The sequence below is a fragment of the Elephas maximus genome, chromosome 12 (assembly GCF_024166365.1).
Source record: "Elephas maximus indicus isolate mEleMax1 chromosome 12, mEleMax1 primary haplotype, whole genome shotgun sequence".
Lineage (NCBI taxonomy): Eukaryota > Metazoa > Chordata > Mammalia > Proboscidea > Elephantidae > Elephas > Elephas maximus.
In genome coordinates, this window is record NC_064830.1 from 15,891,304 (window position 1) to 15,954,114 (window position 62,811).

Sequence of the window (62,811 nt, forward strand, 5' to 3'; positions counted from 1 at the left end):
ACTGATTATCCTTCCATTTGGAACAACCAAAACATCGGACAAAACTGTGAAATGACTGGCAACAAAGGACAATGGTCCCTGAGACAGGAAACAAATAATGTGAGCCTTACTATTGTCCTCAAATTACTGACTGTAGAGAGTTTACAGATTGCAGTACCAGGAGGGCACCCAGGCAGAATCCAATGAACTCCCTGAGTTGGAACAGAGCTGAGAGTCCAAGAACACCAAGGCAGTTAGAGGTGACAGGAAAGAGTACTCATAGGAGAGATGTACATGGAGAAAGAGTTGTGGAATTCTGCAGTGGGTCTGTTTTCAGTATTCATATCAGGAGAATAAGGAAACTACCCAAAGCCAGGGAAAGAACCATCCAAAAATGTTAAAAGGGACAGAACCCAGCACTTACACTGGGCCAGGAATAGGGCTGTTCCAACCTGCCAGACTGCAAAACTTCATACAGTAAAACCTGTGAAAGTCAGAACCTGTGTAAGGTGGAAATCTCAAAATGTCCCACTAAAGACAGTGATAGAAAAATGATAAGACTGCACCCTGTCAAAGGTGGAAAATTTGAAAGATCCAGAAAAATAAGGCAGCCCCACCAAGTTCCAGCTCTCACCAGTTTCACTATAATTCATGGGGCATGTGGTAGAATTCTCAGAAGGGTCTTGCCTCAGAAGTAGGGAATAAGTAGCTCTAGATTAAGTAGTACTATCTAACGAATATTAAAAGAAACACTCCAAAGGATCAATCTCTTTCTAAGAAACATAACTACAACCCAGATTAAAGCTCGAGAACATTTATAGCGAAACAAAACTATCCATTATGTAAAAAGATATGATTCAAAGTGCACAGCATCCAAACATAGACACCAGGAACACAGAGAAGCAGGAAAATATGAACCCTTATGAGGAAAAAAAATCAATCAAAACCAACAAGAAATTGATAAAGCTGTTAAAATTTGCAGAAACAGATACTAAAAGTTATTATAATTTCATTCATAAATTCAAAAACTTATGTAGAGACATGGAAGTTATTTTAAAAAGAAAACAATTTGAAATTTTAAAAATGAAAGCTGCAGTGTCGGAATGGAAAAATGCACTAGATGGAATTAACAACTGATTAGACACTGCAGAAGAAAAGATTAGTGAACTTGAAGACATAGCAATAGAGACTATCAAAAAGAAAACACAGAAAAAACGGTTAAAAAAGAAAGATTAGCAGAGAGCTGTGGGATGACTGGAGGCAACCTAATATATATGTAATTGAAGTCCCCAAAGGAAGAGAAAAGAGTGTTAGAGAAGAAATATTTGGAAAATAATATCAAAAATTTTTCATAAAATTTAATAAAAACCGGAGGCGGGGCCAAGATGGCTGACTAGGTAGACACTACCTTGGATCCCTCTTGCAACAAAGACTCGGAAAAACAAGCGAATCGATCACATACATGACAATCTACGAACCCTGACCAACAAACACAGATTTAAAGAGTTGACCTGAGTGACAGATACTGAGGATGAACAACCACGGGGAAGCAGCAACTGTTTTCAGAGCCTGGAGCCAGCATCCCAGTCAGGAAACCTCAGCACCGGGCCTTGGACTGGGCGCAGGGGAGCTGAGCACGGCATCCTGAGATGGCACAATCACGGGGTGCAGCACTTACCCCCTGAACTGACCTCTGGGGAAGCCCAGCCAGTGCACGCAGGCAGCGCAGCGATACAGCTGACAGGAGGAGAAGTCACCGGGAGGCAGCAACTGGTTTTGGAGCCGGGAGTGCAGCATCCCAGCCAGGGAACCTTGGCACCGGGCTTTGGACTGTGAGCGGAGGAACTGACCATGGCTTCTGAGACACCGCAATCACGGGACGCGGGCCTGACCCTCGGGGGCAATCTCTACCCAGCCAGTGCACATAGTCAAGGACGCGCCCCTTGGGAATCTCAGATAAAACAGTCATCCCAACCAAGAAAAATAACTTTGTCTATATTCCGGGGTGCTACTTTCTCCTATTTATCTGAACCCTCCCCTCCCCTTCCCAGGAGGCTTCATTAACATTGGAATTTCCTGAGCCAGAAAGTAAACTGCTCTGTGGTTTTTCTTTCTTTCGTTTTGTTTTTGTCTTTTCCTAACCCATTCTCCTGGCCTGAGAGAAGCAACTACAAAAAACCCCAGGACCAAAAATCCTTCCCTAATTGGACTAAAAACACAGAACCAGCTCCAACCAAGCATATGTGATCCACAGTCTCGGGCTTTCATCCCTATAGGGAACAAGGTGGCTACTATAATGCAAAGGCATTTCTGATAGGGATCTGACTGCAATTGTTTTAGCGGATTTGCTGGAAAGACAAGTTTCCCAGGTCTGATATCTCTGCGTATTCAACAGAGCCCTCACTGACCCACAACAGGGACGTGAGGGCTGAAGCTCCCCCCAGACCACCTAGCCTCCTGCCTTAGGGGTCTAAGGAGGGTGACACCTACCAATCTGTAGAGGTACTTGCATTGGGGGCCAAAGGTACAGCTGCAGAGCCCACCCACCAAGGTGCTTTAGGAATAGAGACACGCCTACCTTACTGACACTTGGGGGAAGCCTGTCAGCATCCTGCCCCCCCTGGAGTGTGAACCCCAGCTGCTACTAGAATCTGGTGCACACAACTATCACCACTACTTCTCGAGGTGGATAGGTGAGAGTCTGCATCACACACTTGATGACTCAAAATCAGATTCTACTCAAGAATAGTGAATAGACTCAGGCTTATATATCTGGTAACAGCCCAAACCAGCTGGTAATAGGACATAAGTGAGTCAAGGGCTACAACACTCAAGACAGCGCAACCTAGTAGCCCATCTACATACGCTGAAAGAAAACAAAACAAGATAAGACTCAGTGAGCAAATACAGAATAAATCACTACAATATCTTAGTGATGGCTCGGAGACAGCAGTTGATATCAAACCACATAAAGAAGGAGACCATGACTGCTTCTACAATTCCCCAAACTAAAGAATCAAAATCTTTCCCAAATGAAGATACAATCCTGGAATTGCCAGATACAGAATATAAAAAACTAATTTACAGAATGTCTCAAGACATCAGGGATGACCTCAGAAATGAAATAAGGCAATCTACAGAAAAAACCAAGGAACACACTGATAAAGCAGTCGAAGAACTCAAAAAGATTATTCAAGAACATAGTGGAAAAATTAATAAGTTGCAAGAATCCAAAGAGAGACAGCATTCAGAAATCCAAAAGATTAACAATAAAATTACAGAATTAGACAACGCAATAGGAATTCAGAGGAGCAGACTCGAGCAATTAGAATGCAGACTGGGAGATCTGGAGGACCAGGGAATTAACACCAATATAGCCAAAAAAAATCAGATAAAAGAATTAAAAAAAATGAAGAAACCCTAAGAATCATGTGGGACTCTATCAAGAAGAATAACTTGCATGTGATTGGAGTCCCAGAACAGGGAGGGACAACAGAAAACACAGAAAGAATAGTTGAAGATCTGTTGGCAGAAAACTTCCCTGACATCATGAAAGACGAAAGGATATCTATCCAAGATGCTTATCGAACCCCATTTAAGATTGATCCAAAAAGAAAATCACCAAGACATATTATCATCAAACTTGCCAAAACCAAAGATAAAGAGAAAATTTTAAAAGCAGCCAGGGAGAAAAGAAAGGTCTCCTACAATGGAGAATCAATAAGAATAAGTTCAGACTACTCAGCAGAAACCATGCAGGCAAGAAGGCAATGGGATGACATATACAGAACACTGAAGGAGAAAAACTGCCAACCAAGGATCATATATCCAGCAAAACTTTCTCTGAAATATGAAGGCGAAATTAAGACATTTACAGGTAAACACAAGCTTAGAGAATTTGCAAAAACCAAACCAAAGCTACAAGAAATACTAAAGGAAATTGTTTGCTCAGAAAAACAATAATACCAGATACCAGCACAATACAAGCTCACAGAACAGAGCACACTGATATCAACTCAAATAGGGAAATCACAAAAACAAATTAAGATTAATTTAAAAAAAAATTTAAAAAGTGCTCAAAACAGGGAATCATTGAAGTCAATATGTAAAAGATCACAATAATCAAAAAGAGGGACTAAATATAGGTGGCATAGAGCTGCCATATGGAGAGGGATACAAGGCGATATAGGACAATACAAGTTGGGTTCTTACTTAGAAAAATATGGGTAAATATTAAGGTAACCACAAAGAGGTATAACAACTCCATAACTCAAAATAAAAACCAAGAAAAAACATAACGACTCAGCAAACATAAAGTCAAATACTATGAAAATGAGGAACACAAAGGTACAAAGAAAAACGTTTCAGCACGAAAAAGTAAGTGGAAAAATGAAATTGTCAACAACACACATAAAAAGGCATCAAAATGACAGCACTAAACACATACTTATCTATAATTACGCTGAATGTAAATGGACTAAATGCACCAATAAAGAGAGAGTCTCAGACTGGATAAAGAAACACGACCCGTCTATATGCTGCCTACAAGAAACACACCTTAGACTTAGAGATGCAAACAAACTAAAACTCAAAGGATGAAAAAAAATATATCAAGCAAACAATAAGCAAAAAAGAGAAGGAGTAGCAATATTAATTTCTGACAAAGTAGACTTTAAAGTTAAATCCATCACAAAGGATAAAGAAGGACACTACATAATGCTAAAAGGGACAATTGACCAGGAAGATATAACCATATTAAATATTTATGCACCCAATGACAGGGCTGCAAGATACATAAATCAAATTTTAACAGAACTGAAAAGTGAGATAGACACCTCCACAATTATAGTAGGAGGCTTCAACACACCACTTTCGGAGAAGGACAGGACATCCAGTAAGAAGCTCAACAGAGACACGGAAGACCTACTTACAACAATCAACCAACTTGACCTCATTGACTTATACAGAACTCTCCACCCAACTGCTGCAAAGTATACTTTTCTTTCTAGTGCACATGGAACATTCTCTAGAATAGACCACATATTAGGTCATAAAACAAACCTTTGCAGAGTCCAAAACATTGAAATATTACAAAGCATCTTCTCAGACCACAAGGCCATAAAAGTGGAAATCAATAACAGAAAAATTAGGGAAAAGAAATCAAACACTTGGAAACTGAACAATACCCTCCTGAAAAAAGACTGGGTTATAGAAGACATTAAGGAGGGAATAAAGAAATTCGTGAATGCAACGAGAATGAAAATACTTCCTATCAAAACCTCTGGGACACAGCAAAAGCAGTGCTCAGAGGCCAATTTATATCGATAAATGCACACTTACAAAAAGAAGAAAGAGCCAAAATCAGAGAACTGTCCCTACAACTTGAACAAATAGAAAGTGAGCAACCAAAGAATCCATCAGGCACCAGAAGAAAACAAGTAATAAAAATTAGAGCTGAACTAAATGAATTAGAGAACAGAAAAACAATTGAAAGAATTAACAAAGCCAAAAGCTGGTTCTCTGAAAAAATTAAGAAAATTGATAAACCATTGGCCAGACTGACTAAAGAAATACAGGAAAGGAAAAAAATAACCCAAATAAGAAACGAGATGGGCCACATCACAACAGACCCAACTGAAATTAAAAGAATCATAACAGATTATTACGAAAAATTGTACTCTAACAAATTTGCAAACCTAGAAGAAATGGATGAATTCCTAGAAAAACGCTACCTACCTAAACTAACACAATCAGAAGTAGAACAACTAAATAGACCCATAACAAAAAAAGAGATTGAAACGGTAATCAAAAAACTCCCAATAAAAAAAAAGCCCTGGCCCGGATGGCTTTACTGCAGGTTCTACCAAACTTTCAGAGAAGAGTTAACACCACTACTACTAAAGGTATTTCAAAGCATAGAAAATGACGGAATACTGCCTAACTCATTCTATGAAGCCACCATATCCCTGATACCAAAACCAGGTAAAGACATGAAAAAAAAGAAAATTATAGACCTATATCCCTCATGAACATAGATGCAAAAATCCTCAGCAAAATTCTAGCCAATAGAATTCAACAACACATCAAAAAAATAATCCACCATGACCAAGTGGGATTTATAACGGGTATGCAAGGCTAGTTTAATATTAGAAAAACCATTAATGTAATCCACCATATAAATAAAACAAAAGACAAAAACCACATGATCTTATCAATTGATGCAGAAAAGGCATTTGACAAAGTCCAACACCCATTTATGATAAAAACTCTCAGCAAAATAGGAATTGAAGGAAAATTCCTCAACATAATAAAGGGCATCTATACAAAGCCAACAGCCAACATCACTCTAAATGGAGAGAGCCTGAAAGCATTTCCCTTGAGAACGGGAACTAGACAAGGATGCCCTTTATCACCGCTCTTATTCAACGTTGTGCTAGAAGTCCTAGCCAGAGCAATTAGGCTAGACAAAGAAATAAAGGGCATCTGGATTGGCAAGGAGGAAGTAAAATTATCTCTATTTGCAGATGACGTGATCTTATACACAGAAAACCCTAAGGAATCCCCCAGAAAACTACTGAAACTAATAGAAGAGTTTGGCAGAGTCTCAGGTTATAAGATAAACATACAAAAATCACTTGGATTCCTCTACATCAACAAAAAGAACATCGAAGAGGAAATCACCAAATCAATACCATTCACAGTAGCCCCCAGGAAGATAAAATACTTAGGAATAATTCTTACCAAAGACGTAAAAGACCTATATAAAGAAAACTACTACAAGAAACTAAAAAGGACCTACATAAGTGGAAAAACATACCTTGCTCACAGATAGGAAGACTTAACACGGTAAAAATGTCTATTCTACCAAAAGTCATCTACACATACAATGCACTTCCGATCCAAATTCCAATGACATTTTTTAATGTGATGGAGAAACAAATCACCAATTTCATATGGAAGGGAAAGAAGCCTCGGATAAGTAAAGCATTACTGAAAAAGAAGAAGAAAGTGGGAGGCCTCACTCTACCTGATTTCAGAACCTATTATACAGCCACGGTAGTCAGAACAGCCTGGTACTGGTACAGCAACAGGCACATAGACCAATGGAACAGAATTGAGAATCCAGATATAAATCCATCCATATATGAGCAGCTGATATTTGACAAAGGCCCAGTGTCAGTTAATTGGGGAAAAGATAGTCTTTTTAACAAATGGTGCTGGCATAACTGGATATCCATTTGCAAAAAAATGCAACAGGACCCATACCTCACACCATGCACAAAAACTAACTTCAAGTGGATCAAAGACCTAAACATAAAGACTAAAACGATAAAGATCATGGAAGAAAAAACAGGGACAACCTCAGGAGCCCTAATACAAGGCATAAACAGAATACAAAACATTACCAAAAATGACGAAGACAAACCAGATAACTGGGAGCTCCTAAAAATCAAACACCTATGCTCATCTAAAGACTTCACCAAAAGAGTAAAAAGACCACCTACAGACTGGGAAAGAATTTTCAGCTATGACATCTCCAACCAGCGCCTGATCTCTAAAATCTATATGATTCTGTTAAAACTCAACCACAAAAAGACAAACAACCCAATCAAGAAGTGGGCAAAGGATATGAACACACACTTCACTAAAGAAGATATTCAGGCAGCTAACAGATACATGAGAAAATGCTCTCGATCATTAGCCATTAGAGAAATGCAAATTAAAACTACGATGAGATTCCATCTCACTCCAGCAAGGCTGGCATTAATCCAAAAAACACAAAATAATAAATGTTGGAGAGGCTGCGGAGAGATTGGAACTCTTATACACTGCTGGTGGGAATGTAAAATGGTACAACCACTTTGGAAATCTATCTGGCGTTATCTTAAACAGTTAGAAATAGAACTACCATACAACCCAGAAATCCCACTCCTCGGAATATACCCTGGAGAAATAAGAGCCTTCACATGAACAGATATATGCACACCCATGTTTATTGCAGCTTTGTTTACAATAGCAAAAAGCTGGAAGCAACCAAGGTGTCCATCAACAGATGAATGGTTAAATAAATTGTGGTATATTCACACAGTGGAATACTACGCATCGATAAAGAAGAGTGACTAATCTGTGAAACATTTCATAACATGGAGGAACCTGGAAGGCACTATGCTGAGCGAAATGAGTCAGAGGCAAAAGGACAAATATTGTATCAGACCACTATTATAAGATCTTGAGAAATAGTATAAATTGAGAAGAACACATACTTTTGTGGTTACGAGGGGGGGAGGGAGGGAGAGTGGGAGAGGGTTATTTACTGATTAGTTAGTAGATAAGAACTGCTTTAGGTGAAGGGAAGGACAGTACTCAATACATGGAAGGTCAGCTCAACTTGACTGGACCAAAAGCAAAGAAGTTTCCAGGATAAACTGAATGCTTCAAAGGTCAGCGGAACAAGGGCGGGGGTTTGAGAACTGTGGCTTAAAGGGACCTCTAAGTCAATTGGCAAAATAATTCTATTATGAAAACATTCTGCATCCCACTTTGAAATGTGATGTCTGGGGTCTTAAATGCTAACAAGCAGCCATCGAAGATGGATCAATTGGTCTCAACCCACCTGGATCAAAGAAGAAAGAAGAACACCAAAGTCACACGATAACTATGAGCCCAAGAGACAGAAAGGGCCACATGAACCAGAGACTTAAATCATCCTGAGACCAGAAGAACTAGATGGTGCCCGGCCACAACCGATGACTGCCCTCACAGGAGCAAAACGGAGAACTGCTGAGGGAGCAGGAGATCAGTGGGATGCAGACCCCAAATTCTCATAAAAAGACCAGACTTAATGGTCTGACTGAGACTAGAGGAATCCCGGTGGTCATGGTCCCCAAACCTTCTGTTGGCCCAGGACAGGAACCATTTGCAAAGACAACTCATCAGACATGGAAGGGACAGGACAATGGGTAGGAGAGAGATGCTGATGAAGAGTGAGCTACTTGTATCAGGTGGACACTTGACACTGTGTTGGCATCTCCTGTCTGGAGGGGAGATGGGAGGATAGAGAGGGTTAGAAACTGGCAAAATTGTCACAAAAGGAGAGACTGGAAGGGCTGACTCATTAGGGGGAGAGTAATTGGGAGTATGGAGTAAGGTGTATATAAGCTTATATGTGACAGACTGACTTGAATGGTAAACGTTCACTTAAAACTCAAATTATTAAATGTATATATATATATATATATCCTACAGATTACCCCAAATCAGTACCTAAAAAAAAAAAAAAAATTAATAAAAACTATAAATTTATAGACCCAGGAAGCTTAATGAACTCCAAGCGAAAGAAACAGAAAAATCTACAGCAAAGCACATCATAATCAAATTGCTAAAACCAGGAAATAAAGAGAAAAAGCCGCCAGAAAAAAAAAGACTGTTTATTACAGGGGAAAAATAGAAAAGGATGATCCAAAAATTTCCCATCAGAAATAACGTAAGCAAGAAGACAGAGGAGCAACCTCTTTAAAGTATTAAAAGAAAAGCAAACAAACAAAAAACTCTGCAGCTTAGAATCTTAAATCAAGTGAAAATATTTTCTAATACGAAGGTAAAATATATTTTAATATGTACAAAAGCCAAAATAATTCATTACCAGCAGACTAGCTTTACAAGATATGTTAAAGGAAGTCCTGCAGGAAGAAGGCAAATGATACTAGACATAGGTTTACAAGGACACCCTGGTGGTGAAGTGGTTAAGTGCTACGGCTGCTAACCAAAAGGTCAGCAGTTCGAATCCACCAGACACTCCTTGGAAACTCTATGGGGGGCAGTTCTACTCTGTCCTATAGGGTCACTATGAGTCGGAATCGACTCAACAGCAGTGGGTTTTGGTATAGGTTTACAAAAAGGAGTGAGAACAATGGGAAGACTTACACAGATGGCCACAGAAACTTTATTCTTCCATGGATGGTACTTTTGGCAGAAGCGTTGTATGCAGGGAAGGCAAAGATATTCAAGGTAAGTATCTGTTCCACTGTAAAAAAAAAAAAAAAAAAAAAGCACTGCCCCTTCCATGATGGAAATGGTAAAACGTAATCAACCTGCCACCGGATAGCTGACTGATCACCCCAGGGAATGGTGCCATATTGGATGTTTGGTGTTGGTCTTTGCTACTGGAAGATTGAGCACTCAGCAATGGTTGTAGCCAGGTTGGTCTTGGTGAGTGAAAGTCCATGGTACTGAGCCCATGCATAGCCTCCATCCTTGGCACCATGGCCCCTTTGTTCATGAGCCCATTGAGCAATGACAGAAGTGGCTGGCAAAAGAGGCTGCCTGGTATCCACAGAACAGGGCATTCTATTCTTTTGATTACTAAAATCCTCTTCTGCTGAGGTCACCGTTTGGTGAGCACTCACCTGAGACACAAATATTTTCACATTTTTTGCCTATTCAGAAAGGAGTATACACATACCTCTTCCCTAGGCCTCCTTGTCACCAATTTTCCAATCATATTTCCTCCAAGTCCTTGATCATCCAGCCAAACTATTTTCCACAACCAGGAAACAGTATACAATTGTACATCTGGCCTTTTCTCCTTCTAAGCAAAATGAATAACCAGGTGCACTGCTTGAAGTTCTGCCCACTGGGAGGATTTTCCTTCACCAGTATCCTTCAGAGATGGCACAGAAAGGGCCTGCAGTGCTATGTTGTCCACTTTCAGGTGGTGCCGGCATGTCATATAGAACCATCTATGAACCAGGGCTAAGTTTTTCTTCCTCAGCTAATTGATCATAGGAAACTCCCATGCGGCCATAGGTGTGGGCTGAGGAGAGAAGCATGAGTGGGAAACCTGGGCATTTGAGCCACTTTGTCATGTAACTTACTTGTGCCCTTAGTGTCTGCTTGAGCCTAATCTCGTATGTACCACCCTATTTGATGATACAGTGCTGCTGTACACATCGAAATTTATGGTTTAATGTGTCAGACAACACCCTGCTTATGATGGGCAGCTCAGGTTGCGTGGTAACTGGATTGACCATGATTAAACATTCAATATTTACTAAGGCCCAGTAGCAATCCAAAAACTATTTCACAATAGGAGAGTTGTTATTTGCACAGGATGGCATGCTGTGCTCTGAAGTCCTAAGGGTTTGTGCTGTGATTAACCTATAGGGGCCTGCCAAAGGATCCAAACAGCACCTCTGTCTGCCAACCACCTTTCAAGTGCCATTGAACCTGCAGAATCATATGACCCAAGTGGCAGTGCAGCTTTCACAAAAGCCTGGACCTGGTACAGAACCTTTTCTTGTTCTGGGCCCTACTCAAAACTAGCAGCTTTTCGACTGGCAGGAGCAGCATGCCCAAAGGAGGAATTCCTTGCCTCCAAAACCGGAGAGGCCCACTAGGTGCCGTGCTTTTTTTTTTTTTTGGTTGTAGGAGAGGCCACATGCAACAACTTATCCTTCACCTTAGAAGAGATACTTTGATATCCTCTATATCACTAAACCCTTAGAAATTTCACAGAAGTGGAAGACCCTGGAATTTTGGGGGCTTATTTCCTGACTCTGACACACAAATGTTTCATCAAAAAGTTTAGTATATTTGCTATATCTTGTTTACTAGCCCCCAATCAGCATACTTGCATCGAGGTAATGAACCAGTGTTGTTTTGTGCAGGGAAAAGGCGAATAAGACCCTTACAGATTAGTTATGACATAGGGTTGGAGAGCTGATATATCCTTCAGTTAGTACAGTAAGGGAATATTGCTGGCCTTGCCAGCTAAAAGAAAACTGTTTCTGGTGGTATTTACTAACAGATATGTTTTTTTTATTGAGGGGAAGGAGCCCTGGTGGTGCAGTGGGTTAGAGCTTAGCTGCTAACCAAAAGACCAGCAGTTCAAATTCACCAGTCACTCCTTGGAAACCCTATGGGGCAGTTCTGCTCTGTCCTACAGAGTCACTGTGAGTCGGAATGTACAGCAAAGGGTTTGGTTTGGTTTTATTGACGGGAAAAACATCGCCAGGTCAATAGCTGATACTGGGTACTAGGGAATGTGTTAATCTGCTGAAGACTGAAACCACATCTTGGATATCAACTGCGGCTGGAGTCGTCACCTGGTTAATTGTACGGTAATCCACAGTCACTCTCCAAGATTCATTTGATTTCTGCGTAGGCTAACTAGGTGAGTTGAATGAGGACGTATTGGAAATAAGCACCCTTGCATCTTTCAAGTCCTTGATGGTGACAGAAATCTCTGAAACTCCTCCTCGACGCCATTTTAACAGAAGACATACTGCAAGGTTGGAAATTCAATGTGTGTTCAGCTACTCTCAGGATGAAACTCTGGATTTGGTTTTCACAAATCTCAGCCCTGTGGCTATAGGAAATAAGGATTTCTTTCATTACAGGCATAGAAGATTTCAGGTAATTTGCACAGGACTTTAACTGGGAATTTCAAGGTCTGAGCTTTTTTTTTCCCCCTCACTTTCTCCAGTGACATTAGGAGCAACCAGTCAATCTCATCACACTCGTTACTGTGACGAAAAACGTTCTAAGGTATCAAATGCATGGCCACACAGAACCTTGTCTTTTATAAATATTTGATTAGGAATGTCTAATGGTGATATTTGTGTCTCTCCGTTGCCACATAACATCATGGACTATCAGTGCCCTTTTGGGAAATAGAGTCTCTTTCTCTTCCTCTCTCTCTTTTTCTCCCACTTCTATTTTTCTGTCTATTTATTCATCCCAGTGACAGATAGCATGATTTCATTGATTTGTAATGGGGTGGGGGGAGAGGCGGGGGCTAGGCATCAGTTTTTAAAATATGTCACAGATGATTGTAATGTGTAACCACAGTTGAGAGCCACTGACCCGGGACATTAGAAACCCATGGCACCTGTTCTGGATTGAATAGTGTTTCCACAAATGTGTATCAATTTGGCTAGGCCATGATTTCCAGTATTGTATGATTGTCCACCATTTTGTCATCTGCTGTGATTTTCCTATGTGTTGTAAATCCTATCACTATGATGTTAATGAGATGGATTAGCAGCAGTTATGTTGATGAGATCTACAAGATTAAATTGTGTCGTAAGCCAATCTCTTTTGAGATACATAAAAAAGAAACAAGCAGAGAGACATGGGAAACTCGTATCACCGAGAAACAAGAGCCAGAAGAATATCACATCCTTTGGACCCTGAGTACCTGTGCTGAGAAACTCCTCAACCAGGGAAGGACTGACAACAAGGACCTTCCTCCAGGGCAGACAGAGAGAGAAGGCATTCCCCTGGAGCTGATGCCCTGAATTTGGACTTGTAGCCTATTAGACTGTGAGAGAATAAATTTCTCTTTGTTAAAGCCATCCATTTGTGGTATTTCTCTTATAGCAGTTACTAGATGACTAAGACAGTACCTATGGAGACATAAAGAAGTATAGGATAAAGTTCCTGATCTCAGGGAGGTTTTAAACTGGTTATTCTCTTAATTGTTCAAATTACAAAATTAGCACTTTATTGTATATTCTAATTCTCTACTGTGACTTATGTATAGGCCATAACTTTGAGGATTAAACAAGAAACATGAGGGACTATTTGTTCCAGACACTGTGTTAGGCCCTATGGGCTTTTACACAGGTAAAGGGCATGGCTCCTTGCCTTGAGGCATTCCCAGTGTTGCAGTTAGAAGGCAAACTCCACAGGACCAAGCATACTAAGCGCCAACCAGACATTCAATAAATAATTGCGTATGGTTGATTCTTCTCATTAGTTTGCTTATGCTATAATATAGTATTTGATATCTCAAGAGTTCTTTCTAAGTACACATTATTGCCCCATAAGTTAGTGGAAATGTTCTAGGCTCTTGGGTCAAAAGATAAAAGAATATAAGTTGAACAGTATGAATCAAAAACCCAGACCTAGAATGGCTTGAACCAGATCAAAGTTTATTTATCACATGTAAAAGCCTAGATTTTTACCGGTCTTTTGCTGGCATTCCACATTCAGGCAATAAACCAAAAAAAACCAAATCCATTGCCATTGATTCAATTTCCACTCATAGTGACCCTGTAGGACAGAGTAGAAGTGCCCCATAGAGTTTCCAGGGAGCAGCTGGTGGTTTTGAACTGCTGACCTTTTGGTTAGCAGCCATAGCACTTAACCACTACGCCACCAGGGTTTCCGTTCAGGCAGTCGTTTTTGTTAATCATGTTGCCTCTCCATGTCTATGGTGTTACCCTTATTACCTGGTCCCTAGATGGCTCACCAGTAATTCTGAATGCCAGCCAGTGTGGAAGGGTAGAAGGTAAGAAGCACAATTCCTCCCTAATGTTTCTTCTGTTCCTTCTGCTCACATACTGTTGGCAAGAAATTTATCAGTTGGCCACATTTAGCTATAAGGGAGCCTTGGAAATTGTCATGGATTGAACCGTCTCGCCCCAAAATATCAGTCAACTTGGCTAAGTCATGATTCCCAGTATTGTATGATTGTCTACCATTTTGTCATCTGATGTGATTTCCCTATGTGTTGTAAACCCTACCTCTGCTCACTATAACCAGATGGATTAGTGGCAGTGCTGTTGATGAGATCTGCAAGATTAGATAGTGTCTTAAGCCAATCTCTTTTGAGACATAAAAGACAGAAGCGAGCAGAGACATGACAACATCATACCACCAAGAAAGCAGTGCCGGCAGCAGAGCATGTCCTTTGGACCTGAGGTTCCTGAGCTGAGATGCCCCCAGACCAAGGGAAGACTAATGACGTGGGCCTTCCTCCCGAGCTGACAGAGGGAGAAAGCCTTCCCTTGGAGCCAGCGCCCTGACTGCGGGCTTCTCGCCTACTGGACTGTGAGAGAATAAACTTCTCTTTGTTAAAGCCATCCACTGGTGGTATTCCTGTTGTAGCAGCACTAGATGACCAAGACAGAATTATAATTTTAATTTTTGGCCGTCAGGTGCCTAGCTAAAAATTTTATTACTATGAAAGCAGGGGAGCGTAAATATGTGAGACAATTAATGGTTTCTCACAATAAAGAAATGAAGCTCACCCTGTAATGAAACGGAGCAAAGCAAGTGGTCCCTTTTCATCGGTTTCTCGGCAGAAGGCACTGCCGTACCTAACACTCATGAATCGCATACTTCAAAGCGTATAAATTATGTAAGTGTGCAAAGAACGCTTTCTTACTGGATTAGGAAAATGCCGCTAATATCTGTAATGAGGAAGGCATTGCACTTTCCTGAAATGCTGTTTAAAGCAGAACAAAAACACTTTTACCATTCTCTAAAAAGTGCTTTGATCACAAATTCCACTTAGCCCATGAACCCACACCCTTCGACATCCTTGATTAAAACATCAGTCCTACGTGATCAAGATCTTTACAGTATTTAAATGTGAACTGGAGGGATATATGGGTTCGGCAGAGGATATTTTTACATACGTATTTGTAAGTACTGCAAATACACCCATAGCTCAGAGGGGGCAAAGGTATGAAAACCTAGTCATAACCAAACACTCTGAGGGACTTGAGGGCTTAGGACCATAGTCTCCGGGGACGTCTAGGTTAATGGGTACCTCCAGAAAAATCAACACACACCTGTGACTACAGCATAAATTAGAAAATCACAGCAAGTTTATTCATTTGCAAGAAAGACAAGGCATTATTATATGTTTGCTCTCTGAGGCTGCCAATAAGTGTTTAAATACAGTCAATAATATAACTGGACATTACATTTTAAAGACCCCTACCACTATTTTTTTTACCACTATTTATCAACTTGAAATTATTTTCAACTGAAACCAATTATGTATGTATGTACATAGATACATTATATGTAAATTGCCTAAAGTTGTTTGAGAAATAGTTGAATGATATTAATATTAAGCTTTGTAATTTAAAATTCTATGTGGTAAATCTGATAAGGCCTTAAATTAATTATTTTGGGGGAACGTCTTCTCAAAAATAGTAAGCAGGGTAAAAAATACTTTATAGATTGGTGTATCTTAGAACTGGAAGGGATTTCAGGTAATCAGCTGGCTCAGCCAACTCCTTAAAGCAAATAAGGTATTATTATCAATTTTTAGTTCAAATAACCTGACCTATAGGCGTTAAATGACACACCCAAAGCCAGATAGCTACTAAGCTTCCCCCTTTCTCAAAAAAAAAAACAAAACCTATGCACACAGGTCTCAAAACGATTCCACATGTGTTCATAAGCTAACCGAGGGCAAGAAAATTTGCTGATAGACAACATTCCAGGATCCACTGTGCCTATCGATCAAGATAAATTAAATCTGCCTAATAAAAATACACAACAAACATTGAGTTTAGCTTCTTGGCTTCAGTTTTAATTAGTGAATCATAGTCCATGAACTATAAACATCAAGATCAATAAATTGCTGGATTAGCCAAGTTAAATGCATCCAGTTCAGTGCAAAAACCTTGTTATATTCAGAGCCATATTTACAGAAGAAAGGGAAGGAATAGAAATAAGCAAAATGTAATTCAACGGAAGCTGTGGTACGAGTATGTAGGGCATTTCACGTTTGACGTCTCTGTATTCGACTCTAAAGTGTTAACCCAGGGAACTCTCTAAAGGGTTCTAAGCCTCAGGCACGAGGTGGCTCCAGAGGGGGTGTCCTTCAACACTCAGGGCACTTGAACATGTTCAGTGGAAATGCTTGGCTATACGATTTGGGGCTCATGGAGATACAGCTAGCCCATGATGACAGAGCACAAATATATCTGATAGAAGGCAATGCAGGACACATGCAAATATCACCAGCTTGCCAGGGCGTGGAAGTGGGAGAGAGTCGAAGGGCTTCCAGTTGAATTGGAAGATTTTCCTGTACGCTTGATGCTTTTTGGATAAGACAAACCTTCAAAGGGATCTGGTAGTGTGTAGTTAGAAATATGTTCCAAGAACATGTTTAACATACCAGACAGAAAAGCAACTTCCTCTGTCTCAAGGGAATATGACCCATCTGAAACTTCATGCATCCATCATTCAGATGACAGCACAACGGTTTAGGTAAAATTAAAATGCCCCATTTCCAATTTTCTGCTACACACCATGCTTATACAAAAGAAATCTGGGAAAACTGTATAAGAAGTTGTGGGCTTAGATGTGTCAAACAATACCTAATCTAGTAAAACGTGTCACCGGCCAGGAGTAACTACAATTAATTACAATGATTTTTGATTAGGCTTAAAACAGTCTGGAGGACCTTCTCTCTAGAAGGGCTGGCGTCAATCACGTGGCAGCTGGGGTCCTCCATCCGCTGGTAGGACACTTCCACCCTGCAGAACAGGCAGAAAGAAAAGAATTGACCTCCGTTGGCAAACACCAATTTATGCCCAAGTTATTTCCCTACCGTAATATAATCGTTTAGCTTGAGAAAGGGTTCCATCTGACTCATTCCAGTGCTCCCCTTGGCAACTAGCTTTGCCCACAGAAGACATCTGATATATTTTGTTAGATGAGTAAATTAATAATAATGTTTAATAGCTAACATTTACTGAATGTCTATTATCTGCTAGGCATTAGGGCTCTGTAGGATTTTTCTCATTCAGCACTGACAGCAACCTTAAGGAGGGAAATATTATTGTCATTTCCATTTTGCAGAAGAAGATTCCAAATCTCAGAGAGGTTAAATCATTTCCTCCAAGTCTGAATCCAGCCCTGCTCTTTCTCCCTGGTCTGTGCGCTAAATCATATTCATACAAGTTGAAGGTCATTAATATAGGTAATGTTCTCACTTGCGGCTGTTCTGAAAACTCACCAGACTTCTCCATCTCTTTTTAACGTTAATTAGCCTTGATGAATACAGGGACTGAGTAGTGTCTTATTTTATAATGGAAACAATATAGCATTGTGACTAAAACAGGGACCTGAGAGCTAGATCTTCTGGGTGCAAAGCTTTGCTTCAACACTTCCTAGCTATATGAACTTAGCACATTTTTTAACCTTTCTGTGCCTTGGTTTTCTCATCTGTAAAATGAGGACTGAAATGGTGACTTCCTTGCATGTTTGCAATGATTTTTAACTGAATCAATGCAAGTAAATTGCTTAACATGGTATCTTTATACACAGTGAAATTTTCATTTTTATTATTTCTGTTATCTGTCCTTTGTTCATTTATGTGATTAAGAGCTTGGCAGCTAACCAAAATGTTGGCATTTCAAATCCACCAGCTGCCCCTTAGGATCTCTATGGGGCAGTTCTACTCTGTCCTATAGGGTCGTTATGGGTTGGAACCGACTCGACGAAAACAGGTATTTATATAATCTAAATAGTGCTATGGAACATATTCATACTCAGCCACAAAGCAGTAAGACTTCCCAGACTTTTTTCTGCTATTGTGCTGCAGAGCTTCCTGTTGAAAACAAAGGCATTGCCTTAAAAACCAGAGAGATCTTGATTTTCACTCCAGTTTTACTACTTAACAGCTATGTGAATTTCGGCAAATTATTTAATCCTCTGAGTCTCAGTTTTGTAAACTGTAAAATACGGGTAACGTTTTCTTCACAAGCATGTAGATTACAGAATATCATATAAAATAAAATGCCTGACACACAGCAAGTACCTAAGGAGGTGAAAGTTACTACGAGTTTGTTATACGCGACTCCATGCCCAGTGGCACTGCCCACCGCTTTACAACTGGGGAAACTGAGATGAAGAGACATTCAGTGTCTTATCCAAGTTCCACACTGTTCCCGGCACAGCCAGGATTCGAAACAATATCCAATTCCCAGTCAAATATCCTATCACTTAAAAATAACAAGGCTGTAACCCTATGGTAACAACTTCGTTTGAAAAAGCTGACATAATTTAGAGGACATTGCCTCTAGCATATGGAAAATGGGAACATGGTCATTTTCTCACCCCTCCTAAAGCCAGTGCTGATCCTGGCTTACTACTCTGGCCAGGACACCCTGCCACCCACATTGCATCATGGACACGCACTTTTGACGAAACACATTGTTGGCCTCAAGTTCAACTTCTTCTCTGGTCTTCTCCATTCCCCGGCGCGCAATTCTCCGCATTCTCTCCTCAGGACTCACAGTGAGCAGCAGGACCAGGTCTGGCTTAAGCAGGTCCTTTGGCCACTGGTATATATGGTGATGGGCTGGGGGCAGATGCTGGAGGCCACCACTTATCTCAGTGGCTAAGGCGTAAGTGGCTGTGCTGTGCCAGTACCTGGGATGAGAAGAAAAAAAGAGTGAGTTCTCCACCTCCAGAAAACATCAAGTAGGACCTGAGAGTCAGCTGCTGACAACACTGAAGCCAAGGCTGGCTCTGCGGAAGTTTTCTTAGTGCAGAGATAAATTAAAAACACCAAGAAGAGCGACACTGATATAATGGGCTTTTTCACAAAGCTACATTTATTCAATTAAAACTATCATTTATTTTGAGATTACACCCTCACACATTTTTGGCCTTGTAACATGCTTTTCTCTATCATATGGTGATAGGAGATGATAGATTTGTTTGGTGGTGCATTTGTTTTTAATGTTCTGTTTTGGCTAAATAAAAATCTGGCAAGTCCCTGTCAGTTCCTAAATTGTCTTAAAATTGAACTTTCCAATGAAATTCAGTTGTTAGGAATCCTGGACTAGAAGGCCTCTTTGTTCTTTCCAACTCCTTAGTCATTTGATTATGCCTTGGTATCAGGTAGGAAGGAAGGTCCTGGTACCGGGTTCACCACGAAAGTCCTCCCTAAGGAAAGGTAGTCACTCTTTTGGTTGGCTATTTTTAAAAATGCTTTTGGGGAAGAAAGTCATAAAAACATGAAGAAAATAAAGTCAGTCGTCTATTTTAAAATACCCAATGGTTCTCCACTGCTTATGGGAAAATGTCCACTCTCCTTGGTAAGACTCTGAACACCACTAACAGTCCATACCCAGGCACGCTTACCCACATCTTTCTTCACGCTTTTGCTTGTCTAGAGTAATGTTCTCAGCCAGAAAAGCTCCTATTCATCCTTCGGAGTCCAATTCATATGAAGCCCCCAAACAGAATTAATTATTTCCCCTTCTGTAGTCTCAAACTCCATCATACATGACTATATTAAAGAACTTTTCAGAGTATATTAGGGCTAATTGTTTGTGAGTTTGGACATCTTTTTTCTTCTCTGCTACAGAACTAATTCCTTGAGTATGAAATGCTTTTTAGTCATTTATGTATCCCATAATAGGTATGCAATAAATGCTCTTCGGATGCATGGGTGAATGAATGAATAAATTAATGAATGACTGAATTAGAATTATTTTATTTAGGGGCATAGCATATTATACTCTTGCCCTATTCATGTTATATTCCAATTTTAAGTGACTACATACAAACTCAAAATTCAAAAGCACCTACAACAAAAACTTATGATATGACCCTAAACATCCCAATGTAGAGAGGTCTCCATGGTCTCAATTTGTCTGCACTTTCAATTTACCAGATTTCTCTTCTTTGAAATCCCAGATTCGTATTCATTTCAGACTTGAACTACATTTCACAGTGAAAAGGACACACTAATAAATTTACTGTGTATTTCAAGCTCTATATTGTTTTAACAGAGTGACATTTCATATTATAGGCAGTAAGTATGGTATAGAACAAGAACTGAGCTGGATCTTACTTCTTCTGCCACCTATTTGCTTTGTGGACATAAGGAAGTCAATTAGGTCAATGTAGTCTCAATTTTCTCATCTGGAAAATGGCAATCATTAAAGCTTTGTTCCCCTTTCATATTTGTTGCAAGAATAGGCAAATGCTTTAAAAAATGTCACTATCCATTGCTGTTGCTGTCAAGTCAATTCCTACTGCTAGCGACCCAATAGGACAGAGTAGAACTGCCCCATTACACCACCAGGATTTAAAAAAAAAAAAAAAAGTCACTATAAGACATTATATCCTTTTTATTGGGCATAGGTTATAACTAAAGATGAGCTGTATCAAATTATGACAACACAATACTGGCAGTACTGAAAATCAAAAAAGTAAGTTAATTTGGGAGGTGATCTATCCTAATACCCACCATCCTGCAAAGGCCTTATCCACCTCCAAAAATTGGCTCTCAGAGCTTCAGGCCACTGTAGCTGCTTGCTCCTTTGAATTCTGCCTGGATATATGCCTATGTATCCCTTACCTCACTCCTGTCACCTACAAACTTGAACTTTCACCGTCCCTATCATAGACATCTTGTCTTCCAAGCTCAATCACTGCATCCAGGGTCCAGGCTTCCTTTTCCAACCTCTACAAATTGCACTGTGCTCTGCCCACGCTCAATTTTCACTGAACTAAATATTCAGCTACAAGTACAGAGGCTGATAACATCTTAATTTAAAAAGTCTTTTTTTTTTTTAATTTTAGAAAAACTATCAGCAAGAATAGATTTTTTTTAAAGGCAATGGGGTGATTAAGTTGCCAACCTTAACTACAGTCAGCAGCAAAGATTACTGTCTCCTTTATTTTTTCAGCCAGATGATGGCATTGTCTAAAATAGATTTTCATTAAAATCTTTAAACATGAACAAAAACCACCCAGACAACAAATAACTGCTCTTTTCTCTTCATCTGACAAGGTGATATTGTATCTCTTTAAAGAGCTAAATTGCAGACAACTCACAGACAGAAAGAAGAAAACTCAAGGGCAGAATTAGGGTACGTTTTCCATAGAGTTCTCTCATTGACAACACTGCTGCTGATTTTAAATAATCATACCCTTTGGCCATCAATTTCTGACTCTTTTCACTATTTAGTGTTCTCCAATCCTGCCATCACGGAATCACATTAGTTCAAATCAAATGCAATTTACTGACACATGCATAGCCTACCTCATAATGCTTTATATTTTAATAGCGATTTGCTGTTTTCAAAGCACTCGCACATGTATCAACTCATTTGAGATTCATCACAAATCTTCATAGCAGGCAGGGAAGGGATTATGGATAACGCCATTTAATAGATAAGAAAACTGAGAGCCAGAGAGAATAAGGGACCTGCCTACACAGAGAGGGTAGTGCTGGCATCAATGTATTTGGACATGTTGCAAATCATGTGCTCCGTGAAGTCACTCTCTTAGGAGATTTTAGTCCTTCTCCTTGAAATAAAGAGCACTGTATCAAAAAAGGTTTTCAAAGATGGTAGCACAGGGCACTTCAACAATAGAGAAAAAGCATTATCCAAGCAAAGATGTCTTACAAAAGGAAGTGATTTTTCATTCATCTCAAAAGTTCACTCTAGAATATAACATGTTAACTTTGGGGAAAAAAAAAAAACTATCTTGTCATTCTCATTGCCATCTCAAAGTTAGAACTACCTACTGGCCATCTGGAACCCTGGTGGCACGGTGGTTAAGAAATTGGCTGCTAACCAAAAGGTTGGCAGTTGGAATCCTTCAGCTGCTCCTTGGAAACCCTATGGGGAAGTTCTGCTCTGTCCTACAGGGTTGCTAGAAATCAGAGTCGAGTCGATGGCAATGAGTTGACTGGCCATCCATAGCTTAGACTACAGCAATTGCCTTCCAACTAATTTTTCTGTTTTCATTCTTGCCCCCACCTGTGCCCACATAGTATTCTCTACACACAGTCTGAATGATACCTTTACGGAATATTCCAGATAGATGGTAAAGTATACAGAGAAAGATATTATATCAAGAAAGGAATAGAAGTTCTGTTTCCAGACATTGCAAATTAACTTTTAACTGATCAACTTACCCACTCTGAACAAGTGGAAAAGCTAGAACAGTTCAAATTAAGGACTGACAGTATGAAATATTGACAAGGGTATGAGTCAAATGGAATTCCCAAACATTTCTGGAGGAGGAGGCTGTAAATGGTTTCAACCACTTGAGACAACTTTAGGCAATAAAGCTGAAGCTGAACATATGTGAAACCCATAATCCCACAATTCCACTCCTGGGAGCCTGTGCATCAGGATTGCATGTGTACATATGTGTGCCAGAAAATATGTAAAGAATGTTCACAGCCACAAGAACAAATCTCAGAAACACAATGTGGGCTGAAAGTAGATGCACACGACACTTAACGTACCAGTACATTTATGAGCAGCATTAAAACAGGCAAGGTTAGCCTATGCTGCTAGAAGTTGTGACAGTAATTAGCATTGGGGAGGAGCATAGGTAGTGATTGGGGGGTGGATTTACAGGGTGTGAGAAGCTTCCAATTCTTGATCTGGGTGCAGGTTACTTGGATGTGTCCACTTCTTGAAATGTCTTGAGATCTATATTTATGATTAATATTCTTTTCTCTGTATTGATCAGACTTCAATATAATTGCTTATTTTCCCCAAAATAAATAAACACTGCCTAGAGAACAATACACTGAACACTCAAGAAATGCTCCAAATCCAGGGAAAGCCCATCTGTACTACTTGTCAGTCGCATGTCTCTCCACTGCCCAGAGGACAGCACTCTTAGACTTGGTGTTCAACATCCTCGCAGAGCTCTGTACACTGTATTTCATATTGTTTTGCAGGTATCCTACTAAACATCTTTCTGCAACTTTTTTTCACTCAATGTTATGTTTTTATAATTCATGCACGTTGATGCATTTTACTTGTTTATACTGTTGTGCAGTACTCTGTTTTATAAATATGCCAGTATTTATTCATCCTTTCTCTAATTGATGAGCATTTGGCTTTTCAAAGTTTTTGATATTATAAACAAAGCTGAAATAAACTTTTGTGTGTGTGTGTCTTCAGTATGTGGAAGCAATCTTCCCCTTTACCACATATTCCCAAACCGCTCACCAGGTGGGGGTGCCAGGACCTAGCTCCTATCAGCACTACATGAGGGTTACCATCACTCCATACCATCTCCAACCCTGGGGATTATAAAATATTTCATTAGTTTTCCCCACATGTTGGGAGCAAAATAGAATCTTATTGTGGTTTTAACTTTTATGTCCCTAATTAGTAGTGATTCTAAGTTTAGTATGACGTGCTTGCCATCTCTTTTGTCCATTTTTACAGTGTTTTTTTTTTTTTTTAACTATTTCTTATGTGTGAAAGTTTAAAAATGTGAATCACTTTATATCACCCCATTATTTTAAACCCTCCAATGGATTCCTATTGAACTCAGATTTAAAATCCACACATGACCATGGCCTACTGGACCCTAAGCGACCCATCCCCTGCCTTCCTCTTTTATCATTCTAGAATATGTTAATATATCTCTGCCTCCAGGCCTTTGCTCTGGCTGACTCCTCTATCCACAGGGCTTCCCTTTTCCCCCGAGTTTTCACATGTTTTAGATTTCACATGGTGTTGTAGGGTGAGATCAACGGTCTCTTCACAGAGAGGCCTTCCTAAACCCCATCTATGGGGCTTCAGCCATTTTCTATCCCATTACTTAGATTTACTTTCTTCATAGTATTTATCATTCTCTGAAATTTTCCTACGCGTTTATTTACTTGTGTATATATTCTCCCGCATTACTACCCCTGCACCATGAAAACCGGGCATTATTGATCTCATTTACCACAGAACATGATGAACTAAGGACAGTCTTTGGCACATAAAAATAAATACATAAATAATAAATGTTGATAAATCAATGGGCTGCAAGTATAAATTTGTGAAGCACACAGACTTTGGTTAATATCTGTGATATGTTATTTCTAGCTCAGTCACCTTGGCAAGTTACTTAACCCATCTAAGATCTGTATTTCTCATCAGCAAATTGGGAGGAATATTTATTATCCACTTAGCAAAGTTACTGCTCTGAGGATCAGTGCAATGTAGGTAATGCTCTCAGAAAAATGCCAAGCAGCACTGTAGGTAGGTAATAAACCAGAGACATTCCCATTATTATCATAATGCAGTTTAACTTAGTGGACACGATTGTGGATTTGCGGACATGCGTACGTAAAAAAACACACCTGTATGTTAGGTTCAAGGAAGAAAATACCTAATTCAAGGCATCTTATACCTACCTGTCTACAACCACAGGAGACTGGGTAGATTCTTTAGCTATTTCAGAAGCCACAATATAATTGCCCAAAGAGTAAAAAGCTCTCCTTATGATTGTCGGTTCATCATCAAAGATTTTCCTCCACTGGGCAACACAAGAAGGAGGTGATTTTAAGAGAACAGCCTTCAGAGAATCCGAAACAGCCTGGGTCACTGTGGTTTTACCTGCAGGTCGTACACAAGATGTCAAATATCTTAGTCATGGCCACCACGTTAATCCCCGAAGTTAATACTAATTTACAGCATAGAAAGTCTTTCAACCTGGTCAATTAAAACAGTTGATTGAATAATACAATGCTTTATAAAATGTTGCAGACCCATAGAACTTAGGCTCCCTCTGCTTGGTATTAGAATACTTTGAAGAAAAACAAAATGGCCCTCTTTTTTCAAAGTAAAGATACACTGTGATACCTGGAGCTCCAGGCCCTCTACTCTAAGCTCTGCCACATCTTTCATCATTCTCTTCGCTTCTCCATATTGCTAGTTTTATTCCCAGCCACAGGGTTTTACCACTCCTCATTCGTCCTTGGGCAGTCTCTCATATTTCATCTATGTGCCATCAATCTTTAAGGTGTAACCCAAGCATGGCATCCCCACGGAAGGAGTTACGATCCTTGCCCTACCTCCCTACCTAATTCTTCATACACTGCTTCCACTTCTCTTCAGTTTCTTTCCAATTGCCAACCCTGGTTATATCACTCTATCCTGTCCTTGCCACTTTGGACTTGACCTTCAGAGCCTATGTATCCAGCTTTGGGTTTTCCAGATTCTCCCTCAAAAGCATAGTTCAGATTTGCCTCATTTTCTGATCCCCTAAGTGGTGTACTTGCCGAAGCCAACCCTCAGACCCACATCATACTTCTTTGCTGCCCCCTGCAGCACAGGAGGGGTAGTGCAGGGAATACTGTCTATTACAGGACAGGTTCTCTCCCTCCTCTGAGTTTAGGCATTTTTTTTCCCTCTATTACACACTGAACACTTTATTATTGATTGCTTATTTCTTTGATTTTTCTTGAGCTCTCAGAACAGATCATAATAGTAGCTGCCATTGCTCAGTGTCTACTATGGACCAAGCACTCAACACATACCCTGGTCCTCATTTTCATAACGACACTACAAAATCATTATTAACTTATCATTTTACAGATGAAGAGGCTGAGCATTAGAGAAATGTACCCAAATCAGCCCTGATAAGGGGAACTGAAACCAGAATTCAAACATATAAGAGCTGGAATCGATTGCTCTCATTTTTTTTTTCACTACTTCTTGATGATGTATCTTTGAAAATTTTGTATATATGCATGTGTGCATTGCGGTCTTCTTTTTTTTTTTTATTTCTTTTGTAACCCCACAGAAACTAAATCAGCCATAGGTACGAAATAAATGACCAGCCAAACACACTGGCTAAATGATTAACGCTGCTAAAAATCCCTCTGTGACTTAAAAAAGAAAAAAAAAATTACTGGGCTATGGTACAACTCATGCAATAAGTAGCTACTCTACTGTGAAGTCCAAGGGCGTGGCCTTTACTACTTGAGCATTCTGATAAATCTAGGACAGTCAAAATGAGTTATCTGCCTGTGCCACGTCTACCGACTTGATATACACAAACGGCCTCTGCATAGAAATTGCTTTTTACATTATTAAAAATAAAAGCCTGCATCTCCTTAAACTGACATGCAAAGGGGAAATACCTTCTGCTGGACCACAGGTAAACTGTTGTTCTCCAGGCTCCACCTTCTCCTTGGGTATCTCATGCTGCCTTCACGACAACTCTTCTCCCTCTTCGTGTGTTAAGTGTGGGCATGGCCACTGTATTTTGATATCTATTTGGCAACTCAAAAGTCTTCCCCCCCACTTCCTAATTTTTCCAAGTTTTGTTCCAAAAGGGGCCTCTGGCTCCTTGTAGTTCCCAGACGCACCATGTTGGTTTGAGTCTCTGTATCTTTGCCCATGCTGTTTCTTCTGTCTGAAGGACCTTCCCTGCCTTTTATCACCTGAGCAACTCCTACCCATAGTTAAAGCACAACCCAGAAGCTATCCCTGGCCACACACCCATCTGTCACCTTTCCCCCACTCAGGCTAGACTAAGTGCTCCCTCCATTCTGCCATACCATCCAAGGCCCTACTCCCCCACAGTTCACATCACTTTATTCTAAAGTTATTTGTAAGAGAGCAAGTGCTGTATCTTACTCTTCTTTGTGCCCCCATTGCCTGCCTACAGTGCTTGGCACATAGTAAAGGTTCACATAAGGCTTATTATATTGAACTCCCTGTTATGTTTTGTTTTCCAAGACCTGTTTCTGAAACTGAGCAGTTCATATCATTGCCTATAACTTCAGAATAATATTCTCTTACCGGTGGCATCCAGTCCTTCTATGGCAATAACTGGGAACTTTCCTTTCTGGATCTGCTTTGGGCATTGGTCAACCAGGTCAAGCACTGCTTGGACTTCAGGTATAAAGGATGTGCACTGTAAAACAACATCTATTAATCGACAATGAAATCATGGGGAATTTTCTGCACCCAAACCAAACCCAACCCATTGCTGTCAAGTTGATTCCAACTCATAGCAATCCCATAGGACAGAGTTGAACTGACCCATAGGGTTTCCAAGGAGCAGCCGATGGATTCAAACTGCTGACCTTCTGGTTACCAGCTGTAGCTCTTAGCCACTGCACCACCTGGGCTCCAATAAATTAGTGTGAACACAGTTATCTAATGCTAACAAGGCATACGTTATATTTAGCACCATGCCAGGTATGTAGATAACATAGTATTTGGAAGACAGAAAAAGCTAAACTCCTTTATTTTATAATGGTAGCTGAGGCTGAAAAGGGCAACTTCCTCTGGGTCACCCAACCTGCAGCCCTCACTGACCAGCTCCCAGTATAAGAGGAAAGCCAGACAAGTGTGCATAATTGCAGTGCAGTGTAACACAGATAGCACTGGACCTACAAGGTCCTGCTGGGAGCAGTGATTCAGAAACGTGAGCAATTAGCTATACTATAGGCTTCACAGAAGTCCTGATGGCACAGTGGTTAAAAGCTCTGCTGCTAATCAAAAGGTCAGCAGCTGAATCCACCAACAGTTCCTTGCAAACCCTATGAGGCAGTTCTACTCTGTCCTATAGTGTCGCTATGAGTCACAATGGACTTGACAGCAACGGGTTTTTATAGGCTTTATGAGACAGCAGTCTGCAACTTAGCCCTCCCTAACACCCGGAGGGCTGAGAAAAGTGTCAAGCACCACAATCACCAGGCCAACAGAGCAGTATCTTCCTGGGAGTTCAGAGTCCTTAATCGTGCATTATCTCACTGAATATTCACAGCATCTCCATAATTGTGAGTCCCAGACATTTATTTATTGATGTGCTTACTCTGAGCCAGGGAGTATTCTAAGTGCTTGGCAAGTCTTAACTCGGACAATCCTCAGGACAACTCCAAGAAGCTGGTACTATTGTTATCTACTGACGCAGTGTACAGATTAAGGCAACTGAGGCAAAGGTTGTTTGAGAAGCTTCGTGAATGCGATGCAGTTTATGACACAGCTTAATCCCACAGTTGAAATTCATACCCAGACAGATGAGTTGGCCATCTCTTTGGCCCCAGAACACTTGTAAAATTTACCCGAGATCCATGGTACATCCTCAGGAGGCCTTCTAGACATCCCCAGGCCCTGACTAAGCTGTGGTCCTAAAGAATCTTAAATCTCATGCGTCCAACACTTGCTATGTGTCAAGGGTTTCATAAACTATAACCACAATAACAACACCGTGTGAAAGGTACTGACAGGTCAAGGAAAAGCAAACAGAATAGCTGAGTATCCCGCACAAGGTCTGCAGCCAGTAAGTAACCCAAACCAAAAGCAAACCCGTTGCCGTTGAGTCCGACTCATACCAACCCCATAGGACAGAGGAGAACTGCCCCATAGGGTTTCTAAGGAGTGGCTGGTGGATGCGAACTGCTGACCTTTTGGTTAGCAGTCATAGCTCTTAACCACTAAGTGACCAGGGTTTCCAGCGGTAAGTAGGTAGGAAGTAAATCTAAGTCTCTTAAACTTCTAAACACTTGTCCTTTTTTTCTCCCTCTCTGTGCTACAAGATCCCTTAATGGTGTCCACCAGAATACAAAATTACTTCCTAGATGCCATTTTCTTCCACCATACACAGCCAGCCTCTTGATGACTTATGCAGTACTTTCAGCAGGCATGAATAGCAGGTATCCCACCCACTAGGTGTATGGATATCTATAGCCCATCTGAGATAGGAAGCTTTTTGGCAGCCAAGAATCTTGAATGTAGCCACAGTGTCTAATACAGAACCTGGTATATAGGAGATGCTCACTAACTGGAATAAATAAACTATCTTGGCAAGAAAGATCTTTATAGTCTAGCTGCAGGCCAGCCATACTGTTCTGTGCCCAATTCTCTGGCCAGGAAGGTCCAGGTACCACACTGGGAAGGGGCAGAACCCTTACCGCCTCCAACACTGCCCGGGCTGCTTCCCGGCTGGGAAAGACCACGGAGCTGAGCAGGTCAGGCAAAACGGGGTGCAGCGGGGGCTCCTGGGTGGGCATCACCAGGGCGCACCCCACCTCCAGCTGTCGGCCGTCCTGCAGCGCCCACAACCGCTGCCATAGCTGGCCATGGGGGTCGGTCTCAAACTCCCCCAGGTGCGGGTGAGGGATTTCCTTGCAGGCTCGCAGCAGCTCAATCAGAGCGCGCCTGGTTTGCAGGCAGTCCCAGGGGTCATGGAGCAGGAAGCCGTGCTGCGCGCTCCCGGGCTGGCCGCCGGGGCGATAAGAGAGCAGCCTCCGCAGCTGGCACTGCTGGAACTGGCCGCGGCGCAGCTGCTGGAGCAGTCGCTGGTGCAGCTTGGCAGCCCGGACCCGCGCCCCTGAGCCAGCGTCAGGTGCCAGCGGCACGCAGAGGGAGTAGTTGCGTCCCGGGGAGCCCAGAATCGCGGCCAGGCGGGCATCCTGGCAGGCTCCTGGAGGATCGCCAGGGGCGTGGGCGCAAAGAGTGAAGTGAGCCAAAGTGCAGTCGGGGAGCTCCAGGGCGAAGCAGCGGTCCGGAACCATGGTCCGCGCGCAGGCCCCGCGCCGCGGGCGCAACTGCCTGGAGAGTCGCCGGAGCAGGAGCTGGGCGGGCGGGAGGCTGGCGAAGGCCATAAGGCCGCCTCCCGGTGTCCCCTCCCTCCGGCCGCGCCTCGGAAACGAAACCTGGAGGTGGGCGGCGAGGAAGGCGGAAACGAAAGCGAAGAGGCCAGCAGGCCGAGGACCCGGGGCCACTGGTTTTGGGGTGGCCTCCGCCGGCCTTGTCCTCCTCCCAGTGTGCTCTGCGCTGCAAGCGTTGGGAGGAAACTCTCGGTCCCCGGAGGCGCGCGATGGGGCAAGGTGAGGCGTTGGAGCCAGCCCGCGGCGCCTGTCCCCCGGGAGCTGACTCCCAGGGCTGTTTCTCTGCCTTCTGGCCGGGGAGCCCCGCGTTAGCCGGGCGCGAGCCTAGCCGCTTGGCACCGTGTGAGGATCTGAGTCCTCTGCCCAGCGGTAGCCGGGTGTCTGCGTTCTGGGAAGTGGCAGGTGCCTAGAGGTGGAAAGGGGCCCCCTGAACCTGGTTTGAATTCCTCCTCTGGTCGCGATGAGTCGGAATCGACTCGACCCCAACGGGGGTGTGTGGGTGTGGGTGTGTGTTTGCCTATACCCAGTGTAGTGTGTGTCTGTGTGTCAGAGAGAGAGAGATTCTTTCTTTTAGATTCAGGAATCTCTTCCCTGTGTGATCACCTTTACTACTCAGGAGAGGATTAACCAGTAAGCAAGGCACAGGCTTACTTGTGTTTACTTACTTACTAGTCTGTAGTGAAAAGTACGCACAAATAAAGCCGTGCTGGGTAACGCAGCCCTGCCCTACTGACTCTTCATCTTCTGCGTTCATTGCAAGCACCTTCCTCCTGGCCTGACTTACTCCCGCAGACCATCTGACTGCTGCTTCTCTGCCTTTAGGGCTCAGCTCTGGCGCCCATCCCGCACGCCACCCTCAGACGCCAAGGGTGGGAGCTGCTTTCACCTGCCTAGCCAGGCAGTGATCTCATTCACTTTCCACTTGCTTTCCCCTCTTCTTGAAATTACCCTCACCCTTCTGCTGACTTTCACACCAGAGAGTGAAGTTTATTTCTTCCAGTTAGTGAGCATCTCCTATATACCAGGTTCTGTATTAGGCTCTGTGGCTACATTCAAGATTCTTGACTGACAACTCTAAATTACCTCTCATTAGCCAAATTAAATGCTCCTTCCTTAGGAGTCCAGAAAGACATACCGCACCTACAGCCTCTAGTCTGTTAACATACAGAAGTCCAGCATCGCTGGTATTGCTGCCTTTGTATAGCAGGGTCGATACAGCTGTTTGGGTATCAGATGTGTTTTCATTAACTGAGAACTTTAAAAAAAAATGATTGTCACCAAAAAATGACTGGTTGGCCATTGGGAAAAATTTCTAAAGTGTGTAATTGAGGCAGAGATGGAAAATATTCGATGAGCTGAAAGCAATGAACTTTTATGACTTAATCGAATTGGACTAAACCCTGGAGTGGTGTTTCATTCTGAAAGAAAAACAGTATTTTTACCACACACAAAACATTACAGCTATGTGGTTGAAGTATGAGTTAATAAGCTAGAAAGAAATAGTAATTTATAGGGCTTTTAGCTCTTTGACGATGTTTTTATTTTCTATGGGTAATTTCACTTGTGGACATTCAGCTTGCCGTGATGTTTTCGGATGTAAATAATACACAAAAGTATGTTATAACTCCTTTTTGTTCCTTAAGGCAGTTCTGCATCCTCCCATAAGCCTTTCTTGACCCTTCTTCCGTGTCACCCTTCAAAATAATCTGGGTGAGGAGCTTCTCTTTGCTAAAGAAAGATTATTTTTATCATAGGATTTTACTCTGTAGCTTATTGCCGCTTTTTACTAGTTTTGTCACCACTGAGCTCCTTGAGGGTAAGCAGGAGGTCTAGCCTAGTCGTAATTTTCCCCTGATTCTCCACCACAAAGCCCTCTTGGCACATAGCTTGCTAAATGAACTGTCAGGTCTGATGCTGGTCTAAGCTTCGCTCTCTGTTTTCACCAACCTCCTCTCTACAAAGGGAGTAAAATCCATGACACTGCTCTATCTGAGCTTAGCCAATGTGAAGTATGTATTGAGTGTATAATACATTCAATCATAAATGAAAAATCTCTTGTCATAATCTTGAGCCCCATTTTCAAATTCCTAGATCCGAGAGGAGCCCCGGTGGCACAGTGGTTAAGAGCTCTGGCATCTAGCCAGGAGGTCAGCAGTTTGAATCCACCAGGTGCTCCTTGGAGACCCTGTGGGGCAGTTGTACTCTTCCCTATAGGGTCACTGTGAGTCAGAATTGACTCGAAGGCCCCAGGTAGGACAGAGAAGCTGATGGTTCCAGTTTAGGTGGGTTTGTAATTTCAATAAGCCTGCCTGTAGTATCCCAGCCACAGATATTTCACACACGTTCCTGTAACTGCCTGCTAGAGCTAAAGCCCTCCTGTGCAACTCCAGATAGCAAAAGACTCAAAGCCCTGTGCCTGAGCTCTCTGGACTCTGAAGAGAAGCTGCATTCTGGACAAACACTTCAAAGTAGTATAACAGCATTATTCGTAAGAAAAGCCAGAGTCGTCAACACTTATGGTATCAATACTTACAGAGTTTTCAATACTTACAGTAAAAAAACAAAAAACAAAAAAATGCAACTATACTCTCCATTTTGCTAATGGGGAAAAAAAAGGTGAGAATTAGCAAATAGAAATGCAGTAATTGAATAATAAGAAAATAGAAAAAAATACTAATTTTAAAAAGAGCTTGGCTTTTGAAAACCTGTTTAAATACATGTACTTCTAGGTTGCCTATTCAAGTGGGAAAAAGAAAAAGAAAATGCAAAGCAGAATATCAGGGATAAGAGAAAGGATAAAGCCATAGATATAAATGACAAAAAGACGATATTACATACAATTCTACATTAATAAATTTGAATATCACAAAATAAATGGGCTGGAAAAAATTGGCAAATTATATGCAAGAAATAGTGATGATTCTATAACCAAAATCCCAGGAAACAAGTTGATAAAGAGACTCAAAGCACTAGACAAATTTTATAAGGAACTTCTGTATCAATGAGCAGATAAATCCTCTACTATATGAGCCTTTGGGGTTATTTACGTATTTATTTTTTAATAATAGTTCTTCTGGGGACTCTTCTGAGTTTCCAATTCTCGTCGAGTGCCGTCAAGTCTATTCCGACCCACAGCGACCCAATGTGACAGAGTAGAACTTCCCCATAGGTTTTCTAGGCTGTAATCTTTATGGGACTAATCAAAGGGTGTTCTATTTGAGAGTTTATTTCCTCATTAAGAAATACAGTTTATATGGCAGCCTGTGAGGAAGGGTTAATACAATAGATCTAGTTGCTCACTTCTTGTACAACTTCCAGAGAGCCTGGAAGTGTTTCTGACCCTTGGCCAATCCCTGGAAACATAGCCCTTGGAAGGTTCTTTATATTAATTATTGATGTGTACACCTGGAGCGATGGACCATGTTGCGTATATCTGCTTGCCAGAATTACTTTGTGTTAACAACCTTGGTGACATGCACCTGATTTCATCATTGGGGTCCTGAGGCTTGGTTGCCATGGCTGATCGCAAAGCAGGATACGCCTATGTGTCTAGTCTCCGTAAAACCCCAGGCCCTGGGATTCAAACAGCTTTCCCAGCAAAGATATTTCATATATATTCTGGTGGTTCCCTGCTTGAGATAAAGCCCTCCTGTGCAACCCCAGATGGTGAAAGACTCAAAACCTTCAAGTATATCTTTTTCGTGTTGCTCTTGTTTTGCCTCCTTTTACCGTAATAAAACAGAGTGTAACCTGCTACTGAGTCTTAATGAGTTCTTTCTGTGGCTTTGAGATTCCTGAAACACAGCCCCCTGCAAACATACACACGGAAATTGAGTAAGTTTCAAAGAACGATATTCACTTATTTTGAAGCATTTTGATATTCCATATCACTTCTTTAAACACACACGGCTAAATCTCTGGATCAATAAATGAGTGAAAAGGCAAGCCGAAGAGTGAAAGAAAATTTTGCAACACATATAACTGACAAAGTGTACATTAGACAAAGAATTCCTACAAATGAATAGTAAAAATACAGAAAACCTGAAACAAAGATGAGCAAAAGATTTGAACAGGCATTTCGTAGAAGAAGATATCCAAAGGGCTAGCAAACACATGAAAAGGTGCTCAACATCATTAGTCGTCCCAGTAATGCAAAATAAAACCACAGCATAATACCACTATGTGCTCACCCCAAAACACCAAAATCCAAACTTGCTACTGATGAGTCAATTCCTACCCATGGTGACCCCATATATTGCAGAATTAACTGTTCCATAGAGTTTTCTTGGTTGTAATCTTTGCAGAAGCAGATCTCCAGGCCTTTCTTCTGTGGTACTGCTGGGTGGGTTCAAACCACCAACCTTTAGGTTAGTCATCTAGTGCAAACTGCGCCACCCAGGAATCGTTATACACTCACCAGAATGGTTAAAATTAAAAGAAAAAAAAAAAACCTTAAAACTTGCAATTATAATACCAAGTGAAAAGGATGATTTATTTATTAATATTTTTATCTGACATGTAGGAGGTGCTCTATGAGAACTTGTTGAAGACAAGAAGGAAGGAGGGAAAGAAAGAGTATCTGAAAGCCTGAATGAATGAATGAATGAATGAGGAAAACTGGTCTAGATAGAGTAGACTAAAAAAACTAGGAAGTAATAATTAAATACCGTGACAATAATGATCATTTACTGAGCAGTATTAAGGGTTTAAATCCCCATTCAAGCCCTTACTCCCTCAGCGATATAAATTTCCTCAGCTATAAAATAAGCTAGTACGTGTAAAACATAACCTAGTCCCTGGCACTTAGTGCTATGCCTGCTAGATATTTCTAGTAGAGTATGCAGGTTCTGCTCTCAGTTCTTCATACGCATTACATCATTCAATCCTTAAAGGACCCTGTGAGTTCGATACTGATATTCGTATTTCCCAGATGTGTTAACAAGCATCAACCAGGTAAAGAACTTTACCTACAATGATCCCACATTGGCTGAACTAAAATTCAAACCTCAAAATGTTTAGCTGCAAAAAGCCTGTGTTGTTACTCACTGTGTGATACCTAACATTTCATGTGAAATGAAAACTAATTGGGTTTTCATTTCCTTATACACAGGTGACTCAGGAAAAAAGGTGTTTCTTAATTGAGCCAGATTATGGTGAGAGTTTAACATACTTTTGGCTAAGAAGACTTCAAGGCCTTGAATACTATCCCCTGTTGTGTAATTGGTAGTCATTAAGTATTTGTCTCTTGTTTTACAAAATTGCCTTTCAGTTTCCTTGTTAGGGAAAATGAAAGTCACCTTTGTTTCTATTCAGAATATAATACTATCAGAATAACAACAGTTAAAAATAACTGACCACTTAAAATTTCAGGCACAGTTCTGAGTATATTAGCCTTTTTAGTATGCAAAAAATCCCATGAGATATCCCGTTTTGCAGATGAGGAAATAGAGCTCCAGCAAAATAAAGTCACTTGCCCTAAGTCACACAGTAAGTGGTGAAGCGAGGTTTATGACTCCACAAGCTGTAATCTTAACCACAAGGGCTGTTTGATCTTTCCTGAAAAACCATGAAAGCAAAAGACCACTTGCTCAAGGACAATTCTGCTGCTGCTGCTTGTTACTAGCTGCCGTCAAGTTGACCACTGACCCATACACACGTGATGGACTTTTTTGATTCATAGACTTTTCATTGCTGGTGTTTTGGGACTTTGTCTTAGTTTGGATGCTCTAGTGAAACCTGTGCAGAGTCACAACAACACGAAGGCCTCCAGACGGTGGCTGCACCTGAAGTGCGTTTGCCTGAATTCCAACCCGGGTCTCCCCTGTGGAAGGCAAGAATTCTATCACTGAACCAGTCCTGCCCGTCTTTCCACAAATATCATGAACATATAAGACCACGTGCTCAAACACAATTCTAGTTAAGGACAGCTAAAGGAAGAAAATTTCAGTAAAAATGCAATGATGCTTTCTAAGAAAACTGTAAAAATAAATAACAAGCTGCAATAATTCTTGCCAATTATGAAGGATGTTAGACAAACATTGGACGCTTCTGGGTGACAATGTCAGCTGAAGATGAGACAGAACAGTCACAAAAGGGCCAAAGATGGTATGATCTCATTTCTATCAAATAGACCGATATCTAGAGACTGAAGCTTATTAGTGGCGGAGGGAACGGAAAAAGGGAGCCACCGTCTAGGGGTCGCTGAGTTTCTGTTAATATCAATGGAACATTTTGGAAAAGTATAGTAGGAATGGGCACTCAACGTGATGAACATAATCAATGTCACTGAATTGTACAGGTGCAAATTGTTGAATTGGCAAACGTGTTGCTGTATTCTATATGTATGCCACGATACAAAATGTTTAAATGGCATAGAAATGAAGAAAAATATAAATGTCCAATTATAATACTATCAAAACATATAAATTAAACTGCATAACTAAACAAGGGCTGAGCCAGGCATTTTGTTCTCTACCTGCGCATTTTGCTGTCATCGGTAACGGACCTGGAGCCAATGGTTTCGCCGATCATCCTCCAACGATTAAACACTCTTTTTGTGCTGTGGCCTCAAAGATAAGCTTTCACTGAGAACCAAAAAGGTGGAAACTTTTGCACAGTCATGTCATGAGTGAGCAATACAGCAACAAATTATTATTATTATTGTTATTTTTAAATCACACCACCTTTATTTGTTGGATGAGCTAGAAGACAACACACAGGATACTGAAAGCGAGTGACCTCCTAGGTACCTGTTTTGAGTTGCACCTGCTTATCCTCTGCCTGGCCAGTCTCAGTAGCCCGGGGCTCCTTTCTGTCCCCTTCTGAGGCCCAAACATTTGAGTTAGGCACGTGAGGCCCCCTACATCCCCTTACATTAATTTTGTGATGTTCAATTCCCACCAACTTGCCAGTGAATTAAGAGTACTCTATCTCATACATACAAAACTACATGGCTGTGGAGAGCTGGAAAAGGTTTAAAACATAATGACACTTATATACAAGCTGTGGCTTCACACCGTGGCTTCACACCAATAAAAACAAACAGACATTTATTTTGTCCTTGATTTTTGGTGCAACTTATACGTATACATTATATTGTATTTTTTAAAAGTAATAAATCAACCGTATATACAAATAAAATCACAAATGAAGGCAAATGAATGCATTGGCATGTTGTGACTGTAATTTACTGGACCAGAAAGGTGAAATTCTAGGACTTTAGTCCTTGTCCATAACCAGACTAGGACACTGCATACACACACACACACACACACACATACATCAAGTTAGAAAGGATGTTATTTATACAAGTAGATATAGACAGTGAGGCAGAAAAAGGCAGAATTTTTGCCTTAGAACTGAGCCTTCAGTATTGGCTTGATTCCAACTTTCATTTTCATGAAGAGAAAAATCGAAACTGAGCCAGCTGAGAGTTACTCAGGAGAGGGTGTGTCCTTCCTCTCCTCTGATGGGTGGCTGGGAGCTGCCGTTGATTTTCACAGCCATATAAAATGAGTCTCTCCAGCTTGCAGGGACAGCTCCAGGTGCCCAGCCACGATGTGGATACTCATGCCAGTGGCTTTTGCAGGAAAGCTGTTGAATGTTTTCAGACAGCAGCTGAGTTCCATGTGGTGGACCCTGGTCCCGCTGTTCTTCTGGCTCAAGGCAACATTTTGGTTGGCCGGTCCCCACAGGAGACAGCAGAAGCAGCAGGGTAAGGAATCAAAAGATGAGAAGCAAGAAGCAAAAGAAGATCTGCCCACTACTCCCACCAGTGTCAACTACCACTTCACACGTCAGTGCAACTACAAATGTGGCTTCTGTTTCCACACGGCCAAAACGTCCTTTGTCTTGCCCCTGGAGGAGGCCAAGAGAGGGCTGCTTTTGCTTAAGGATGCAGGTAAGTCCAGGATCACAGAAGGGAATGACAATGCTCAATAACAGGGTAGTGAGGTGAGACAGGAGTGGGATGGGGGCACGTATAGGCTGGAGAGCTTCTCCAGAGCCTGGAGGCATCGTTTCCCATTGCATAGTGAAGATGCCATCTGGCAAGAAAATGCCAGGGGAATTTTGGAGTGGGTACCTTGGTCTTCCAAAATTGCAGAGTTGACCAGCAAACTCATTTCTCCTGCCTCTTTCAGGTGAGTGAAAGTACATGGACGCAAACACCTGTCCCCTGTTGTGTCTAGTGTGGAAAAGAGCAGGTTGGGAAGAGTTGTCTTATTCTCTGAATAGGTTGAAACTCTGGACAGAGGGAGACAGAGCCTATTCTTAGAATCCAAGCACACATGGATTTGGTTTTTCCAGGCACAAGTTAATGAGGAAAGTTAAAAGCAAAAACAAACACAAACTTTGATGTAAGCACAGCAATGTTTGACCCTTTTATTTTGAATTATGTGCTCTTAAGACGAAAATAAAAAAAAAAAAACTATGCGTAACTTAAATTTAACAATGACTTTGCTCTGAAGACTGCTTACTGAACGTTTCGCATTAATACCCTCCAGGCATCTCAGATATAATTAGCATGTCCAATTTGAATGCCACATCTTCTACTCCAAACCTGTTCTTCCTTCATTCCTTGCATTCGTGTCTTCTTTAGGGCACCTACTAAGCTGGGAACTTCAGCAACATTGGTGGCTCCTTTCTCTCCTTTATTGTCTTTTTGTAGTGAAGTATAAGATGCATCCACAAAGTTGCACAGATCCTAAGTGGACCAGTTGATGGGTTTTCACAAAGAGAACACAGCGTGTGACCAGCACTCAGATCAAGAAACAAAACACTTGCAGCGTCCCAGAAGCCTTTGCCCCCTTCCAGCCACTACCCTTTCCCCCAAGGGCAATTGCTAGCTAGCTTGTCTTCTAACACATGGATTAGTTTAGCCTGACTTTTTTACTTTAGATAAATGAAATCATACCGTATGGACTTGGTGGGGTCTGACTTATTTTGCTCAGTATTATGTTTGCTTGTTCATCAACGTTTCATTGGTCAAGAAAAGACCTGCCTTGCCGTTCCTAGCATGCTTGAGCTCATTTCTCTCCAGATCTCGAGTCATTCATCTAACTTATCTCGTCTCTGCTGTTCTTACTGATAACACATTATCTTTGTTAAAATATTTGGATGATGTAACTCTCCGCCTAACTCTATTACATGACTTACAGGAGAATATCGTGCAAGAGGTAGATTCGAAGACCAAATTTGGTAGCATGTTCTGCAAGGCCCTTCTCAAACTCACTGTTGCCATAAGCACCCTCTACCCCAATTGCCCTAAATCCTCTCCATAGTAGTTACATCAAATTACATCCACTCTCCCGAAACGTGTGCTTCATCAGTCCTCTGATCATACTAGTCTCTCATCTCGGAATGCCAACCCCCAAAATCTCTGTGGGTGAGCTTTCAAAACTCCTTAGAATTCTTCTTGGTCCTCTTCAGGCAGAATTAACATCCTCCCCCTTCATGGCACTTTCCATTAACATTTAGGATAATGCTGTTAAAATTGCTCCGTTGTGTTTTGTTGTGTTTTAGTATCTGGGTCTTCTAAGAATTTGAGTCCCAAGGTACTTCTTGAGGTTGGTATATCTGTTATCACTTATCTACATTTTAAAGGGTATAAAGCCAATACTCAGAAGACTTAAATAACTTGTCAAAATTAGTAACTGCTAGAGATCAAACTCAGACCTTGGTCTTCTGAAACAAGAGTCTGAGTTTTTCCCATTTGTACCAAACCTCCTTACTTACTCTACTCATTCATTTGTACACCTGGAAACATTTGTTAAATGCTTATTATATTCTAGATATTTTTGTAAGTCCCAGGGGTACACTGAAGGCTATGATTCAACCTTGGGACTCAAATTTAATCAGTAAGCAAATTTGTTCCACCGAATGAAGTTCTACATGCTCACTTCATAGAGTGGATTGTGACCCTACAGTCCTGGATGTGAATCCTAGCTCTGTTATTCTCTAGTGTATGGTCTTGAATAGGTTATTTATCATTTCTGGACCTCAGCTCCTGCATCTGAATAATGGGACCATAATTTCTTTACTGGATTAATTTAAGAATTAAGTAGGTTGCACAAATGAAATTGCCAAGTGGAATATTTGATACTTAGTAAGTTCCAAATTGCAAGAGAAATATGTGGCAGTCTGCTCCTGTAAAGACAGCCTGGGAACCCCATGGGGCAGTTCTACTCTGTCCTGTAAGGTCCCTATGAGTTGGAATTGACTCGATGGCAACAGGTTAAGTACTTAGTTCAGTTTGTTGAATAGAAAATGTTCTCAGGGAACTTTGTGGTTTATTGTTTTGTTCGCCCCCAGACCAGAGCCCTGAACCTCTCTGGTATTCTAGTTGGTGTTTCTTACCATTCCAGTCCTGTGTCCAAATCTGTTTTCTATTGTCATTATGTCTGACGCTTGATCCTTTGGTTTCTAATTCTCATATCTTCTTCCATTTTTATGCTTTGTGGCTCTTCCCGTCTACTCTCCACGCTTCAGACCTAGAGTCGCTTCTGTCTCCAATCTGAGCGTGGAGTCTTGCTTCTGCGCTGTCAGCGCCATCCACGTTCTATGAAGTGAGCATGTAGAACTTCATTCGGTGGAACAAATTTGCTTACTGATTAAATTTGAATCTTAATTCCCAAAACTCTCCTATATTATTTGACTGACCCTTTTCTGACATTCTATTCTTATTGTATGTGTGCAATTGTTTCTCTTATCTTTCTGCAGGTGTTAATCATAGATGTTTTTAAGGTTTCTTCTTCCTGTATTTTCTCCGTTTGTCTCTGTATTTGGGTTCATTCTGGAAGTGGCTCACTAAGCTATGAGTCACTAACACACAGCAGCTCATAAAGATTCAGTGAACTGTGTTGAACTGAACTGAATTAGAAAAGAATGCCACTGTTATAATATCACTGTAGAAAACTGTGGATTTCAAGATATTCTGGGTCTTCTAGTTCCTTACAACATATTTATCTTCAGTGCCTTCCATTTCTCTTCTGTTGTTGCTGTATGTTATGAAGTCAACTCTGACTTATAGCGGTCTCATGTGACAGAGTAGAACTGCCCCACAGGGTTTCCAAGGCTGTTATCTTTACGGAGGCAGACTGCCACGTCTTCCTCCCGTGGGGCCACTGGTGGGTTCGAATCAAAGACCTTTTGGTTTAATAACAAAGCACTTAACCACTGTGCTACCAGGGCTCCTATTTCTCTTCTACTATAATTACAGTAAAATAATTGAAAGATAGGAAATTAAACACACACACACACAAAGCCATTGGAGCATTGCAAGTATTAGCATATGTGTCTGTAGAGGAGATAGCTTTAAGAAACTCATCACATTATTCCCTAAACTCAGGAAGATTCAGAAATTGGAAACATTGTATCATACAGAAGGCAGATGTCAGACTGAAGGGAGGTGATAGTCTAAAAACAGGTCTACCCCACCTTCCTGTCAGACTGAAGGGAGGTGATAGTCTAAAAACAGGTCTACCCCACCTTCCTGCATAGCCAGGCAATATGCCTCCCCAATTCCCTCAGAAGGGAGAAGGTTTATTTGTGAAGAATCTGAACCACAAGGGCTGTGCCCTCAGGTACAGCAGGAAGGAGGAGAAAAGCTCGTCACTGAAAACAGAGGAATGAAGTGCAAATCTGCCTAGTGAACAGTGAGAACCACGTGTCCCAGATGCCGGCAGCCGGGCACATAATACGTGGGCACAAGATTGGAGATTCTTCTCTGGGGAAGCAAAATGGCCTCAAAGGAAAGACCAAAGATGTTGGCATTTATGGATTATCTAATGAATAATCTCTTTTACTTCCCTATCACCCTATGGTGAAGCCCTCCTTTTGGCTAGTCCCCTCCGTAATTGCAGAAACCCCATCAGTTGTTTTGTGCCTCATTCAAATATAAACAGACAGAACCGAACAAAAAAAAGAACATGAAGAAGGAAACTTAAAAACATCTATAATCAATAATTGCAGAAAGATAAGAGAAGGAATTACACATACGAAATAAGGATAGAATGCCACAAAAAAAAAAAAAAAAAAAGACTCGTCCGACAATAAAGGAGAGTTTTGGGAATTAAGAAAATGGGATTTTTAAAATGAAAATTTTAATAGCCTAAAAGGTAAAGTCTTAGGAATATGGGATAAAAGACAAAGAGGTGGACAATTGGAAGAAAAAGTAATAAGAAAATAAGGGTTAAATCTAGAGAAGTTTCACCGTGCCACTAATAGACTTTCCAGAAAGAGAGAAAAGTAAAAATTAAGAAGCGGAATTATCAAACAAATAATGTAAGAAAGCTTTCCAGAGCATAAACAGCTGTGTTTTCTGATTGAGATCTTTCCAAGTAGCCAGGACAATTAAGAAAGACAGGTTTCACTAAGGCATGGAATCTTAAAAATTCAGGCTATTAGAGAGAAAGCTTCCAGAAAGGGCAAAAAAGGCAAACACTCGCTAAGAATTATGAATAAGAATGTCCCCAGACTTTTGAACAACAATATTAAAATCTAAAAGACAATAAGCAGTGCCCTTAAAATTCCAAGCAAATAAGCTGATTTCACTCCAAATATTACATCTGGCCAAACGATTGTTCATGAATGTGTTTTTAGACACGCTAGCCTGCACTTTAATTCACACTTGACGTTTTTCAGGAAGCTCCTAAATATGTTCTCCAAAACAAGGAAGTATACCAAGAGAAAGGGGAAGACAAGAGATCTAGGACAAAGGGCACACAGTACGAGGGTGAGGTGGTGAAGTTAAATCCCCCACTGATACTGAACGACACTCCCGTGGAAAAATCTGACCCAAGAAGCATTCCAGATTGTGGTGGAAATGGCTTCCCACTTTGCTAATCTCTGGGCTGCCTCGCTGCACCCTTTGGCTTCTTAGCCCTCCCGTCATAAAAGTGTCTAATTCCCTACATTAAAATATATCAATTTTAAAATAGGAAAAACAAAACGTCAAGTGATTTTTTTTTTTTTTCTGGTAGAGCCTCAATTACGTGCATGGTTATTCCCATGGAGTGAGACTGATGTTTGGGAACTGGAATTGGGGGATAACGGGACATTGTAATTTCATTTTTTTTACCTTGAGAAAATATTGCTTTTGCCATTAAAACTAATAATGGATATCTGTAAAGTGAAAACACAATCAGAGGGAAAAATTCACATTTCTCTTCTACCAGGTATGGAGAAGATAAACTTTTCAGGAGGAGAACCATTCCTTCATGACCGAGGAGAATACCTCGGCAAGCTGGTAAAGTTCTGCAAAGTGGAGCTACAGCTACCTAGTGTCAGCATCGTGAGCAATGGAAGCCTGATCCGAGAGAGGTGGTTCAAAAATTATGGTAAATGGCATTGACTGACCCTTCTATTATTGCTACATTGCTACTATTATTGTTTTCTCTATTTCCTTGCATCCTAGTCCCTGGGCCGAGACCTGATGGGGAAAAGAAAGAGAAGAGAAGCAAAACTGCTTATTCTAATCTCTTTCCAAGTTATTCAGGGGGGAGTTATGCCAATTTTAGTTCTGTGGGGCTCTAAGCAAACAATGTGGCAAGATAGGTAACAGAAAAAAAAAATTGTAAACACAACTATTCTGTACATTTCATCTTAGCACCTATTGATACCTATGGCCTTAGTTTAAGCACTAGTGGGGAGAATTAACACAATTTACTATTTTGTAAGTTCTGATCATACTGTTGGAAACCCTGGTGGCATAGTGGTTAAGAAAGCTACAGCTGCTAACCAAAAGGTTGGCAGTTCGAATCCACCAGGTGCTCCTTGGAAACCTTATGGGGCAGCTCTACTCAGTCCTATGGGGTCGCTATAAGTTGGAATCGACTCAACAGCAGTGGGATCTTCTGGTTTGCTGTTAATATTCAATTTTTAAAAAATTCTGTAAGTATTTCTTTTAATGGTCTCATCTGTCGGTTCTGTGATTGTCCTGAAACAGTAGCTTTTACCTTGGGCAGCACTATCGGCGCTGAAGGACTTTAAATACCTATGTTGTGACTAATTAAATCAGAATGTCATGGCATATGGACTGGCTATACTGGGGGGGGGCTTCAAGTAATTTCAAAGTGTAGCCAGGATTAAGAACCACTGGATCCTAAGATTGCTAAACTTCCCTACAGCTAAGTTTTAGGTACATCTAATGGGGTTAAAGCACTTGGCCGGGCACTAACTGAAAGGTTGGCAGTTTGAACCCACGAGCCGCTCTGTGGGAAGAAGATGTGGCAGTCTGCTTCCATAAAGATTTACAGCCTTGGAAACCCTACGGGGCAATTCTGCTCTGTCCTATAGGGTCGCTATGAGTCAGAATTTGACTCCGACGGCATTGGGTTTTTTTTTTTTTTTTAATGTGCGTGGAGTCCCTGGATGGCACAGATGGTTAAACACTTGACTACTAATTGAAAAGTCCACCCAGAGGCATCTAGGAAAAAAGGCCTGGTGATTTACTGCCAATTAAAAAAAAATAAGAATAATAACAACCATTAAAACCCTATGGAGCCAAGTTCTACTCTGACTCACATGGAGTCATCATGGGCTGGAATCGACTTGATGGTAACTTTTTTTTTTTTCCTTTAAGGTGCTTGAAGAAGTACCTGGAACTTAGTAAGCACTTGAAAGGTGTTAGCTGTTATTACTATCATTTTAAGAGACAGTTGAAACTTAACTCTTACAAGTACAAGTCAGCTGAGTTTGCTAGCTGATGGAACCTTGACGCCCTTCAAAGGACAGTTGCATTTCTGATCTGTTGACCATGTGGACAGGATCCTGAGAAGTCTTGTCAAGTTGGTTCAACATGCCCCATTGCTCCAGGCACACACAACAACGTCTACTAACGATAGAAAGAATATTCTTATGGCCACATACTCAGAGTTCCAGGTTCCCTTGAATACATGCAGGAACTGAGCAAACAGATCTTCTCTTTATTGAGTCTTTCCTGTCAATGGCTTTTATAAGAAAATCTGAGAACAGGAGGAGGGGATACCATAGTAACAGAGCAAATGTTGGAGGGGTGGCTGATTAAATCAATTGACCTAGAAGATGCTCAGTTTACTTGGAAATCAGCTCATAACATGCTACATTGTAGGGAGGGGGCTGTTGACCCTCTGGCTCCTCCACCAGACTTCCGTTTATCTCGGTTTTCTCAGCATTTAATACAGTACTACCTGACATATAATAGGGTCTCTGTAAATATGTGCATGATGAATTAAGTATACAAGCAATGTCAAGAAGAGGACAGTGAACTTGGCAAAAATATTAGTGTTCTTCTACATAACAATTATTTGCATGGTGGGAAAAAGAGAAGTAAATCTATAATTGTTTATAGATCATAAAATCATATAACTTTGAACCGTCTTTGAAGTTATATGATTTCAATGCAAGAATAAATTTAAAAATCTCATTTAAGTATATTGATATGGTCACACATATGTACATGTGGGGGGTAGTGGTGGTTCGGTGGTGGAATTGTCACCTTCCATGTGCGCCTCTGCACAGCCACCACCCCTCTGTAAGTGGGGACTTGTGTGTTGCTATGATGCTGAACATATTTCAGCAGAGCTTCCAGACTAAGACTAGGAAGAACAGCCTGGTGATCGACCTTTAAAAAATCTGCCAATGAAAAGCCCGTGGATCACAGCAGTCTGATCTCCATTGTATGTGGGGAGCCATGAGTCAAGGGCCGACTGAATGCCAGTTAACAACAACGCATACATACATGTATGCCAGAGTTTTAAAATAGTCATAGTTTTAGGCTGGGTTCTTTAGAGAAGCAAAACTAGTGAACCGTATATATATATATACACACACACACATACATACACACACACACACATATATATATACACACACACATGCTACTGTCACAGTGGTTAAGAGCTTGGCTGCTAATCAAAACGTCAGCAGTTCAAACCTACCAGCTGCTCCTTGGAAGCCCTATGGGGCAGTTCTACTCTGTCCTATATGGCTGCTATGAGTTAGAATTTACTTGATGGCAATGGGTTTGGTTTGATATATATATGCAGAGAGAGGTACAGAGCTAGATTTATCTCAAGGAAATGGCCCACGTGGTTGTAGAGGCTAGCAAGTTCCAAGTTTGTAGGTCAGGCATCAGGCTGGAAGCTTGTCTTGACTCATGTAGCTCCAGGGGCTGATGAACCCAAAATCAGCAGGCAATATGGCAGGACGCTGGCTTAAGCCCCAAGAACCAGATGAGGATGAGCGAGATGCAGGACCCAGAACAAGTAAGCGAACTTTGTCAGAACATTCATGTGTATATTGGATGCAGGCCACGCCCCCAAAGAAACTCCCCTTACAACTGACTGGGTGATTATATCAGATCACATAATGGAAGATGACTACACCATTACATAACTGCCAAAGCACTGAGAGTCACGGGCCAGCCAAGTTGACATACAACCTTAACCATCACAGTCATGTATAATTATCTGTACATCTTATCACATATGTATATTTTTTTCAAAATTGTTTCACACAAGCACCAAGTATCATTCACATTTCAGTGATGTTTGTGAGTGTAAGGAAAAAGCAAAATATATTTTATCATAAAGAGATAAAAACTATTTAATGGGCTTGGTTTTTGGATAGAAAAGTTTAAAGATTTTCACTTTCCCTCAGGTGAGTATTTGGACATTCTTGCTATCTCTTGTGATAGCTTTGATGAGCAAGTGAATGTCCTTATTGGTCGTGGTCAAGGAAAGAAGAACCATGTTGAAAATCTTCAAAAACTGAGGAAGTGGTGCAGGGATTATAGAGTGGCGTTCAAGATAAATTCCGTCATTAATCGATTCAATGTGGAAGAGGATATGAACGAACAGATTAGAGCATTAAACCCTGTCCGCTGGAAAGTAAGTACATGGTGTTGCTTTTTCTGGTGTTTATTAAGAAAAACACTGTCTTCAATGAAATCAAAAATGATACTGACTCAGAGAACTCTCAGCGTAGTGGGCCAGCCTAGAAACTTGGTGCCTGGTCCTTCTTCCACCTCTGTTAAATGATCAACTACTTAAGCTTCCTATGTCTCAGTTTCCCTGTGTGAAAACTAGAACTGTTTTCCTTCTGGAATATTGTGAAAGTTGAGTTCCAGAGATTTGCTAAACGCTTGGAGATGTTATCAAGAATATTTCACTGGAAAGTCTAAATTATATTTATTTTTGAATTTAATATTACTAGATTTCTTCTTAAAACTCTTGCTAATTTATAACGTATATATTCTCTTCATAAATTCTGGTGATACTAAGATTTTTATTGAATTATTAGGAGATGTTATGAGCAAAGCCAGCCCCGAGTTTTGTCAAAACACCCGCTCTGGAACTCCAGTCTGCTTAAGATTCAAACTTGTGCTTGAATCTCTCTCCTCCATCATGCTTCCCTTCCCCCTCTGTGTCCGAAGTGGGGGTGGGTGCTGGGGATACAAAGATGAATGCGATACAAGCTTCTTAAGGTGCTTGCTGCCTTGTGAGGCAGAAGGCCATGAAAGCAAATAATAACAACACATGTAACCTAGGGTCAGTTGTGGTGTGTGTTAAGGAACTGAGGGATCACAGAAGGAGTGACCAAGGAAAGAAATAAAAGGAGTTAACAAAGAAGGTAATACTGAGGGCATTTTTAGAATTTATTCTAAGCTGACTAAAATAATAGTAGAATAGATCTGTTAAACTGTATTAATTACATGCCATTCCATTATGTAAGAGCCCTGGTGACCTGAGATCTGTTCTGACTCCATCTTTGACCAGCTGTGTTACCTTTTTGTCATTGTGGACAAGTCACCTGCCCTCTCTGGGACTGAATTTTTCCTTTTCAGATGATGGTATTACTTATAATGAAATAATACTGGATAGGTAGGTAGGTAGACGATGGATGGATGGATGGATGGATGGATGGATGGATGGATGGATGGATGGATGGATGGATGGATGGGTGGGTGGGTGGGTGGGTGGGTGGGTGGATGGATGGATGACAGATGATAGATGATGGATGGATAGGAAGGTAGATAGGTAGACAGACATATTTATATATTAATGAGTGTTGCAATTGAATACTTAATAGCTTTGGAAAACTGCCCTTTTGCATTAAGTGGAAAACAAACAGATTCTAGAGACTTTTATAAGAATGTATTAAAAATCAGGAGAAAGAGCAAAAGGTTGAAAAGAATTTATCTCTTGGTTTTAGAATGATAAGTGATTTGTTTATTTTCTTATGCTTTCTTTAGAGTTCATATTACTCTGGCCTATAGGGTCGCTATGAGTCAGAATCGACTCGACGGCAGTGGGTTTTAGTGGTATTTCCTTTAATGAACATCCATTATTTTTTACTTTGAGGAAAAAAAAATTAGATCATGTGACCAAATATAGTGTAGACCAGGTTTTTAAATTTTATATTTTAGGAATGTGGGTATTTCTACTACCATATTTCTGAATTTCAGGGTTAGCTCTCATTGCCCCAAAGTATTGCCTTTATAGAATGTTCCTTAGGATTCTTTGCTTAATTAAAGGCAGATGAAGCTTGGATCAGAGGGAAATTAAGTTAAGAGGGGTGAAAAATGATGGAAGGTGCCTTAAAGAAGACGCTGCTCTTGTTTTTCAGGTCTTCCAATGCCTGATAATCGAGGGTGAGAATTCTGGCCCGGATGCTCTGAGAGAAGCAGAAAGGTTCGTCATTAGTGATGAAGAATTTGAAGGGTTCTTAGACCGCCACAAAGAGGTTTCCTGCTTGGTGCCTGAATCTAACCAGAAGGTAGTATAAAGCAAAAGTTGTTTTCTTTACCATCACATGTGTAGGTTGATTTCAAAGAGGGAAGTGGCTGTCCCTTGCCCAAGGTGATCCACACATCCTTATTTTAGGGGCGTGGCATGGAAAAAGTAAGGAGCTCAGCCTTGGAAGCCAGAGTTGAGGTCCACCATCACTTCCGCTGCGTTCAATTGTGTGGTCTTCTAATGAGCTCCATTTTCCCACTGGGGGGAAAAAATGTATACACGCACACACACGTATATATACATGTCTGTCTGTCTGTCTGTATCTCATAGCCTAATGCCTAAAGCATAGAAGGAACTGATAGTACTATATTGATATCAGTACATAGTATTGATATCAACACTATCACATTATTTACTTAAATTATGTCTCTGGATAATTTCAAAAGTTGGGTCAAATGTAGAAGAAATGTTGCACCAATTCTTTGGTTATCTAATGTGATTATTTGGGGGTATGTCTTATTAGTACAAACTTCATTCAATACATAGGCTAAGTTCATGTCTGCGCTATAGAACTTCCAGGTGTTACTACAGGCAGAGTGAGTGTTTCAATGGTGTGTTATCAAAAGCCAAAGAAAAAAAGAATTCCTATTTCTCCCTACCACACTGGGGGAAACTTCTTGTATGTGAAAGCTATGAAGAAATTAATACACAGTAATAATATAATTAATTTACATGTTATTATTTATTTATATGTTCATATATTAATAGCTTAATACTATATATTTGATATATTTGAATATATAAAAATTAAAAGCATATATGACACACAGAAATTAAAAGTAGCATATGCTAATATGCTGTATCATATTGAATTGTATAAAATATATTATTACATATAAAAAGTTCTTAAAATAAATAAAAATTTATCAATACCTAAAAAAAAAAACAGGCAATGGGCATAAATAGAAATTTTGTAGAAGAAAAACAGTCAAGAAACACTTTTTTACAATGTTCAATATTATAAGTATTGAAATAAATATCAATTAAAACATAATAGTCAATAAACATTTTTAAGTGTTTGATATTATAGGCATTCATAAAAAGTCAAACCCTTTGCTATCAAGTTGGTGACGACTCATAGGGTCCCTAAAGGACAGAGTAGAACTACCCCATGGGGTTCCCGAGGAGCGGCTGGTGGTTTCCAATTGCAGACGTTTTGGTGAGCAGCCGAGCTCTGAACCACTGCACCACCAGGACTCCACTGGCATTCATAGATCATGTGAATTAAACGCCGAGATGACTTTACACGAAAATGCAGTGAGAAGCAATTTCATATCGTTCTAAGAGGGCAAACCATTGCAACCCTCCTAGAAAAGAAATTGGTAACATAGAGTAACGGCCCTAAAAATGTTCACATATTTTGATTCAGAGATTTCACTTCTAAGAGCCTACCTTAAAATATAGTAAATATTCAGAGATGCAGAAATATTTATGTTAAAGTGTATGACTGCAGTGTCAAGGATAATAGTAAAAAACTGAAGGCTGTCTAATAGTCAGTGCTTAATGAACGGGTAAATTATGATATGTTCACAGAATGAAATATTATACTGACCAAAAATCACATTTCAAAGAATATTCAAGGGTAATTGTTCATAGTATAATACCAGTTACAAATTGATAGCAGCGTGTAAGTTTAAATTCAAGTTTAATCCTAATATGTTAAAAACGTGTATGTCCCCATCTCAGGGTAGTGGCTATATTAGCAATTGTTGTTTTCTTTCTTTACAACTTTTTGAAATTTTCAAATTGTCTAAAATAATATTAGCTTTATTGTTTGAAAAGGCATTTAAACATATTTTTAAAAACCTCTCCTCATCTTCCACCAAAAAAATACACCTTGGGCAAAATTTCTCCCCCATCTGTTTATGGAATGATAGAAATTCCCAAAACAGAAATTCTCTCCTTATGCATTTGATGTCTGAGCTTTTGGATAAATTGGTTGAAGTCTCAAGGTTAGAGTTTAGCACAGAATGCGTGTGACAATCCCTGAATGAAAGACAGCAGGGCCTTCCAAAAGAAGAGAGAGAGAATAGGGGAGAAAACCGTCATATCTATACGTTGTTTTATTTGAGTTTTTAAGTCCTGGCTTCATTATGTAGTTCATGTGAGATAAGAGCAAATCTGATAAGCTGTAGTGATCATTACTGTTTATTGAGTTCCTCCTTTTACCTGGAACTGTTAGCCCTTTGACACATTGCAAATAATTTTCACAAATGTTTTATGAGCTAGGTTTTATTATCCCATTATACAAATAATGAGGTCGAGGCTTAGATGTTAATTGGCCTGACTTATATCTGAGGCAGAACCCATTAAGAGGCAAAACCAGGAGTTTGATGACCCCAAAGCCCATGCACCTTCTACTAGCCAGTATAATTGAAACTTAAGTGTGTTGGACAAACCACCTGGGGGTCTTGTTGAAAGGCAGATCCTGATTCAGTATATCAGAGGTGGGGTCTGAGATTCTGCACTTTTAACAAGCTCCCAGGTGATGTTGATGCTGCTGGTCCACCCATCACGTCCCACTTTAAGTAGCAATGTCCAGATGTGGCTAAGCATGGGGTGAGCAAACTATGGCCTGAGGAATGAATCCAGCCTGCTGCCTGCTTTATATGGTCTGCAAGGGAGGCATGGTTGGGAAATTAATCGAAACAGGAATAATCTTTCATAACCAAAGAAAATTGTATGAAATTGAATTTTCAGTGTCCGTAAATAAGGTTTCCACGGGACACAGCCATCCCTTTCTTTCACAGGTCGCTATGGCAACTTTCCGGCTACAACTGCAGAAATGAGTAGTTGTGTAGGAAACTGCATAGTCTGTAAAGCCAAAACTACATACTGCTTGGATCTTTACAGAAAGTTTGCAGACCCCTGCTGTATACCTACAGAAGACATAACTCCTTAAGAGTAATGTTGTTGTTGTTAGCTGCCAACAAGTCAGGTTCGATTCCTGGTCAATGCACCTCACGAACAGTCACCACCAGTCTGTCAGTGGAGGCTTTCATGTTGCCGTGATGCCGAACAGACTAAGACAGGCTGGGAAGAAGGGCCCGGTAATCTACTGAAAATCAGCCAGTGTAAACCCTGAGGACCACAGTGGTGCACTCCCCCACAACCACCATGGGGATGGCGCAGAACCGGGCGGTATTTCATTCTGTTGTGCATGGGTTTGCAATGAGTCTGGAGCAACTAGAAGGCAGCTAACAACAACACCACCAGCAATGAGTAAATCAAAAAGGGGGAAGTGTATACGTGGTGGATGCGATCACTGTGAATAGTGGGTGATAACGGAAGGAACTCTCCCACAGCTTGAGGAATGAGGAAACTGAGCCTGGGTGTTTCATAGTCACAGAAGCTGTCAAGGTGAAGTTTCTGACATTTGACCCTTTCAACATGGGGAAATCCAGGTGTGCTCTAACCTGTTGGAATGTAACTGGATGGACACCAGCAGGTGCCCCTGGAGACGTGAGTTAGGCGGTGGTGGCAACACAGGCAGCTGAGTGAATTTATAAAGGACATACCAGAGTGCACACACACGATACAAGAGATGTCGGACCCAGAAGTAATAAAATACCAACCCACCAACACTGCGAGATAGACAACTGAATTACATACTGACAACTACTCCTGAAACTAAATTTGTATTCAATTTCTTCTTTGCAGATGAAAGATTCCTACCTTATTCTGGATGAATACGTGAGTATTTCTAAGGAATTATAAAATAATCACTTAAAAATTAAGCAACAATAGCAGAATTGAGTTATAATGAGCACATAACCATTTAGTACACGTTTGTCCTTATCTAGCATACTTTTTTTTTCTTGTCAATGATTAGTATTTATATTACAGAAGCCTCTCTTCAATGTGCTGAATTGTTAACTCTGCACTCTGACAGGCTGTATCTTGAACCTGGGTCTCTGTCTTTGCCGATGCTGTCCATTAACCACTAAGCAGTATTGTCTTCCATGTGGCTATAGGTCAATGGATGTTACAATGAACCTAATCTGAATATCAGAGCCCTCGCTTAAGTAGTTTTGGGCTGAGGTTCTCCCGCTTTTGGGATACTTTTGGAGGGAGATTATATCACACACATCGTGTTGATTTGATATCTCCATTCAGTTGCTACTAGGAAGTCTTGGGTTTTCTACTTGGAAATACTAAGGACCCGAGATTATAGAACGACATTTACTTTACAAGAAGCAACACGGCGCATTTTAGATGGAAATGAAGTATGTTTAGTCCACTGTGGCTATATCTTTAGGCTGCTAACCAATAGGTCAGCAGTTCGAATCCACCAGCCGTTCCTTAGAAACCCTATACAGCAGTTCTACTCTATCCTATAGGGTCGCTGTAAGTTGGAATTGACTCAACAGCAATGGGTTTGGTTTTTGGTTTTTTGGTGACATATATAGATACTTGATCCTAAAATATCACACAGATTACTTTTCATCCTGGGTGATGGCTGGTGTATAGCCTCCATGGGGCTCGACTTTGAGCTCTGACGTGGCAGCTTGTGGTTGATGTTTCATACTCAGCCATTCAAGCTAGTTTGGCTGGGAACAGAAAGCACTTCCAGCCTCACCCACATGCTCTGGGACCCTTCACACAGTGCTTCTTCACAAAACACAGACTCCTATTGCACCGTAGTTCTCAGCCCTGACTTTCCCAGGTCTTTGCAGTGCCGGACCTTGATGCCCTTAGACCTTGGCTGGGTCACTCAGTCCCACATCAATAGGCTCCAGGATTTTACGTCTTAGAGATAAAGATCTGAGGCGTTGGTTTCTTATTTCCCAAGAGGTCCTGAGCATCTTAAATTGTGTCTTCTTACGTAGACTTCCTTTACAGAACTAAGAGGAACCTTTCAAGTGATTCTTGTTTTAAACCTACTCTGGGTAATAGGAATTCTCTGCTCTTATAAAAGACTAGAAATATTAAGTAACTCTTGTTTAGGGAGCCCAGCTTAACCTATGCCATGTCGTGCTCCAAATTACAGAGCAAATCCTGGAGTCCTGCAAAATTCCAGAAGTGGTAATAGCATCCCAGGTCACTGAGAGCCACTAGAGGCAGAACAAGGAGGCCCCTATTGCTGTGTCTTCTAAGATCTCTTTTTCAGTCCTCTGAAAGCCTAGCACTCCAAAAGCATTTTGCTGGTGAAAGGCTAGGGTGCCTTCCCCTAGCTGGCTATTTAACTTTAATAATCCAGACACTAAACCTTGACTTTGGTGAGGTCCTTTCCAAACTCCACTGGTATATCAATACTTCTACTGCCTTGCAAAAGAAAAAGAAAATCCACACTTGTTCTACAAATTGAAAAACAAATCATTTTTCCATTTTCTCCTTTTTTTTTTTCCCTTAGATTCATAAACCTTTGCCAATGTTTCTAGCAAGGGAAAGGAAATCAAAGATCCATTTTTTTTAATTAATTTTTATTAAGCTTCAAGTGAACATTTACCATTCCAATCAGTCTGTCACATGTAGGTTTACATACATCTTACTCCCTTCTCCCACTTGCTCTCCCCCTATTGAGTCAGCCCTTTCAGTCTCTCGTTTCGTGCCAATTTTGCCATCTTCCCTCTCTCTCTATCTTCCCATCCCCCCTCCAGTCAAGAGTTGCCAACACACTCTCCAGTGTCCACCTGATTTAATTAGCTCACTCTTCATCAGCATCTCTCTCCCCCGCACTGACCAGTCCGTTTCATGCCTGATGATTTGTCTTCGGGGGTGGTTCCTGTCCTGTGCCATCAGAAGTTCTGGGGAGCATTGTCTCTGAGATTCCTCTAGTCGCAGTCATACCATTAGGTATGGTCTTTTTATGAGAATTTGGGGTTTGTATCCCATTGGTCTCCTGCTCCCTCAGGAGTTGTCTGTTGTGCTCCCTGACAGGGCAGACATCGATTGTGGCCGGGCACCAACTAGTTCTTCTGGTCTCAGGATAGTGTAGGTCTCTGGTTCATGTGGCCCTTTCTATCTCTTGGGTTCTTAGTTGTCGTGTGACCTTGGTGTTCTTCCTTTGCCTTTGCTCCAGGTGGGTTGAGACCAACTGATGTATCTTAGATGGCTGCTTGTTGGCATTTAGGACCCCAGGCGCCACAATTCAAAGTGGGATGCAAAATGTTTTCATAATAGAATTATTTTGCCCATTGACTTAGAAGTCCCCTCAAACCAAGTTCCCCAGACCCCAGCCCCTGCTCCGCTGACCTTTGAAGCTTTCATTTTGTCCCAGAAACCTCTTTGCTTTTAGTCCAGTCCAATTAGGCTGACCTTCCATGTATTGAGTGTTGTCTTTCCCTTCACCCAAAGCAGTTCTTATCTACTGATTGATCAATAAAAAGCCCTCTCCCTCCCTCACTCCCTCCCCCCTTTGTAACCACAAAAGTATGTGTTCTCCTCCGTTTTTTCTATTTCTCAAGATCTTATAATAGTGGTCTTATACAATATTTGTCCTTTTGCCTCTGACTCATTTCGCTCAGCATAATGCCTTCCAGATTCCTCCATGTTATGAAATGTTTCAGAGATTCGTCACTGTTCTTTATCGATGCGTAGTATTCCATTGTGTGAATATACCACAATTTATTTACCCATTCATCCGTTGACGGACATCTTGGTTGCTTCCAGCTTTTTGCTATTGTAAACAGAGCTGCAATAAACATGGGTGTGCAAATATCGGTTTGTGTGAAGGCTCTTGTATCTCTAGGGTATATTCCGAGGAGTGGGATTTCTGGGTTGTATGGTAGTTCTATTTCTAACTGTTTAAGATAACACCAGATGGGTTTCCAAAGTGGTTGCACCATTTTACAATCCCACCAGCAGTGTATGAGAGTTCCAATCTCTCCGCAGCCTCTCCAACATTTATTATTTTGTGTTTTTTGGATTAATGCCAGTCTAGTTGGTGTGAGATGGAATCTCATCGTAGTTTTAATTTGCATTTCTCTAATGGCTAATGATCGGGAGCATTTTCTCATTTATCTGTTGGCTGCCTGAATATCTTCTTTAGTGAAATGTGTGTTCATATCCTTTGCCCACTTCTTGATTGGGTTGTTTGTCTTTTTGTGGTTGAGTTTTGACAGAATCATGTAGATTTTAGAGATCCAGCGCTGGTCTGAGATTAAAGATCCATTTTTAAGAAATATAAGTTCCAACAGTAGCCACAAGTTCAATATTTTACTTGGATTTAGTTTTTTTTTTTTTTTCTTTTTGAGAAGTGATAATCGTGCCTTTTAGAATTAGAGATAAATTACATAAAAATGTCCCTCTTTCTGTCCTGACTTTCTTAGATGCGCTTTCTGAACTGTACAAATGGACGGAAGGACCCTTCTAAGTCCATCCTGGATGTTGGTGTAGAAGCAGCTATAAAATTCAGTGGATTTGATGAGAAGATGTTCCTAAAACGAGGAGGGAAATATGTATGGAGCAAAGCAGATCTGAAGCTGGACTGGTAAAGCCGGAAGTGGAAGAAGCCTCTAGCCCATCTGGAGGACACTATTACCCAGGCTCAAAGTGTGGCTGTCATCATCAGCAATACTAAGTGTTGGCCTTTCTTGGTTGTCAGGAACTGGATTTTCTGTTAAACGTGACATTTGGTTATCTGTGGCAACTGAAGACTTAAGTAACTGGGAGAGTTAAAATCCGTAGATGATGCAAGAACGTTGGCTTCAGTTAAACAGCTTATTATCTTATTGCTATTGAAAAAGCACCCCAGTTCTGGTACTTGATTTACTTAAAAGAAGAAAAATAAGAAGCACAACAAAAGCCTAGATGAGCTACCTGTGTGCAGATTTTATAACCCAGTTCAAAGAAATAAGCTAAAACGATATTTGTAGAGTGAATATGTAATCTGGATTTGATTTTTGTAAGCCACGCCCACTGTGATCTCAGGATTCCAGTTTGGAAGTACTGTTTTTCCAGTTTATTCCTTTGATACAGTCAGTTCTGTTCTGGTACATATTATCGAGATGCCAGTTTTCACATCTGGAAAAATTGCAAAATCTCTTCTCTGTTTGTTTCTTTTTACTGTACCACACAGAAACCCTGGTGGCGTAGTGGTTAAGCATTACGGCTGTAATCAAAAGGTCGGCTGTTCAAATGCACCAGGCACTCCTTGGAAACTCTATGGGGCAGTTCTACTCTGTCCTATCGGGTCGCTACGAGTCGGAATCGACTCGATGGCAATGGGTTTGGTTTTGGTTCCTTTTTTACTGTACCACACGTTCCTTTTCTGCCTTTATACTATTGTAGCCTTTGACTTTTTACCCAGAAGTTTAGGAATAATCAACAGATGTCTCTAACGGTAACGATCTTACCAGCCTTCAATGGGCTACAAAGAGGGGAGGATAGGCGTAAAGATGCTTTGGCTTGGTCCCTGCCCACCATGACAATTCAAGGAATGCTGGTAATCTTTGTTACTCCCCTTTCTCTTCAGAAGTTCTTACCAAACCATGTTTTACATTGTGTGATGAAGCTGACATGGGGTCAGTCATTGGATTATTGCCTGACCCTATTATTCAAGACACATGAGTCTGACAACAAAAACATGAGTTTATTTGAGTAGATCATTGTCACTGTAACTCTGATAAATGACAGTGTTATGAGTGGGCACGTGCTGTTCTAAGAAGCACCGAAGTATCCTGGGAAAGAATGCAGTGGAGAGTATAGAATATAACTGGATTTTATGTAAATAAAGCATGGCACAATTTAACAATTCTCAATTAACTCTGAATCAATTGAAAACCAAACCAAAACTGAACCCACTGCTGTCGAGTCGAATCCGACTCAGCAACCTTTTAGGATGGGGTAGAACTGCTCCATAGAGCTTCCAAGGCTGTAAATCTTTTATGGAAACAGGCTGTTACATCTTTCTCCCACAGAGCGGCTCGGGGGTTCCAACAGCAGACCGTTTAGTTAGCAGCTGCGTACTTAACTACCGAGCCACCAGTGCTCTCTGAATCAATTGAAACAAGGTATAATCTAGGTCAACGTGAAAAGGACCAGTGCTGCCTTTTTCTAGCAGCAAAGAAAGAGCGCTCAGGAGAAACGTAACTTAAACTGGGTAAGGGGGAAAAAAAAATCCTATTGTGGTAGAAATATCACATACAGTTTCTTTATGTAACTTAGTATCTCAAGTAATAGTTTCCTATCATTGTAAAAAAAGCAAAATCATGGAATGTTTTTGGCCCAGCAAGAAAACAGCAAACTTTAATTAAGCTGCAATTCCAGTATGGATCACTAGGTGGCATTTCAACGTCAGAGTCACTGAGCCATGCAAAAATTTTGCTTCATAACCTGTCACAATAAGAGATATTTTCAGGGTTTCATGATTTTGAAAGGTTTAGTTTTTGCAATTTTTTGTTAGAAAAGATATTACTACAGCACTGTTTAAGTCACCATAATTGAATTGAAAAGTGTTTGCGACCTATGTAAAAATAGGATAGGTTGTCCTGTATTATCTGTTGTATTTTAAGAAAAGAGAAGAATGCATTAGAAAAAATTTCTTCTATGGGCATTGATAATCTCTAAGCACTGATGGCCTTCATGTTGTCAGCATCAACACAAAACACATTTTTAAAATTAATACCTCTTCTTTCTTGAAATGAGTGAAACTTGCTACTCACATTATTCAATGAGAAAGGAAACTTAACAAATGAAGATCATTTATGTGAAAGCACTGAAAACATTGTCAGATATACAGTAGATTCTCAACTAATGTTATTTGAAACCAAATCTGAATCTGAAATTCCAATCTTTTCAATTTGAATATATTTTCCTTTAGTGAAAGAAAACCACAATTTTCTTTCCCTAAAGAGAAATATGGAGCCCTCCTCGTGCAGTGGTTAAGAGTTTGGCTGCTAACTGAAAGGACAACAGTTCAAATCCACCAGCCGCCCCTTGGGAACCCCATGGGGCAGTTCTACTCTGTCCGATAGGGTTGCTATGAGTTAGAATGAACTTGAAGGGGATAGGTTTGTTTTGCTTGTTAAGGAGAAATATGAAACCAAAAAACAAAAACCTGAACTTAAGAAACAAGCTATTTTTAATTCATTTTCCAGCTATTTTATCCACTACCACTTTTCCCCACCCCACCGCCCCTTTGCTTATTCACTGTCAAGATTTGGCCTTAACGTTTAAAATATTCAAATGTTTATTTTTCTTGGGGGGCGGGTATAAGGAATTTTAGCATTAGTGTAAAATTCAAATTTGGCTTATATAGCATTTTGTTTTATTTTTTTCCATTTTAAATATGAGAGTTAAGTTTATGAAATACATTTCTTTTTACTGGGAAAACAAAGGATAATTTTAACTGAGGTATCTCAATTTAAGTGTTGGGGCAAATGTTTTGTGGTGATTTTAATTATTGTTTAAGTTTATATCATAATAACGTGAGTGATATTTTGTCTCAAGGAGTCTAGCAAGATCAGATATTATTAATAATATATTGGTTTAAAAAAGTACCAATCGTCTCTATTGGAAGAAATACAGCCAGAGTGCTCCTTGGAAGCAAGGATGGCGAGACTTCTTTTCAAGCACTTTGAACATGTTATCAGGAGGGGCCAGTCTCTGGAGAAGGACATCATTCTTGGTAGAGTGCCAGTGAAAGAGAGGAAGACCCTCAACGAGATGGATTGCCACAGGGCCTGCAACAATGGACTCAAATATAGCAATGGTTGTGAGGGTGACGTAGGACCCAGCAGTGTTTCGTTCTGTTGTACATAGGGTCGCTATGACAGTTGCCTATTTTCTTTCACATTTAAGGATGAGTGAGACTATTGTGGCTGAATGATCTGAAATGTGGGCCAGGTTTTTTCTCTGTCTGGAGTTCAGAGCCTAGCTACTGGGGAGATAGAGTCGTGGCATGAAAACTACTGAACAAGGTATTACCATGGCTCTATTAGGCAATAATTCATTCAGTATGCTACCGTCTTGACAAAAGGCCTCTGTTTAATCAGTTGTGATTGATAGGGACAAATTATGCTAGAAGGTTTTAAGGCTTCAACTTGAGTGTGTAGATGAGCTCTTAGCTTTTAGGGAAATATATATATATTTCTGTGTGTGATGCTCTTATATATTAAAATATTTTTTTGTACGTCTTCTCTCTAAGTGGCGTATTTAAAGAAGCCTTTCCTTGGTGTGTGCTTAAAGTAATTGTGTGTTTTTACCAACTGCCATTGCTAAAGGCAAGTACACTTTAAAAATCAAAAATGTTATCAATAATTAATAAGTGTACTTCAGACAACTTGGCAACAAGATTGAGGGGGAATGCGCCACTGGGAAAAATACTCTTTTTATTCTAAAATGAAAGCCAACCTCTTGCACACCCAGCAACCGAAAACCTGATCATCTCAGAAAGAATTCATTCCTGGTTCTGGTGGGCAGGTGGCAGCAGTAATAGCACCTCAGCCCTTGTTATGAGTAGCAGTAGGTGTACCATTCTGAGACCACCTTAGTCAGCAGCGCAAGACCAGGACAGTCAGTGCTAAGGTGAGTTAGACCAACTGATTCAGATATGGTCCTTGTGAAGCTAGTGTCCTGATTCTGGCGTTGTTCCAATAATAGTACGTGGCCAGAAGGGGTTCTCCAGGTTATGGAATGCCAGGGTAACAAGAGGTTCACACTGCAACTCTGAAGCCAGTCAGGCTAACTCTCCAACACATGTATCTGTCTGTGTAAGTGAACAGTCCACACTAAAGGAGGTGTCAAGTTCCCAGCCAACCACGTGGTCTGAGGACTTTAGAAGACTCACTGATGGTAGGGAAACAAGGTTGGCTACAAAGAAGGGTCAACATAGGATCCTGGACTTATGTGTTGATCCAACAAAAGAGGGGCAGGCATCTGATAGCACAGTGTTCCATGCAGTACAGAGTATGTTCTAGCACCCCAGTTTCTAGCTGTCCATTCCATCCCCGACTCATTAAATGAAACCGGCTGGCCCTGCAAGCTGCTGGTGAGAGCATGTAAGTAGGGCATGCTTTCCCTTCCCTCCCTGCTGTTCCTCAGATTCCTCTTCCCTGGCTCTCAGAACACAGGACTCTACATTCCTGGCTCCGGTGTCCACCTCGTGCCCCGCTGACTCAAACATCAGGCCCTGACATACTGGTCCTCTGCAGACACGGAGCATTCCCACAGACATGATTCTGAGCTTGACCGCTGATTATAAACACTCCTTCAAGAAGGACTTGACCCTCCCCCTTTTTCCTTTTCCATCCCAGATACATGTCAACATTGAATGCCCTTTCCAGGAGACCGACATCAAACACAGAACCTTGAAGACAGTGAAAGAGACACAAGGGGCAGCATGAGGCCTCAATAATTATGGCTGGGCTGCTGACAGCTCTGTTCGAATGCACAACTCAATTTCAAGTCCCCTGCTGATATTGTGTCCTATCTGAGTCAAAAAAAAAAAATGAAGAAGAAATCACATTGAAAACCCTACATTCTTAGGATAAGTAGAGCAAGACCAACTAAGATGCCATTAAGATTAGCTCAAAAGGTTAAAAAAAAAAAAAAGTAATAATAACAACACTTAACTTGTATGATTCTAAAAATAATACATATTTGGAGAATATTTTTAAAATACAGTAAAGCAATATGAAGAAACCAAAAATTACACATAATTGTACCACCCAGGGGTAACTGCTGGTTTAGTTCATGTCTTTCCAGTAAATACAAAGTTTTTTTTTTTTAATAAAACTGAGTTCATACTCTATAATTTGTATTTTCCATATAACATCTCCTAATTTTTTTTAAAGTTAATTAGCATTCTTATACTTTAATGAGGGCAGCCAGCTCTTAACTATTCACACTAATGGACGAAAAGAGACTCGATGGCATCCAGAAAACCACAGCGAAAAAAAAATATCTTGGATTTGGTTTTTGAATTGTTTACGTATTTGCTTTTGAATGTGAGTCTATTCCAATTTCTGGGAATTCATTTTATCTAGAAAAAAATATATGTATAATAATAAAGACAAAGCTTCTCTGTACAAGCTCATTCCTGGAGGATCTGGGAAACTACCCAAAAGTTGTGTATTTATTTTTCATTCAGGACAATTTTGACTTGTCTTTGAGGACCCATCAGCTACTGTCTGAAAGACTGACCTCTCTTAATTCTGTCCTGGACTTTGGGATATAATCCATGTTTAAAGAATACCTCCGTAAAGGTAAAACCTTAATGAGGTGTCATAAAACCAAGGTTATAAGTAGAATTGATGCTGAGTATTTTCATGAAGAATACTTTATTACTCTTGAAACTTAACACAGATGTCACCTTTTCCAGGAAGCCTAACAGTAGGCATTCAAATGTTGTATAAATTGAACTGAACTATCAGTAAATGTGCTAACATGTAAAATGCCTAGTAGGCTTGTCCTTGACTTTATGTACTGCCATCTAAAATAAGCCAGTTTTATTGGAATGGGTAGTGTTGTGGGTAATATGACTTGGTGACACCAGAAAGTTCAAATGCTTCAAATGTTGGCCTCCTCAACTGCCACCGTGACTGAAATGTCTTTTTGGCTCACCTGGGAAATAGTTTAATTGTGTCATCAGCTTCCTTCTCTTCCCTCATATGGCCTCTACCAGGGAGAAAAGTAAGACTGACAAGTCTCCATAACAACTTGGTAAAAATAAGATTAGTATTTGATACTTCCTAAAACTATCTCCATTTTATAGGAAACCAGGAGAGAGATTTAAAAAAAAAAAAAAAAAATGCTATCCTAACCAAGACATTTCAGTCATGGTTGTCAATATCCTTTTATTTTAAAGGTTTAATTCAGGAATTGTTTATTGCATGTCTGTTATATGAGAGACCTGTGCTAGACATTATGGGAAATATCAAAGTTAAGAAGTAAAGGTTTTTACCTTTTAAATTTTATTAAACATTATGCTCTCCAAAGGAAATATCTCTGAAGGTCTGATTTGTG

At 40.7% G+C, this 62,811-nt stretch overlaps 2 protein-coding genes across 2 annotated transcripts; one reads left to right on the forward strand and one right to left on the reverse strand.

The window, feature by feature from the left end:
* Window positions 1-15,574: 15,574 nt before the first annotated feature.
* Window positions 15,575-30,380, reverse strand: CMPK2 (cytidine/uridine monophosphate kinase 2). The gene is made up of 5 exons (XM_049904879.1): window positions 29,429-30,380; window positions 27,309-27,423; window positions 24,914-25,115; window positions 18,931-19,164; window positions 15,575-17,264 (listed from the first exon to the last, which is right to left on the reverse strand). Exons 1-5 carry the CDS (start codon window positions 30,119-30,121, stop codon window positions 17,147-17,149), a joined length of 1,362 nt encoding a protein of 453 aa, XP_049760836.1. The 5' UTR covers window positions 30,122-30,380; the 3' UTR covers window positions 15,575-17,146.
* A 7,223-nt stretch (window positions 30,381-37,603) lies between these two features.
* Window positions 37,604-60,271, forward strand: RSAD2 (radical S-adenosyl methionine domain containing 2). Its single transcript, XM_049904880.1, has 6 exons — window positions 37,604-38,027; window positions 43,303-43,464; window positions 46,766-46,995; window positions 48,734-48,883; window positions 52,564-52,596; window positions 56,175-60,271. Exons 1-6 carry the CDS (start codon window positions 37,685-37,687, stop codon window positions 56,337-56,339), a joined length of 1,083 nt encoding a protein of 360 aa, XP_049760837.1. The 5' UTR covers window positions 37,604-37,684; the 3' UTR covers window positions 56,340-60,271.
* Window positions 60,272-62,811: the final 2,540 nt, after the last annotated feature.

Coding starts and splice junctions, on each gene's coding strand:
- CMPK2 (XM_049904879.1), bottom strand. CDS start 30,121: ATGGCCTTCGCCAGCCTCCCGCCCGCCCAGCTCCTGCTCCGGCGACTC. Junction 27,424..29,428: donor CCCGGGCAGTGTTGGAGGCG/GTAAGGGTTCTG, acceptor GTTGTTTTACAG/TGCACATCCTTTATACCTGA. Junction 19,165..24,913: donor TCTCCTGTGGTTGTAGACAG/GTAGGTATAAGA, acceptor TTCTCATCCCAG/GTACTGGCACAGCACAGCCA.
- RSAD2 (XM_049904880.1), top strand. CDS start 37,685: ATGTGGATACTCATGCCAGTGGCTTTTGCAGGAAAGCTGTTGAATGTT. Junction 38,028..43,302: donor GCTTTTGCTTAAGGATGCAG/GTAAGTCCAGGA, acceptor CTCTTCTACCAG/GTATGGAGAAGATAAACTTT. Junction 48,884..52,563: donor TGCCTGAATCTAACCAGAAG/GTAGTATAAAGC, acceptor TCTTCTTTGCAG/ATGAAAGATTCCTACCTTAT.